Source organism: Hibiscus syriacus, unplaced genomic scaffold (assembly GCF_006381635.1).
Source record: "Hibiscus syriacus cultivar Baekdansim isolate YM2019G1 unplaced genomic scaffold, ASM638163v2 tig00110678_pilon, whole genome shotgun sequence".
In the NCBI taxonomy this organism is placed as follows: Eukaryota; Viridiplantae; Streptophyta; class Magnoliopsida; order Malvales; family Malvaceae; genus Hibiscus; species Hibiscus syriacus.
The window spans coordinates 494,943-567,031 of record NW_024062822.1 but is presented as its reverse complement, the minus strand read 5'-3'; the positions used below and the strand labels follow the sequence as shown (position 1 = coordinate 567,031).

The 72,089-nt window shown below is 34.6% G+C and overlaps 1 protein-coding gene, 1 long non-coding RNA gene and 4 pseudogenes across 2 annotated transcripts; 5 read left to right on the top strand and 1 right to left on the bottom strand.

Moving 5' to 3' along the window:
• Positions 1 to 23,178: 23,178 nt before the first annotated feature.
• Positions 23,179 to 34,622, top strand: LOC120138242. The gene is made up of 3 exons (XR_005517501.1): positions 23,179 to 23,188; positions 23,565 to 23,569; positions 34,485 to 34,622. It is a non-coding gene; the product is annotated as an uncharacterized LOC120138242 (long non-coding RNA).
• On the top strand, positions 29,756 to 33,400 carry LOC120138240 (annotated as a pseudogene).
• Positions 33,624 to 36,416, bottom strand: LOC120138241 (annotated as a pseudogene).
• Positions 36,417 to 37,977: 1,561 nt separating this feature from the next.
• Positions 37,978 to 55,110, top strand: LOC120138181. Its single transcript, XM_039153752.1, has 14 exons — positions 37,978 to 38,408; positions 38,505 to 38,611; positions 38,805 to 38,949; positions 39,470 to 39,544; positions 39,637 to 39,685; positions 39,789 to 39,898; positions 40,195 to 40,302; positions 40,386 to 40,452; positions 40,993 to 41,053; positions 41,935 to 42,234; positions 42,721 to 43,099; positions 43,776 to 44,894; positions 51,948 to 51,950; positions 54,942 to 55,110. The coding sequence occupies exons 1-12, from the start codon at positions 38,376 to 38,378 to the stop codon at positions 44,880 to 44,882; spliced, it is 2,541 nt and encodes an 846-aa protein (XP_039009683.1). The 5' UTR covers positions 37,978 to 38,375; the 3' UTR covers positions 44,883 to 44,894; positions 51,948 to 51,950; positions 54,942 to 55,110.
• Positions 55,111 to 56,195: 1,085 nt separating this feature from the next.
• Positions 56,196 to 57,769, top strand: LOC120138068 (annotated as a pseudogene).
• Positions 57,770 to 60,712: 2,943 nt separating this feature from the next.
• On the top strand, positions 60,713 to 63,013 carry LOC120138249 (annotated as a pseudogene).
• Positions 63,014 to 72,089: the final 9,076 nt, after the last annotated feature.

Below are 72,089 nucleotides of genomic sequence, written 5' to 3'. Positions count from 1 at the left end.
TTGTACATTCTTGTGTTAACAAGAATAGGGCAAATACAACAAGATAACATGTTTTTGTCTGGTTCTCCTTTTTGCTTAGAAATATGACATGTTTGTTGTTGAGGACGACATTGCTCATACGTGATGAAGAGTTTTGGTCATTTTTTAGGTAAAGTTGGGAGATAGCACGATTCCTACGTGATAAGAAAGTCTGGCTATCTAAGGGTGACACGGCTCCTATGTGATGAGAAGATATGGTTGGTGGATTACATGGTTCATACGTGACGAGGACGGCTGATTATCTTTAGGGAGGGTGATAACATGGTTCTTACGCGATGAGGACTGCTGGTTATCTAAGGGTGGCACGACTCTTACGTGATGAGGAGATCTGGTCAGGGGATGGCACATTTCCTATATTATGAGGATGACTAGCCATCTTTAGGGATGATAACACGGTTTCTATGTGATGATGACAACTAGCTAAATAAGGGTGACATGAATCCTACGTGATGAGGAGATTTGGTCGGTGGATGACACGGTTCCTAAGCGATGAAGATAGCTGATCGTCTTTAGGGATAATGGTTTCAAGAGAAACCGTCGAGAGACAAAATTTTATTTAAAGAGAAACATACTCAAATATGCATGTTTCAAGAGAAACTGTCTCAAGAGAGACAAAACTTGTTTCAAGGGAAATAATCTCAATGTTTGTGTTTCAAGGGAAACTGTCTCAAGAGAGAAAAACTTTGTTTCCTGGGAAACTGTCTCAAGGGAGGCAAAACTTTTTTAAAGGGAAACTGTCTTAAGGGAGACAAAACTTGTTCCAAGGAAAACAATCTCAAAGGTTATCAATTTTGTTTCCAGTGAAATAATTTCAAAATTTGTGTATTAAAGAAAAACTTCTCAAGTGAGACAGAATTTGTTTTGAAAGAAACAATCTCTAGTGAGATTAATTTTGTTTCCAGTAAAACAACTTAGAAATTTGTGTTCCGAGGGAAAATTTCTCAAGGGAGATGAAATTTGTTTTAAGAGAAATTGTCTCAAGCGAGACAAATTTTTTTAGAGAAAATTATCTCAAGCGAGACAAAATTTGTTTTTAAGAAAAATTGTCTCTAGCGAGACGACACTTTGTTTCGAGATAAACAATCTCCAAGGTGACAAACAATCTGCTTGTTCTTGCATGTTGAAGAAATCTTATCATTGACTTTAGGATGTCAAAATTGTTCCTTCATGTTGAGGACATTTGATCATCACCAAACTTTGATTTCCTGAAAGATTAAAATGAAACATTTATGAATAATTGTTTTGGATATTGTGATGGATGCCAAGATGGAGTTTATTTTATGTGATTGATTTGATGAATTATTGAGTTTGTCCTCAAGACAGAGAAAAATGTGTTTAATGCACATGATGATGAATGTTTGATGCAAAGATGCAAATTTCATGTATAATGTAAGTATATGTTGATGTATATATGTGTTGATGTATATTTTATCGATCTGTAAAGGGAATGGTTGCTTGAGTAGTCTTTATTATATCCCTGATTCAATTGTCTTCATTTTCCACCATTGTGTACTATTGCAAACTTCGACCTGAGACAATTTGTTTTCCTTGCCCCATCAAAATTTGCCCCAAAAATTTGGCTTCCCTTGCCTTAGCTTTGATCACAAACTTCTGAGATATATTCGTTAAATTCCAAGATATGCTTCTAAAGAGACTATCTTGCTTGAAATATTTTTCTTTTTATTTTCAAAATTTTGATAAATATAAAAAAGAATTTAAAAAAAATATCGCCTCCTTCTAAGTTTCACAATTGAAACAAATAGTAAAACAGGAGTTCATCGAATATCAAAAGAATAAATCACTCTTTTAATTTTTTATAACTGTAAATCTTTGACAAACATCAAGATCGATATATTGGTTTTGAGGTTAGCTACCTACATTCTGAGGTTTGTTTCATTGATTCGTCATTTTTCCCTTTCTCAGTCATTTAAAGATTATGGCATGCCTCTCTTTCTTGGTTTGACATTTTAATTGGAGGCGGGAAAAATGACGCAGCTAGCATAGTTAATTGCTAGACTCTTTAGAACACTTCTATTTCAGTTATCTGAAATCTTCCATTTGTTCAATCTTCGTAGACTCCTCTAGTCAAGATAGTGCACAAATATCGGTCTAAAAACGAGATTCCCGAGTGCTCGTGTGAAGTTGACTATAACAAGTGTTCCTCAACTCCATTAGCTCATATTCACCGAAACTCCTTATTTAGTAATTTTTATTTAATTTGTTATGATTGGCTAGTTGAATTCAGCTTTATTGTACACATATATTTTATAATTCCTTTATTTGGCTAGCTAAAGGATTCATGTCGTCATAAATTCTTTGACTTGACAATCACATTGGAGCAAGCACCAAATTGCCAAGTACCCAGTCAATATCATAGTTTGAATGTAATCTATTCATAAAGCGATGGCTTTTGAGTTTCCTCTATAACCAATTGCTTTAGCGGAATATCTTAACTTTATTTTATACATATATATATTCTAGGTATATGGATTCTATTTCTTAAGCTTGTCAAGAAGAACATGTTATAGACTAGGTGTTTGTTGAAGGTCAAAAAATATCATCGTTAGAGTTCAATTTCTAAGCAACTGGCCTAAACTAGATTTATCTACTCGACCATTCCATCTGTTAATATCATGATCATCATTGAACATCATCAACAGAAGTAGAAACCAATTAGTTTAGCAATTTCATGTGTCAGATGTCCCATTTTGTCCACTCCTAATACATACGTGAATGTCAAACCCTTGATTATCTCTTCATGTGAAGAGAAAACTAGCTAGGTCCCTACAAGAGAAGGGTATGTATTATGTTGTATCATCTGGAGTATGATTAAGGGTTTTTATTTTACGGGGTTCAATATTGTCATTTGTCAAAGCTTTACAACCTCAATTATTAAAAATCTTTTAATTAAGTTAATATTCAAGGAATTTCAAGATTAAAATTTGCTCATTGCTCATTTCCTAATAAGGAAGCATTTTATTTAAAATGTTCGAACGTTAAGAGACTTATAAACATTCAATCATAGGAAGAAAAAGAAAAACAAGATCAAACAAGATGAAATGTTTTTTATGAGAATACAACAAAACTCTTAATGGATGTCCTAAGCTACTCCTAATTAGAATGCCCCTGAATCAATCAGATCTTGGACCTTGCGCTTTAATGCCCCACAATTCTCAGTGTTGTGCCCTGAGCTCCCAATGTGATAGCTATATATGGCGTTAATATCACGACCTTCAGAATATGAGGCCTATCTTGGTTTGGATTGAATTGGAGTCACAAGGTTCTTCTCAACTAGCGTTGGGAGAAATTCCTCATACGTCATTAGGATTGGATTGATACGAGTCTTTTCATGGAAGACATTATGAGGTTTAGTCCCTTAATTGGCTATATAAGATCCCACTATGTTAACCTCAACTCTTTTCTCATTGTCAGTACTACTCGCACCTCTTATTTTGTCATTCTTGACAGCTCTTTCAATAATTTCTCCACACATGATGATGTCAGAGAAACTCTTGGTGGCAGCTTCTATCATACAGTTGATATATGGAGATTTTAATGTGTCGATGAATAGAGTGATGAACTCTTTTTCAATCATTGGTGGATACACTTGAGATGTAATATCCCTTCATCGTTGTTCATATTGTCGGAAGCTCTCATCATTCTTTGTCTCCATATTTTGTATCGTTGTTCGATCAGGGGTCATATCAGTCATATGCTTGTATTGGCCCAGAAAGGCATGAGCCAAATCATTCCATGAGTGGATTTGAGCACGACTCAGTTGATTATACCACTTAGAAGAGGATCCAATCTAGCTGTCTTGGATGCAGTGGATCAACATCTAATCATTGTTGGCGTATACAGTTATCATTCGAATAAACATCGTGAGATGAACATTAGGGCAACTGGTTCCATTGTACTTTTCAAAATCGGGCATTTTGAATTTGGGTGGGAGCACCAAGTCAAGAACTAAAACTAGTTCTATGGCATCCATTTCATCATGAGAGTCTCATTCCCTTGAATGTATATCTGCACCACTTTTTCAAGTTCTCAAGGATCTCATTATTGGCTCTTTTCATCTCATCAGGATTTGGCAAGTTGTGATCAGTAGAAAAATCCCGAGGATATAACACAATTGCTTGTATTTTAGTGGCGGACAAGCCTACTGGGTGGCTTGGAAGCTTATCGGGTGAAATGAATATCGATGGATTAGCATGGGCTATCACACATTCAAAGGTTCCTCTCATCGAGGAAATCTTCTCTTTGTCTCTTTCTTGGTTGAGCCCAGCCAGTTTCGCTACAATTTGATCAACCAGGTGGTCTTGGTTTTGCAAGATGTGATCCACAGTGGCCTTTTGTGCTTGCTCTATTTTAGCTTCCCACTCTATTTGCATCTTTTACAAATTTTGTTTCATCTCTTTCTTTAGCTTCTCAAATTTTGCTTCTATTCTCAGTACCGTGTGAACAAAGTTGCACAATTAGAAACACTTCCTCAGACTTCCCCCACGAGATATGATTAATGCATGTAAAAATGCTTAAATGAATACCATACAGAATACAATGATGAAAATACAGCTGCAAAATGTTGATCCCAATGGTGAATATCATTGAACAATTTTCACCAGAGATAAAAGCCTCCATATTGCAAGACTATCCACTTTACATACATGTCTTCGCTTAGATGTTGAGTCTGAAGTGGGTCAATGCTTCGTCTCGAATCTTTGCCCTTTAAATGATGCCCCTCAAACGTTATTTAACCTAACTCTGTTAATACCCCGGCGGTACTGAAGTCAGTGTGTCCAAAAATAAGAATGTACTTCTGGATTAATCCTCGGATCAATGGATAATCATTTAAGTCTCGAATGCTGCGCGATCCTCGAGCAAGTCTCATTTTTGTGTTATGAATTTCCTTTAGCCCTCAGTGCATATCTGTGTATGCGACTAGTTGATTGAAAACTTTTACCTCTTCTTGTGAAAATTTTCTCTCGAATATCCCCTTGCGGATCAACACTTTTGCATTATGACATGACGATGTAATGCAATGCAAAGAGGATGAAAAATGACACAAACAAAAGAAAAGAAATAAGTTAGTACATGTAAGATAATTGATACAGATAAAATGTTATTAAGAGATGAATATAACACCTACCCCTACATGATATCTACCCGGACATGCTTTTATTAAATAACATTCTTACCCGGACATGCTTTCTACCCAAAATGATTAATTTCGAGAAAATAATCCTAACTGCAAGATATCTAGTTCGCATGTTGTTATTCAACAGAATTTAAAGCAAAAAAGGAAAGGTTCAGAAACGCTTCACCTTTGTGTACACTTATTTTGGGTACCTTCTGACGGACAGAGGTTCGATATAACTATACATAGGGTGACCATTTTACGGTTCACTATATGCATGGTTTCAACTCTATGGGGGAAGGATACTCGAAATTGTCCTTGATGTCGGTGCCCCCTTGGGTTTCTAAACCTTTGATCTTCACCATTACAGGTTTCGAACTGAACGAGTTCAATTCGAGGGGATCCACTTCTCTATACCCATACGAGGAATAAATCCCTACGAAGGTATAAGGCATGTATCCCAGGGGTTATTTGCTAAAACTCAAACGAAAAATAAATTCTTACGAGAGTAAAGTATACATTCTGACTTATTTGTAACAAAGTTTGGGTCTAGAGCTTATGTCATGCAAATGTTTGTGTTGTGTGTGGGGAGAAACATTCAAACATTTGACTCAAATGGAAAACGAAACAAGGAAAAAAACTTGAAAAATCGTAACAAAGCTTAAAAAATATAAATCGAAATGTTAGTACGAAAATTTAAAAAATGAAGAAACTAGAAAATTCAATAAATGGATCATAAGCTAATTATAGACTCAAACTCATAATTTCCACCATAACGACAATGTGTAAGCGACTTACAGCCTGACTCTCTAAAAAAATCTCAGTGGAGTCGCCAAGCTGTCATAACCATTTTTCGGAAAACAATTAAATATTATTTAAAAAACAGTTATGACTTTTATTTTGAAAATTTGATGATTTTGAATTGGTTTGAATTAAAAATAATAGGTGTCGCCATCGACCTTTGGGTTAGGTAGGTCGAATACCAAAAACGTCTTTTAAAACAATTTTAAGAAAAAATATTTTTTAAGACAAAAAATTGGTATGCATTTACCAAATACTCAATTTTACGAGTTCGGGAGTTGATTACAAGTGGGGAAGGATTAACACCCCCAAAGGGCCCAAAATTGGTACTCAATCGCTTACACATTGTCGTAATGGCAGAAATAATGAATTCACATCAATAATTAAAATATGATCCATTTATTAAAGTTAATTAATTTCCTTTGAATTGATTATTTAAAGAAAATCCTCTTACTCTATAAGAAATCTTGAAATTTGCATTCCTCCATCGGGAAAGCTATCTCAACTATTTCTCATTCATAAAAGAATATTCTATCTTCGAATATATAAAAACGCAAATCGAAAATAAATTGCATAATCGACATTTTGCATAAAATAAAATAAATTGATATGTATATAAACATGCATTGCATTGTTCAACTTAAAATAAAAATGAATTAATGATTAGCAAAATAAAATCGATTTATTTCAAGTTCACATTTTGTTCGAATGTTGTATCGGATCACGCTACTTCAATCAAGTGGTGATTTCCACACTCATTCTACAAATCGTTGTTCTTGAAATTATTCGAATACATAAACATTGAAAATAAATAAATAAACATTTTGTACAATCATTTGAAACCAACTCCAAAAAGGTAAAGAATATATACATGCATTTATATATACACATACATAAATATAATATGTAAAATAAATGAACAAATATGAACACTCAAAATAAACATACAAATATTTAATATGATTACTAATGCACAGTGATATTTACAGCAAAAACACATACACTGATATTAAAGTATTAATGTGCATTAAATAAATAAAACATATATCAAATCAATAAAACAGAAAAAAAAAACAGGGGCCAAACAGGTAATAATCCATATATTTTTAGACTAAGACCAGTGATTAATTTGCATATACTAAAATATATAGGGATTGAAGGCATAAATAAACCGAATTTGGACAAACATTAAATAAAAATGACTAAAATGAAATAAGGAACAAATTACCAGATCAAGCCAACTATTTAACCAAATCTTTAAAACATATGTACGATGACTAAAAAGTAAAAAAAAAACCAACATGAAATGTGAGAATCCAAAAATAACCCATTTCATTTCAACCAGTATATCAGATTACAAAACAAAAGGGCCAAAAATTATAATTTGCCCAAAATTTGAAACACGCGCTTACCCCTGGAACGATGTCGTTTCACACGTGTTATATAAGGCTAAGACTCAAGCAAAAATATATGCCATTCTCATTTGCTTCTCCATTTTCTTGGCCTAAAGAGAGATAAAGAGAGTGAGTTTCAACCGAAGTTCTTTCGTTCCCAGATTCCGTCGAGCCACCACCGCGATGGTCGCCACTGATCGGCACCGGCCACCGCTTGTTGGTAATAGAGAATAAAGATGGTGACACCAAACCACTCCTCTCGAAGCCATCAGTATGAATCCAAGGCTCGTTTTCCCTAAATGGGAGCGGGTTGGAGTAGATCTAATGGTGAAGTTCAGGAAAACTCCACCTCTGATGACATCTTTTTTCTCGGTGGAGAACCAACGAAGGTAAACTTTTTCTTCACCCTGTCTCTCTATTTTCTCTGTGTTTTTCTTCATTCGAATCTATCCTGAATCTCTCTTTACCCTCTGTGTTTTCCCTCACCGAAAGTTTTTCCTCTCTTATTTCTCTTTCTTTTTTATTGAACCCCGAAGACCTTTTTTTTTATTTGTCTGAATCTCTTTGGTTTCTTCTTTTTATTTCGAATGGTCCCCCTCCTTCTCATCTTTTCTTTCCCTTACTAATGAGATAGCCCCCGTGATTTGTGATAGCCAGAGATTTTATTGGGATTTGTTGTTCAAATAAAAAAAATTATTGTTTTTCCTCTCTGACCAATTTGCCAGGTAATGACTGATGGGCTGATTGATTTTTGGTCACTTTTGAGGAGGCGACGACGTCAGAGGTGGTCGGAGGTGACATCAGCTCTCTAGGGTTTCAGAAACCCTAGGGTGTTAATATTGGGTCGGGTCAGATCCTGTACATGGGTCTGGGCTTGAATCGGGTCATCCTGGTCTGGATTGGTTGTAATCTGGGTTTCCGTTCTTTTGGACATCATTTGGGCCTGAAACGGGTCAGACTTTGGGTCGGGTTAGGTCATTGTTGATTGGGTGTTGGATTTGTATTTTGGGCTTCAATTTGGCCCAGTAAAATAATGTAATTAATTATTATAAATAATAATAATAATAATAATAATAATAATAGAAATAAAAAAAGACTCGGAGAAAAACGGGTGTCTACTTACATTTTCTACAAAGTCTTCATATTCTCAACCATTACAACCAACCATTTTCCTTTCTCCTAACTAGTAATAGCTCATTAGAAAGTATTTGGATCATCACTACTAATGTGAAGTGCAAAGGAGACCATGTCTTCAAAACCCAATCTGTTTGGAGCTTTTATATTCGTACGTCTCTCTCTCTCTGGCTAGTTTATAATCCTGCAAATCAATTGTACTAGAACCACCAGAAGTTGGATTAGAATTTTTCTCTCTCTTAGCTGCTATTGGATATTGTTCTACATCCATCACTGTCTTGTCTTGGTTCTACTATAACATGAACTATTCATTAAAGACTACATCTCTACTGATTACCACTTTCTTTGTAATCGGATAACAAAACTTGTATCCATCGACACATTTCTTGTACCCCCAGAAAAATGCACTTTTTCGAATTTGCATCAAGCTTTGATCTCTCATCACCATGTACATGCACATAAGTAGGATAACAAAAATTATGTATTGACCAAAATCAACTGCATTACCTATCCATACCTCTTCTGCAACCTTGCCACCCAATGATGCTCTTGATGATCTGTTAATGAGGTAGCATGTCATGCTCATAGCCTCTACCCATAAGCTTTTAAGAAGCCATGCATTCAATCTCAAACATCTTGCCCGTTCATTCAATGACTTGTTCATCTTTTCTACAACACCATTTTGTTATGGTGTCTTGTGCCCTGTAAAATACCTCTAAATCCCTTGCTCCTCATAGTATTTCTGAAACTGTTAATCTATGTACTTTATGCCATTATCAGTCTTTAAATACTTGATCTTTCTATCAGTTTGGTTATCCACCTCATATTTCCACAACTTGAACTTGGCAAAAACTTCAGATTTCTGTTTCATGAAGTACACTCAAACTTTTCTAGAAAAATCATCAACAAATGTAACATAATACATAGATCCACCAAATGATGGTTTTCTAGTAGGCCTCCATACATCATAATGCACATAATCAAGAATCCCTTCAGTTTTGTGCTTTCCGGACTTGAAACTAATTGTAGTCTATCTACCAAGAACACAAAACTTGTAAAAATCGAGCTTGCAGCTTTTAACACCATGCAATAGATTTATTTTATGCAATTAATCCATTCCACATTCACTAAGATGAGCAATACGCATATGTCATAGTTTCGTATTATCATCGTATGACTCAACAGAATAAACTTTACCTACAATTATACTTCCTAACAGTTTATAGTTATTCCTTGCAGTCATCTTTCCTTTCATCACAGTCAATGCACCTTTAACAATTCTAATGGTTTCCCTATCCTCATCTGCCTTAGGAATAAAACCATTCTTATACAAATTGCCTAAGGGAATCAGATTCTTCTTCAAATCTGGTATATGCCTAACATCACATAATGTCCTAACAGTACCATCATACATCTTAATTCTGACTTCACCAAGACCAATAATATTGCAACATCTGTCATCACCCAAATAGACAGAACCGAAATTAACAGACTTGTATGTCTAAAACCACTCCCTGTTAGGGGTTATATGATAATAACATCTTGAATAAAAAAACCATGCATTCACCAACTGAGTTATCAAAATAGAAAGCATATCACCATCACCGCAACCTGAATTTTCATCATACATCACATTTACAGACTTGGATGACTCATCATGTTTCTCATCAGTCTTCTTTTTCTACTTTGGACAAACTCTCTTCATATTCCCCGACTCCTTGCACTTGTAGCAATGAATTATCTTTTTGCCCTTAGACTTTGATCTGGAATATTTTACAAACCACTCATTATCTGATTTTCTTCCACGGTCTTGATTACCCTTAACATATAAACTATCAGCATCAGAGCTTTTCCATGTATTATGCTTCCGCTGGTTGTGAGCCAACAAGGTTGCAGTAATCTCTTCAACATTGATTGTTTCTTTCTCATATGTAAGAGTGGTCACCATGTGTTCGTAAGAGAAAGGAAATAAACACAACATAATCATTGCTATATCTTCATCATCAATCTTCACATCAAGTTTAACCAAATTTGTAATTATTTGATTGAAGACATTCACGTGCTCCGTAAAATAATGACCTTTCTGCATCTTCAGCCCATATACCCTCTGTTTTAGATACAGTTTATTCGTTAGGGATTTGGACATAAATCGACTTTCCAATTTCTTGCATATTTCTCTTGGAGATGATAGACTCATTACGTGATACATAACCTTGTCTGCAAAACATAACCGTATGATTCTTGCCGCTCATTGCTACAGTTCTTTCCAATCATCTTCCTTCATTGATTCTGGCTTTTGAGGTCGTAGAACCTTCAAAATCCCTTATTGTGCCACAAATCATTTACCCTCATTTGCCATAATCTAAAGTTATCATGATCGTTAAACTTCACTACTTCGAATTTCACACCTGAAATATCCATCTCAATTCTTGCTTTGATACCAAATGTTTTGAAATTGGCTAATTAACTCAGAAAATCAACAAGCAGTAAAGCAAATAAATAACACAAGATTTAACAAGGTTTGACAATGTGTCTACGTCCTCGGGAGCGATAAGCGGTTGTTCTCTTTATTATTCACAATAATCTAAAATTAGGTTACAACTACAGTATATAAGAGTAATCCTAGTACAATTACAAAAGTACCCTGTAACGAAACTTCCCCGATGGACAGATGCTGGAGCGGAGTGAGCGAAGCGAACGGAGATGAAATAGAAAACTGAAAGTTTATCAAACATCAAAGTGGGTTGGGCCACCTAACATGGGTTAAAGTGCAAATCCCTGCAAATTTCAAATTTAACCTCAACCCAAAAAATGTGCATTATTTTTTAGCTAAATTTTGTTTTTTAATATAAAAATATGATAAGAAACATGACCATATAAAAGAAGTTAAGATTAAAAATATAATTTGAAACCTTGACCTAATTATTATCATTTTGCAAAACATTTATTGCTAGAATTAAAGTTTACATTAAGATGGAAAGGGTTTGGTAGACATTGAATATTGAACAATCTGTTGATATTTTTTTGTGAGATTAATCAAAATATCGAATGATGGGATGATGTATTTTTAAATACATATTACAGTTGTATCTATCATTATGATTATGTATTGGTCTAAAGATCATGTAACATACAGAAGATTTATTGTGATCTAATTAAAAATTCGACAGTAATGAGGACCTGGTTATAAAATTAATGAAGTTCAGAAGATTTGATGGGTAATAGGAGAGCAAATATCATATTGGATAACAAAATGACCACGGCAGGAATAAAATCTATTCCCTGTAAGGGCAATGGCGTGCAAGTTATGATACCACTATGTTATTTTGAATTTTATCTTCGATCACCATTATTATCTAACGATTTTCTATCTATATTTGAAGGAATAAACCATCATTAATGGATATTTTTAAATATCTTTTCAACAATTTTCTGTTCATACCCAAAAAAATAAATCATCTCAAACCCTCAATGTTACTGGTACATCAACACAATTTATGTATAAATGGTAATTTAATCACTGATTTATCGATATTCAAAATCAATTTTCTTTTAAATTTCTAGAGAAGATAATGTCGACTATGTCTTTTACAAAGTAACATTAATGTCTTGAAAGTAAAAGAAGAAAGATGGTTCAACTAAAAAGTATAATTTTTGTTTCGTTTGTTATAATACATGTTCTATATTTGTGCCACGCGAAGTGAAACCACAAATTGTGCAGAATTCCATTTTCTTCCCTGACAATGGTTTGAAATTACCAACACTTTATGCTAAAGATCTGCAAGGGGTTAAAAACCTTCGTGATTGCTTTTTCCCTTATTGGTGTCTTTTTGCTTCCCCCCCCCCCCCCTCTCCCCCCGGTATGGGGAAGTACCTGTCCATATCACCCTGATTTTTTCATCTGCAATTATCATTCCCAAAATTTACACTTTAGCAGAGGGGGAAAAAAGGAATTCAAAGTTGAATCATCAAAATTCAAAGCATTGTACAGTTGCTTCATTACTGAAAATGGAAACACATTTTGTAGGGTTGTTGGAATACTCCCACAGCTAGCACTCATGGGAAAGAAAACAAAATAAGCTTAAACATGTACAGCAAACACCCACACAGTTCAAAATTGTAGTCCAATTCTCTTTTACCCATGCATCGAAAGACCACATGGGGAGTCTCAATCTTTGTTGTCTTTGACAAGAAAACTATTACAGTATCCCAAATGGAGATTGTGCCCATCATTCTCATGCATGCCATTTGTCTTGCAAATGCATCCACCTTTCGATTTGTCTTAGAGGCCCCCACTATCACGAAAGAGAACTGAGTTTGCTCGGTGGCCGTTAATTGGAGGGGTGGGGGGAAGCATTTATATTTGCAGGACTTGAAGAAAAAGTTGGGGTTTGATGGGGATTTAAATGAGTAAAAAAAATATTTGTTCAGATTGCCTTGTGAAAATATAAGTATTAAAGGCAAAATTACAGGGTCCGTAGGGTCTACCGTTGTCAGCTACATGTGTAAGGCAGTTCAAGACTTGGGGTCCCTGGTTTAGTCTGCCTGGGAACTATATTGTATGTTGCTTTTACATTATTGAATAGCATCGCCAATGCCTTTTCTAATGTTTTTACTCATCTTTTGTCAGATAATTGCATGCGCATTTATATGTATATATCATGCATGCATGCATGTAATTTATGTGCGTATATCTATGCAATGCTAAACAAAAATTTAATTTTTGTTTTTCATATTATTTTAATTTACATCACAAGTCCTTGATCTTTGTTATTATTATTTTCTTGGATGTCTTATTTTTACACAGAATCAAGTTTGAGTTAAATAAAAAACTCATGAGTCTGCCTTTATGTAAATTCCAAAGTCATCTAGCATGATACATCTGCTAGAATTTCTTAATTGATGCAGAACAATTATGCATATTAATTTAAAGATGTTAGAATATTATGATTTTTAAAATTAGAATAAATAATGTTTATAGAAGAGTTCCTAACTTTTATAGAAGAGTTTTAACTTTTTCATATTCACACCCATGAATGTGAATTAATGTTGAAACTCTTAAAATTCACATTCCATCGATTAATATTAAAACTCTTAATATCCATATTTCATCAACGTCTATTAGTGTTAAAATATATTTTCTTAATTAATTAATATTTAGAATTGAAGCACCTAATATTGTTAAACATAATTACGACATGATACATTAAATACATGAAATTATAAATTAGAGCGTCAATTTAAGAGAAATTGTTATATATATATATATCTTTAGGTCAAACAAGATATTCTCTATGTTTGTTTTCCGTTTTATGAAAATTTTAGAATTTATAATTATACTTTAATAACGCTGATTTATAAGGTTCAAATGTTTTTTTCTTTTGACAAATAAGGTTCAATTATTGATTTCACGTAAATACATCGTATCTAATATTTATTGAACAATATTATTAAGATTTAAGCATCTGTTTCGGATACTGAAATCATGGTGTAAGAGACGAGGAAAATAGTGCATAGAAAATCATTATTTCAAACATCTGCTACTCCTTAGCTTAATAATAGCATGCCTGTCATTAATTTAGAAGTTTTACTATATTACTCGAGCAAAAAGACAGCATAGACAAACACAAATCTAGGATAACTTACATTATATATGTTTATTTATTGTCGGGTATTCAGGGTTAGGTATGTTTGGTCTTGTCCGTACTTGCTTGTAATCTGGAGAAAATCATATTATCTTCTACCTCAGTCGATCTGGCCAAAAGTGTTCCATTTTGTATCCAGAAAATCTGCAGTAAACCGATGCATTTGATTATTTTTAAAACTCTTATCAGTTTCTCTGTCCACTGTTCTTCTTTTTTCACTGATAACTGTATCCATAAGCATCAAAGTTCGACTATCCGAATACGTGAAATAACTTGTGAAAGACATAATAACTAAACAGTAGCCTTTAACAATGATATTTTGGTAGGTCCATTATAAATGAGAAGAGTTAATGGGCCAATCAGATTATTAAGGGTTTAGATTTTTAGACTAATGTTGTTGAATGGACCGGTAAGATTCGGTCGTTTTTGGTCTGAACTACGCTCGTCAACGATGCCCCTGCACCAGAATGGAAATAATAAATTTAGATATATTCAGTTGTTAAATTTCTTATGGTTTTGATATTCTAAATTAATACTCAAATATTTTAAAGAAAACATTTTCAATGTTATGAAATAATTCTAGAAAAGCTAACTATTTATAAATTGAGAATCATAACCTTTGTTAAGAAGCTAAACCAATATCGAATAATTCTATCGTATATTCCGTATCATGGTTAACTTACAAAAGTGTTACTTATATAGCTGAAATAAAGTAAAAAGAAAAAACTTCCTACTTGCAACTAACTTCTAGCTACCGTAACTAGGAGTGTACAAAAATATCCGATCCGAATAACCTGAATTTGCACACTCCTAACTGTAACAAATTACAAAACTAATTAGCAACATATCACTTCAACACCTTGATAAATAATCTAATATATTAATCTTAATTTTTAATCAGTTTATTATTACTTTGAAATTTATTATATGAATATTTGTTTATATGCAACTCATGTTTTATTTAAGTACTTAAATCTAATTAATTTAATTGTATCAAATCATTTTAACATATATTTATTTATTTATTTATTAAATCATGCAAATATAATTTAACATGAAAAATTACTTGTTCAGATTTGCTTTAAAACAGGAGTACCACGTTGCTCCTGTCCTTTTCCTCCGACGTGTGGTATAGGTTTCATTATTTTGTTTGACTTCTTATTATAGAAGTCTGAAACCGTGAATAGACTCTTGATTGGATACTATAGTGCGCTTAATTAGCGCAGTTCATTTCTAGCGCGCACACACGCACTGACGATTGATCTAACGATGAAATAAAGGAAGTTGACGATGATCAAGCTTTTATGAGCGAAACGATGACATTAATAAACTCAGTCTTCTCCTTGGACATGCGATCGGCAATGATTTCTCTGTACCTCTGGAACACTTGATCGACACCAAAGTGGGTGACAATTAATGGCTCCGCCACAGCTCTCATGCACTTGGCCACGTTGTACCCTCCATCTTTGAATGCATCAGACAAGTGGGTTTCGTTCTGATAAGTGTTCCAGTTTACTTCGGTTACTTCCAACCGGTCGATGCTGAACGACCCTTATTTCAGAACCTCATATTTAACCTCTACATAAGATGGTGTGTATTGTGGGATGTTGAATGAGTTCAGTTTCTCTTCTTCTATCACTCCCTGCATTTATTCATGTGAAGAAGCTGACCTGCTTCCATGACCATCATGTTATGTTTGGTTTGAAATTAAGTTTGGCAAGTTGGAAATTTTATCTCGGTTGGTATCCAATTTATTGGAAAATTCATCTTGGTTGGTGGTCAACTTATTAGAAAAATCTTTGGTAGGTGACCAACTTATTTTTCATCTTTGATCCCTAAAATATTAGGTTATTTATAAGTTTAGTCCTTAAAACTCAACTATAAATAGGCTTAAGTATTTCATTAGAAATCATCACAAAATAAGTTCTCTCCTCCTCTTGTTTTTTTATTCTCTCACTTTAGAAATTCTAAAGAATTTCATTTGTTGTAATATTTGTTGATAGTGAAGTTATCATCCGGTGTGGTGCTCGAGGAGTAGACGATATTCTCGTCGAACCTCGTAAATTTGGTGTGTTCTCTCCTTTATTGTTCTTTATTCGATTTTTACATTGTGTTTCAATATTCAATAGTTTGACGGGTTTATCCGTTGTGCAACCTTCGGTGGTTTTGATCTTAACATTTTAGGTCAATTTTAAAACTACGTTCGTGTGGGAAATAACTCGGTTTCCCCAACAATTGGTATCAGAGCTTTGGTTGAGGTTATCCTGGTGGTTCTGTTGTTGAAAAGATATAGTTCGTGATATTGAATATTGTTCGTTAGAATTAAAATGCCAAAATACGGATCAGTTGAGACATAAAGCTCTTCATCTGGACCAATGAGGAGGGTGATGTCAAATGCAAATTTCTTGGTGGAGTTGTTCGATGAATCCGGTCATTTTGGCATGTGGCAAAATGAGGTTTTAGACACTTTATTCCAACAAGGTTTAGACATCGCCATTGAGAGAAAAAAACCTGAATATATGGAGGAGAAAGAATGGGGAACAATCAATCGTTTGACGTGCAGCAAGATTCGATCTTGCCTTTTCAGGGAGCATAAATATGGCTACAAGAACGAGACTTCTGCAAGTAAGATGTGGAAAGCATTGGAGGAAAAATTCCTAACGAAAAGCTCTCAGAATCATCTCCACATAAAGAAAAGATTGTTCAGATTTGATTATCAACCAGACACCAGTATGAATGAACACATCACTGCGTTCAATGAGCTAGTGGCAGACTTATTGGGCATGGATGACACCTTCAAAGATAAAGATTTGGCCTTGATGTTGTTGTCATCTCTTCCAAATGAATTTGAGCACCTTGAGAAAATGTTACTTCATGGTAAGGATAATGTTACCCTTAAAGATGTAACTGCTGCTTTGTATAGTTATGAGCTCAGGAAGAAAACCAAGAAAGAGAGCAAGTACAAAGCAGCGGAGGCCATGGTTGCAAGAGGTCGCTCGAAAAGTCAAAAGCCAAAGTGGAGAGGGAGATCAAAGTCGAAGTCCAGACTGGGAAAAGATAAATGTGCATTTTGTCATGAGAAATGTCATTGGAAGAAAGATTGTCCGAAGCTAATGCAAATAACTCTGACATATCATTGGTTGCTTCATCAACAACATTCCATTCAGATGAGTGGATATTAGATTCGGGTTGTACCTATCATATATCCCCTAATCGAGAGTGGTTCTCCGATTTAGTATAACTAAATGCAGGAGTTGTTTATATGGGCAATCACAATGCTTGTAAAACTGTTGAGATAGGTTCAATTCGATTGAAGAATCAAGATGGATCAACCAGAGTTCTGACTGATGTCCGATACGTGCACAGTTTGAAGAAAAATCTCATCTCGTTGGGAGCATTGGAATCCAAAGGCTCATTAGTCACTATGAGAGATGGAGTTTTAAAAGTCACATATGACGCACTTGTGATGATGAATGGCATCAGGAAAAATAATTTGTATTACTACCAAGGTAGTACAATTATTGGAGCAGTTGTAACAGCTTCAGGAGGTGATGATTTGGACGCAACCCAGTTGTGGCATATGCGGTTGGGACATGCTGGAGAAAAATCCTTGCAAAGTTTGGCAAAGAAATGATTGTTGAAAGGTGGAAAGGCTTGCAAATTGAACTTTTGCGAGCATTGTGTTCTAGGAAAGCATAAGAGAGTGAAGTTTGGCACCACTATACATAATACAAAAGGTATTGTGGATTATATTTACTCAGATGTATGGGGTCCTTCAAAGACATCGTCTTTGGGAGGAAACCATTATTTTATAACTTTTGTAGATGACTTTTCCAGAAGAGTTTAGGTGTATCCGATGAAGTCTAAAGATAAAGTTCTTCGAATTTTCCTGAAATGGATAAATATGATCGAGAACCAGACTGGTAGAAAGATCAAACGTCTTAGGACGGACAATGGAGGGGAATATAAAAGTTACCCATTCTTTGACGTTTGCCATGAGTATGGTATTGTTCGACACTTCACTGTTAGAAATACACCACAACATAATGGGGTGACAGAGCATATGAATCGAACACTATTGGAGAAAGTTCGATGTAAATTGTCTAATGCTGGGTTAGGAAAGGTATTTTGGGTTGAGGCTGTGACATATGTTGGCCATCTTATCAATCGTCTGCCATCATCAGCGATAGGAGGAAAAACACCATTGGAGGTATGGCCTGGAAAACCTGCTACTGATTATGATTCCTTACATGTATTTGGATCCACTGCTTATTATCATGTGAAGGAATCCAAGCTTGATCCAAGAGCAAATAAGGCTCTCTTTATGGGAATCACCCATGGAGTGAAAGGATTTCGCCTTTGGTGTTTAGACACCAAGAAGATAATTTGTAGCAGAGATGTTACCTTTGATGAATCTGCCCTAGTAAAGAATGTAACAAATGACGCTGTCCAGACAAGTAGTACTCTACAGCAGGTGGTGCATACTTCAAAACAGGTGGAGTTTCAGCAAACGATGATCCTAGAAGTTGATGCAGTTGATTCTTCAACTCCAATAGAAGAATCAGAAGATGAAGAGGTTCAAACCCAAGAACCATTGGAGACACCAAAACCACTTGCAGTTACAAGGCCAATGAGAGAAATTCGTAGACCTGCTCGATTTGTTGATATGGTGGCCTATGCTCTTCCAGTTGTTGATGATGATATCCTTATCACTTACTAAGAAGCAATACAAAGCTTGGAAAGTGATAAGTGGAAAAATGCCATGGATGAAGAAATGAAATCTCTTCAAAAGAATAACACTTGGAAACTGGCACAATTACCGAAAGGTAAAAGAGCAATTGGATGCAAGTGAATATTTGCAAAGAAAGATGGATCTCATAACAAGAAATATGTTCGCTACAAGGCACAATTGATAGCTAAAGGCTACGCTCAAAAGGAGGGAATCAACTACAATGAAGTATTTTCCCCTGTTGTGAAGCATTCCTTCATTAGAATATTATTGGCCTTGGTAGCACAGTTGAATTTGGAGCTAGCTCAACTTGATATAAAGATGACTTTCTTGCACGGTGATTTAGAAGAGGAGATCTATATGACTCAGCCAGAAGGATACAAAGATGGTGGTTGTGAGAAATGGGTTTGTAAGCTGAACAAATCGCTATATGGATTGAAGTAATCTCCGAGGTAGTGGTATAAGTGATTTGATAGCTTTATTGTGTGTATTTGCAAAAGCTCAAATATGGATCTTTCATTTATCTTCTCTTGTACGTTGATGATATGTTGATCGCTTCGAAGAATAAAAAGAGATAGACAAATTAAAGGCTCAGTTGAATCAAGAGTTTGAGATGAAAGATCTAGGTGAGGCCAAGAAGATTCTTGGTATGGAGATAAGCAGAGATAGACAGAGAGGTAAGCTTTGTTTAACACAGAAGCAATATCTGATAAAGGTATTACAATGTTTTGGCATGAATGAAAATATCAAACATGTAAGTATCCCACTGGCTTCTCATTTGAAACTTAGTTCTCAATTATCTCCTAAAAGTAACGAAGAACGAGAATATATGGCAAACGTTCCATATGCTAATGCAGTTGGGAGCTTGATGTATGCAATGGTGTGTACGCATCGTGACATTTCACAAGCAGTTGGAGTTGTGAGCAGGTACATGCATTATCCTAGAGAAGGACATTGGCAAGCTGTGAAATGGATTCTACGGTATCTCCAACAAACTGTGGATGTTGGTTTAGTTTTTGAACAGGATGAAATACTTGGTCAGTGTGTGGTTGGATATGTTGATTCTGACTATGCTGGTGATTTGGATAAGTGTCGATCAACTACTGGGTATTTGTTTACTCTTGCTAAAGCCCAATAAGTTGGAAGTCTACTTTACAATCTACGGTGGCTTTGTCTACTACAGAGGCAGAATACATGGCAGTTTCAGAAGATGTGAAAGAAACAATTTGTCTTAACGAGTTGATGGAAGACTTGGGAGTTGTTCAAAGTCACATTAGTCTCTATCGTGACAGTCAAAGTGCTATTCACTTAGCGAAAAATCAAGTCTACCATTCAAGAACTAAGCATATCGACGTGAGGTATCACTTTGTGCGGGAGATCTTTGAAGAAGGAAAGATTCTGCTTCAGAAAATTATGACAACAAAAAATCCTGCATATATGATGACCAAGGTAGTAACAGTAATCAAGTTCAATCATTGTTTGAACTTAATTAACATCCTGAAAGTATGAACACCTTCGGGTGTGTAGCGCTTGTGAGCGCAATTAGAGGCACAACATCAAATTTGGGGAGTTGAAGAAGTTGAGTAGGCTCGGTAATTTCAAGCCAAGGTGGAGATTTGTTATGTTTGGTTTGAAATTAAGTTTGGCAAGTTAGAAATTTTATCTTGGTTGGTGGCCAATTTATTGGAAAATTCATCTTGGTTGGTGGCCAACTTATTGGAAAAATCTTTGGTAGGTGGCTAACTTATTTTTCATCTTTGATCCCTAAAATATTAGGTTATTTATAAGTTTAGTTCGTAAAGCTCAACTATAAATAGGCCTAAGTATTTCATTAGAAATCATCCCAAAACAAGTTCTCTCTTCCTCTTGTTTTCTTCATTCTCTCACTTTAGGAATTCTAAAGAATTTCATTTGTTGTAATATTTGTTGATAGTGAAGTTATCATACGGTGTGGTGCCCGAGGAGTAGACGATATTCTCGTCAAACCTCGTAAATTTGGTGTGTTCTCTCCTTTATTGTTCTTTATTCGATTTTTACATTGTGTTTCAATATTCAATAGTTTGACAGGTTTATTCGTTGTGCAACCTTCGTTGGTTTTGATCTTGACATTTTAGGTCAATTTTGAAACTACGTTCGTGTGGAAAATAACCTGGTTTCCCCAACACATCAAAATTCAAAACCATTTTTCTTGTGTTTATAAGCATCATGCCAAGACATTTTATTTCAGATTCAAAACCATTTTGACCAGTTATTATTTAAATTTATAATTACTAAAAATATATCTTAAAAGCCTTTAATTAAATAGTTTTCAAATATATATTTAATAAAATTAATAATTTAAAATATTTAAAATAATTATGGTCAATGTTTAAAAAATTAACTTTTAAACAATTAATAAGGGATATTTTTATGAGGACGAAGTGAGTAATAATTTATCAATAAAGCAAGTTGGGTTGGTTAAGTCGTCCTCATTTTTTCAGTATTTAATTCAGATGAATCAATTAATAAATTGAATATAATTGATTATAAAAAAATAAATAAATGATGGATGCATTTTTAATTTGAAATTGAGTTAATAAATAAACATTAAGGGTTATGGCAAAATTTCATCGAAGTGTGAGCATTTTCCACGCCACAGAGGGTAAATGATTTTTTATTCAAAACATCAAGAGGTTTCAATACTTATCCCAAAACCTTTCTATCGAATTCATTTTTTTTAGTAAAATCTTGTTTTCAAAATCATTCCTTTTACTTTATTTTCTATAAATCCTGTCTCATCTTTAATTAAAAGATTGTTCAATAATAAAATAACATTATATGTTATCAAATCATAGGTATTCTCAATTTATTTATTTATTTAGAGGTATAAATAAAATTAATCTTGTTAAACCAAATATAATTAAAAGTCAAATAATTAATATAACATTGTTATCTTAGTCATCTTGCTGGTCGTGTTGGTGCTCAAAACTGTGACTTCTAGAAATAACAATGATTCTTTTAACCACTAAGATAAATTGATTTGTTGATTAAATTACTTATAAAACAAAGTCATTTTTTATCATTAGTTTAATTAATGTATCTGTTCTTTATTCGCGAAGATGACCAAAAGGCTTGCACTTTCTAGTATGTCACAAAGCATGCGTCATAGTAAAAACGTTATCCAAATGACGTACTCCATATAGTTTTGATTTGTATAATCATAAACTTAGTCATCGTTAATCTTATATTTAATTTATAATTATTATTGTCGAATAAGTATACAATGTATCACTAGTACAGACAATAATATTATTTTACCTCTAATTGATGTCGGATCTTAAGATTAATCTTCTAGTTTTTCTTATGAAAAATTTAATTATTGTTTAGAATGCTAATTAATTTTTAATTCCACAAATAACATTATTGATCAGATATTAGCACATTCGACACTATTGATGCTATAATAGAACGATAGATTAAGTGCGTTTAAATACAATTATCCCAAATTTAATGATTGATAGATTATGAGTATTTTTCTTTTTGATAAATTATAAATATTCAATATTAATTTTATCTAGAGGGAGGAAAAGAGGAACTCTAAGAAGGAGGATGAATACTCGTAGTGGATCCAGAACTTAAGACCTAAGAGAATATGAATGAATAACTATGAACAGTTTAGTCAACTAGACAAATGTATTTATTCAAAGTACGATAATTTAAGTAATTTATTTAGTACCTTAAAAATAAAATTCATTATATCTCATTTGAATCTCCCTTGAAAGTAACATCTTGTTGTTATTCCTTCGTTTGTCAAGTGTTGAGGCTTCTGGAGCTTCATATCTTTTGAACATCTATATTCTCAAGATTTCTCAAAGCGTGATATTTCATGTTTTTAAGATAATTAACATACTATTAAAGTATTATTTGACAAACTCATGATTAATCATAGGCAAATTTACTATCTGACAATCATATCTTTCTGTCTTATCAGCCTACTGATAGTCATCATGGCCATGAGCCCAAAACACTAAGATCACTATATAAGTTGTCATGCAAGGTTAATGAAAGGATTTTTTTTCTCTCGATAAATGTTCATCATTAACTTCAATCTATGTGTCGTCTATTTTTCCTCTAAAACAAAGCTGATCACAATTCTTAATTAAAATTAAAATAAATAAATCATTTACAATTATCATAACCCAGGTTTTACCCTCAACAAAATTCCACAAATAAAAACCAACATACAATCACGCCGGAAGTCTTGTAGCACAAATCTTCCAAATAAATTAAAGAAAGAATCTAAGTCAAGCAATAAATTTTATTTATATATATGGTGATTAATCTAGACCAATTCACGTCGTGCACTTAGGTTTGGTGGGTGAATCTCTAAGCATATATTTTTTGCATACATAAGGACTCGAATCTTAAACCTTACTTAAATATCAAATTCTTATCACTTGAACCAATCCTGTTGTGAATTTAAAAACCATTTTACTTACGTTTCTACGAATCCATGCATCATACTAAGAAATGTATTTAAGATTCATCGGATTGATTTGTCTCAATTCGAACTACCAATAGATTCCATTCATTCATGTTCCATCAAAAACATTTGGGCACCCAAATCTTTTCTCAATATTTAACTTTTGATGATGGTTTAACAATTAGGGGTCGGTAGGGCCTTGCCCAATGGCCAAGCCTCGGTCTAGTGAGGGTGAGCACGTATCCATCATGAAATATGAATTTTCTGTAACACCCTTAACTGATATTTATGTATAGATTCATATTCAAGTCAAGTTTTTAATATATAGAAAGGTGAAAATATGATAAGATACTAAATGGTTATGTATGAGGGTAGTAAAATATTGTATTATAAAGATTAATAAGTTAAGTTTTAAAGTAGGCAGTTTTAGATTATGATATGAAATAGTATTAAACTGCCCAAATACTATGCAAGATCGAATGTAAAGTGAAAATTAAAATATTAAATAACATAATCTAAAACTGCCTAATTTAAAACTTAACCGATTAATCTTTATAATACAATATTTTACTACCCTCATACATAACCATTTAGAATATTATAATATTTTCACCTTTCTTTATTTCTTATACTATATCATTTCCTGTTTGAGCACAATTTCTAGAATTTCCTTTTTACAACACTATACATAAAATATCTATAACATCTATAATCAGATTTATTCTAAACAAGTTTCTTTGGTTGTTGTCTACCGCCTCACGACCTACTGAAAATTCAAACCAATAATTCATAGTCTATAACCATTCAATGTAATTTACACTATGTTTATTACATTTTACTTTAAAATGTAATAATTAAACTTATATTGTTCCTTATCATACTTACTCTTTTTCTTGTACCAATCCTTTCACTATATTATTCTTTTTCCTGTATCATTCCTTACAGTGTACTGTTCCTTTTTTTGTACTAATTTCTTTACTGTATCTTTTCTTTTATTACACTATTTCTCTTATTGTACTGTATCTTTTACTATTTTGTATTTGATGTTGTACTATTTCATATAATATACCATGACATGTACTATTTCTTTAATTTAATTTTATAGCCCAGTACATAATCATGAGAATGTATGATGTTCTAGTCTCATTGGGTGATCTTTGCAGTATTCAATTATCACTCCACCTCATGCACCACAAAGGTACATGAATCATATGAGTGATATGTATTGTATTCAATTATCACTCCACCTTATGCACCACAAAGGTATATTAGTCATATGAGTGATCTATATTGTATACAATTATCACTCCACCTAATGCACCATAAAGGTACATGAATCATATGAGTGATATGTATTGTATTCAATTATCACTCCATTTCATGCACCACAAAGGTACATGAGTCATGTGAGTGATTTGTATTGTATTTAATTATCATTCCACCTCATACACCACAAAGATACATGAGTCATATGAGTGATCTGTACTGTATTCAATTATCACTCGACCCCATGTACCACAAAGGTACATAAGTCATATGAGTGATATGTATTGTATTCAATTATCACTCCATCTCATGCACCACAAAGGTACATGAGTCATGAGTGATCTGTATTCAAGTCTAGTTTTTAATATAGAAAGGTGAAAATATGATAAGATACTAAATGGTTATGTAAGGGTAGTAAAATATTGTATTATAAAGATTAATCGATTAAGTTTTAAATTAGGCAGTTTTAGATTATGATGTGAAATAATATTAAACTACCCAAATACTATGCGGGATCGAATGTAAAGTGGAAGTTAAATTATTACATATCATAATCTAAAATTACTTAATTTAAAACTTAACCGATTAATTTTTATAATACAATATTTTACTACCCTCATAAACCATTAGTATCTTATCATATTTTCACCTTTCTTTATTTCTTATACTATATCATTTCTCGTTTGAGCATAATTTCTAGAATTTCTTTTACAACACTATACATAAAATATCTATAACATCTATAATCAGATTTATTCTAAAACAAGTTTAGTTGTTGTCTATCGCCTCACGACCTCCCACTGAAATTCAAACCAATATAATTCATAGTCTATAACCATTCAATGTAATTTACACTATGTTTATTACATTTTACTATAAATGTAATAATTAAACTTATATCGTTCCTTATCATATACTTACTTTTTCTGTACCAATCATTTTACTATATTATTCTTTTCTTGTATTATTCGTACAGTGTATTGTTCATTTTTGTACTGATTTCTTTACTGTATCTTTTCTTTTATCACACCATTTCTCTTATTGTATTGTATCTTTTACTGTTTTGTATATGATGTTGTATTGTTTCATATAATATACCATGTCATGTACTATTTCTTTAATTCCATTTTATAGCCCAGTACATACTCATGAGAATGTATGATACTTTAGTCTCATTGGGTGATCTTTGCAGTATTCAATTATCACTCCACCTCATGCACCACAAAGGTACATGAGTCATATGAATGATACATATTATATTCAATTATCACTCCACCTTATGCACCACAAAGGTATATTAGTCATATGGGTGATATGTATTGTATACAATTATCACTCCACCTCATGCACTACAAAGGTACATGAGTCATATGAGTGATTTGTACTGTATTCAATTATCACTCCACTTCATGCACCACAAAGGTACATGAGTCATATGAGTGATTTGTATTGTATTCAATTATCACTCCACCTCATGCACCACAAAGGTACATGAGTCATATGAGTGATATGCATTGTATTAATTATCACTCGACCCCATGCACCACAAAGGTATATGAGTCATATGAGTGATATGTTGTATTCAATTATCACTCCATCTCATGCACCACAAAGGTACATGAGTCATATGAGTGATCTATACTTATTCACTCTATCTCTTGCATCATTGACTTCATGTCTTATAAGTGGCTTTATTTATGTCTTATATCTTTATAATATAAAACATTTAAAGAATAATTATCAACTCCATACATTATTTTAACATATATTAATACTTTAATTAACTTAATAATTCAGTTCAAATAAATTTTAAAAATATTAAACGGTTATTCGATACTAATTTCTTTTACCAAATTGGTACTAACGTTATTTTTTACAATCATTCACTTGAATTTTCAACATTTCATATTTAACCACTATTAACTTTTTTTCAATTATAAATCTAATATTTAGTATATCTGCAAATTAGTTCCGTATATTCAATTTAAATCCATATCAACTTTTCACATTATATTAAATGTAATACATTAACTTTACCCAATTGTCGTTTCATCACCAACTTTCCTAAAACTTACGAATTTGATCTCTGTCTTATACAACTTTTCACATTAAACCAAATCTCAATTTAACTATTCATGTCCCTCTAATAATTTTTTAGATTTTACACATCATCTCATACTCAATTTCTACTTTAATCCGTAATTTTTCCATATTTATAATTTAATTCTTTAGTTTATATTCTTCCAATTTGATTCTAAATCCATAATATCATAATTTCAACCATAAGTTAAATTCTTTTAAATTTTCAATTCAACTTTTCTATTTTGTTTAATATAGTCATTCTTGTCATTTAATCCTAAATTCACAAATATTCCAATTCACCATCTAGACATCAAATTTAGCACTCCCACTTTTAATCTCATCCTAATATATCATATTAAGCAATTACACATTAATCCTCATATTTCTCAATTTATGCGATTAGATCCCTATACTTTCACCATTTTTCAAATTGGTCCAAGTCATATTCTAATAATATAGAATCACTCATTCATAATTTTTAAACCTTGTAAAAATTTACCAAAAATTTTCTTTATTCTTTCCTTTGGCCAAATACTTTAAGTTTTCCTAACATAGTTTCTATTTTGATTCAAATATAAATTCATCATCTAAGCAAATTCCATGAAATGATCATAATTTCCTCATATGATAAATGTCATTTTCATGATAATATAATAGAGTTGATTCATTTCAACCAATTAAAATAGCATATAACATAAAATATCACAAAATGCATAATTTACCACCATTTCATATATTGGTTGTTGCATTACCCTCAAAGAAGTATTTTTATGTATTATATATACACTTAAAAATACCAACGAAGGTTGGCCTGAGTGGAAGGGGCTTTGGTCGCTTAAGCAAGGGGTCCCTGATTCGAACCCTTGTGGTGCAGCAAACTTTCTTGGGAGAGGTCCCCACCTTCGTGCCCGACAGTACCTCGGGGGATTAGTCTCAGGCAAAGCCTGAGGTACTTTGGATATACCAAAAAAAATATATATACACTTAAAAATTATTTCGTTTGTGCCATTAAAAACTATATTTGAATACAAATCTAATCATATAAGGAACTTCTTCTAATTCAACTTTTACATTTTATGACAAAATTTTCAATCTAGCTTACAAAATCTGCTTGGAGCATAATTTTCTGCCAAGTTTCTGACCTATCACCAATTAAAAATTTATATCTTTTGTATAAACCTATAAATCAGTATCCATTTATTTTAACAAAACTAGATTGATTTACGAATCTAGCATATAAAAATCATTTTTATTCATTCTGTACAATTTATAGTGATTTTTAAACCTACTGCCCATATTACCAATTTAAACCGATTTCACTAATTTGCATTCTTAACTTATTCACTCACTTTTATTAGCTTATCAAATAAACTCAAATGAATCAATTGAAGATCCTAACTCAACACAATCACCTTAGCGTAAAAAAGTAATTTATAACAATACATAATCATGCTTTAATTTTTCATCATGCAAAATAAGCTTCTAATACTCTCCACTTTGTTTCAAGCTTGATTCATCAAGTAAAACTCATTTCCAATCATTTTCAATCAAATTCAAAGCAAAACAAATCAAATTCAACCAAGTCCCTCTAATATTGATGTGTAATTCATTTTGGTCACTTATTACAATTTTGCCTCTGAATTTTCAATTAACTCAATTTAGTCCTTTATAATTTATATTTTGCAATTTAACCCCTCTAACTCTTTTTTTTTCTTGCAACACATATTTAGCATTAATTTGGTCCCTCAATTTCAATTTTTTTAATTTAATCCTTTAAAATTTGTTTTATTTTTATTATAATTTTTCTTCTTTTTTAAAAAATCTTAACATGTTATTTTTTACTATTTTTAAACTTTTTTTACCTTTTTTAAAATTTGTAAATTATTTATATATTTTATTTCACAATCTAATATTTTTGTGATTTTTTAGGGACAATTTTAATCGATCAAAGGTAAGTAGTTCGAATCGAATCTTTAAATTTCAATTTAACTTTATTTTCGCAATTAAGACAACGAGAAATTAAATTGGTACCGAAAGGCAGTACAAGGGTGCTAATCATTTCTTGATTGTAATTGATTCTCGAATCTAACATATTTCTGGTAAAACGCAGATCAGGTAAGATGGTAAATTAAGGTGTCCGATCAACCTAAATTTTAAAAATCGGTGGCGACCCCATCTCATCAAAATTAAGGGAACCCATTCCAGGCCGTCCGAGGAACGGTTACAACACACACCTATGTATTAATGATTATTCTGCATGTATGAATATTAAATTATATACAAACATCTTCATTACAAATTCATAATGTAAACTACAATTTATTTATACCGACAGCGGATGCTAGAGATATCGACTAAAAGGCAAGTGAAGGGCTAAAAGAAGGAATGGAGATTGACGTTCTCGGCCCAGCTGAACACGACATTGGAGTTGTGCAAAGAGGGTATGGATGGTTGATATAATTAGAGGAGAAATTTGAAGATCACGACTAAGTTAAAGAGAGAGATGAGGAAGAGTTGATGAAAGATTGGGCGACGAAGCCCGATAAAACCGATGATGCACGAGTATAGGATGGTGTAATACCATAAATAATGATTCCATGAGATTTTTTACTGTATATTTACCTGTCGATTAAAAAATACAACTGACGACGAAGACAAAAAGGGAGAGTCTCATGGTGGACAATTCATAATTCTGATTGTCGGAGGTCTCCTACGGAAGTTGCTCTCAACCTGGCGTTGGGGGCAACCTACTATCCTACCTCCCCCTTATCCCATTATATATGGGAATAGGGTCAGCTAATTTTAAGGGTTAAAAAATGGAGATAATTGGGACAGAAAATTTTTAAATATTTTTTAAAAAACTTAAAATTTTATGAATTAAATTTAAATTAATTTTCTTAACTTATTACAATGATAAGTTAATAGTTCAATGACTAAAATAAACAGACCAATAATGTAAACAACATTATTATACTTTTCAAAATTAATGACCAAAATAAGATCAACCAAAAGTAAGGACCACCCCTGTAGTTTACGCAAGTTCAAAACATAAATCGCAGATTACTTTCTGCTAAGTTTGCTTCTTACAATTTTTCTACCTTCGCTCCGCCATGGACGACATCCCACCCAACCCCCCAATCGATCCAACCACCTACGACCTCATCGTCATAGGCACCGGCCTTCCTGAATCCATCATAGCCGCCGCCGCCTCCGCCACCTCTAAATCCGTCCTCCACCTCGATCCCAATCCCTTCTACGGTTCCCACTTCTGCTCTATTCCTCTCGCCGATCTCCCGTCATTCCTCTCCACCCACTCAACCTCACCATCACCACCGCGCCCACACTTGTCCGACGAAAGTAATGAGTTTTCTGTCTTGGATTATCTCTCGTCCTCTCTACTCCTCTATCGACATCTCCGGGTTTCCCCCGATCTCCTCGATCAAAACTCCAGAACTTTCAACCTCGATGTGGCTGGACTAGGTTTTCTTTTGCGCCGACAAATCTATTGAATTGATACTAAATACGGGAACCAATCAGTACATGGAATTCAAGAGTATTGACGCCACTTTCGTAGGGGACAGCAAGGGGAATCTCTTGAGTGTGCCGGATTCCAGAGCTCCATATTCAGAGACAGGAGTCTGGGACTCACTGAGAAGAATCAGTTAATGAGGTTCTTCAAGCTGGTGCAGGGACACTTGGCTGGCGAACCAGACGTAAAGATTTCCGATGAGGATTTGCAGAGTCCGTTTGTTGACTTCTTGAATGAATGGGATTGTCGCCCAAAATTAAATCGTCTGTTAGTCACAACTCTTCAATTTTTTATTTATTTTCCCCATCTCTAGTTGCCCTCATTGCTTCATATCGTGGGCATGATTTTCAACTGCATTTGATTTTTCCCTTGTCTATGCAGGTTTATACTCTATGCGATAGCAATGGCGGATTATGATCAAGAACATACTGGAGTCTGTAGAGATTTGCTGAAGACAAAAGTTGGGATCGATCAGTTGGCCCTGTATAAGCATCTATTGGCAGGTTAACTTTTGTCCTTTCAGTTCCGTTATTCAAGTCAAGCTTTCAACTAAAAATATTCAATTCCACATTTTCATGTTGAAATTTGAATAGGAACTTATCATAGCAAATTCCGTCTATATTTACGTTTAATGCATTGTCTGTAGGTTTCAAAATGCATCTGGAGCTTTGTTATATCCTATTTATGGGCAAGGGGAACTACCCCAAGCTTTTGCCGCCGTGCTGCTGTCAAAGGCTGCATTTATGTAAGTTCTGATGAGGAGAGAATTCTTGTGTTTGACAACTTTTAATGTAGTTACTGATGAATTCCTACCATTGTCGGTTTTCTTTTATTGTTTATGTGTGTGTGTGTCATTGCGTGTTAGCTGATTTTGTGTTTACATCTCTTAATCAAATGCTCTCTGTGAATTGAGTTGATCAGTTTCTTGATATTTAAATGTTCGTTGTCTACTACTTTATGCAAACAGAAGCCTTAGCAAATTAGTGTCTATCTATAGAAAAACTCCAGAAGAAAGGTACAATAGTTTTTTTAATCTAAATGGTGTAGGAATATAGTGGTTTGTGTTACCAATCATTTAGAATACCCACTATCAAGCACAATCATCCCGATATACTCATAATTGGAGAAATGTAAACAGAGTTTGTCTGCTTCTCCTTAGCTATATTTTCCTCTCTGAGTTGGTTGAAGGCATTTCATATCTTTGAGATGCCCAACACCAGACAGCCTGATTTTACATTAAATTATTATGATTTAGCTGTAAGAATATGCTAATCCATTTGAATTAATGTGACATAGGTATTGCGTATGCCAGTTACTGCATTACTTGTAGACAAGTATGGAAGCATGAGCCAGACTACATATGTTAGATATTTTGTTATTCTGAGCAGACTGTTTCTTTTATGATGTTAAGGTAGAAGATCTTCATATTTTTCCTTTGAAAACTTCTCAGGATTCTGGGTGTTACAAGGGTGTTAGATTAGCCTCAGGTCAGGATATATTCAGCCAGAAACTTATCATGATCCAACCTTTAAGGTAACATTGCCATCAGGCTCATCCCCACCACCTCCACTTCAAGAAAGCTTCCATTTTTCAGTCAGAAGGATGATAGAGGAAAGATAGCGAGGGGAATATGCATCACAATGACTTCTTTGAAGACTGACATGTCCAACCTTTTGGTTGTATATCCTCCAAGATGTAAGATTTGTTTCTTTTGCCTTTGTTGAAGATATTAAACTAGGATAAGAAAAACCAATGACTTCTTTTTCCCCTAGCGTTGTTTCCTGAACAGGTTACATCCATCAGACTTATCCAAATAGCTAGCAATTTGGCTGTTTGTCCACCGGGCAGGTAAGTTCGTTATTTTCTGAGGAGAATAGGTTTTATCTTCTCTCTGATTGTTTTACAATGAATTTTATCAACTTTCATCTGTTCGCCTCCCTTTTCTGTTGCTTTTCCCGTGGTTATCTTTTGAATGTATCATTTCTGATGAATTTTGTGAGAAGTCAGAACTGTCTATCTAGCATTTAGTCATATCTTTCAGACATAAGGTGCTCAAATTTAAGTTTTTGATAATGAAGTGCATAGAGAAACTTCACTGTCATTATTTGTAACTTGGTTAAATTTTTCCGATCTTATGCATACCTAGAATGGAGTAATTCCAGTCTATATGCTTAATGCAAAAATATAAAATTTTCTCCTTGTTCTATTCAGGTTTGTGTTATATATCTCAGCATTATGTGATGATAATGAAGTGCATAGAGAACTTCACTGTCATTATTTGTAACTTGGTTAAATTTTCCGATCTTATGCATACCTAGAATGGAGTAATTCCAGTCTATATGCTTAATGCAAAAATATAAATTTTCTCCTTGTTCTATTCAGGTTTGTGTTATATATCTCAGCATTATGTGATGACGATGATCAAGGGAAGAAATTAATTCATGCAGTCATGAACACCCTCTTATAGTTCCGCGTATAATTCTGAAAGTAATGCTGCAGCTCAAAATGAAACTGCAGGAAGTAGTTCTACAGGTACAAGTGATCCGGGAGAAGGAAAACCTACTCTACTTTGGAGTGCGTTGTATGTTCAGGAGCTCACTTTGGTAGTTTCTTATGGTTACTTTTTCTTGTATGTTGCCTTCTATTTTTCTGAATATCATCACTATTTCCGAATGTTTAACACTTGAGACATGGTTTTAGAGGGATTACTCAGTCTGCTTAACATTGTTGGGCTTGGAGTTTATTGATGCTTTGTCGATGTCAATATACGGTTGATCCATAATGCCCTTTTCAAAAGAACTATGTTTTGATTTCAGGGTCAAGTTGATTTATCTGTTCAACTCCCATGCCAATGGTAAACTGAACTATGATGATCTTGTAGATGCGACTGAAAAGGTACATAATTGCTGGTGTTCATGAAATTTAAAATTCCATTCTACATTCTGATTGCTGTTTGGAATGTAATGCTGGTTGTGGAATATGACAGTTATTTAAGGAGATTTACCCCGAGGATGAATTCTTTCCACAGACATCCTCAGAGAATCCCGAGGATGATGATGATGGTGAGTTCTCCAGAAATATAAAGATTTGCTACTGAAGTACCCATTCTCTATTTGAAGTATCAACGATCAGGATCCTTTTCCCAGATTTGTTGCTATGTAATGATCTATTTGAAGTGGTGAAGAGAAAAGGAAAGGCGTTCGAATTGAAACATACGTATAACAAAACACTGTTGGCCGATTTCCCTTTGTATAACTTTTGTTGTATCCATCTTTTACCAGTTTGTATTTTGGCAAGATGTTGTCTTTTATAGTTTGATGTATGAAAAAGAGTTGCAGCGAGGTGTATGGATGCTTAAGTACACTTGCATTCTTTTTGAATTAAAATAAAAGGTTGCCATTGCCAACATTACCACTAACAATCAAGGAGCTTAACATTACCATTAACAATCAAGGAGTTACTTCTTATGGTGATGGTCTCTGGTTCTCTCGAGTCCATAAAAATACATAAACGCACCAACACATTGATACATCTTATTGTACACATATAATCCAGTGTTTAAGTAGTTGCTCACTTCCTGCAAATGCTTCCTGATTAACTCCAATCGTCAATAACTCGGTCTCACACTGAGGCGAGAAGCCAGTTTCTGACCCAAAGATTTGCAAGCCTACACAGACAATTACATCATTATTATTAAGCCAAAAGAACTAGTATGTTGGGGTGTTTATATAAATTAATTAAGATCAAAGGATGAGAGTCTCACCTGTGACCAGTATGATATCCAAATACTGCGAATCTCATGTGTAACCCTTGGATCAGACAATGCATCAATCCAGCGTTGAACAAAACGTTCTTGCCTAAGACAGTCAACCAAAATGAATTACAAATGTAAATGAATGCATAAAGAATGAGGGGATTTTACATTTTATCAAATGAAAAAGAAAACCTGTCCGGTGTAAAGGATCGGTATCTTTCCCCAGCTGCTTAAAGTTGTTCTCCTTTCTCAATCATGCACTGTAACAATACATACGATTATATATTAAATTGCGGTTACCTGGTAACATCATCTTAAAATGCTAGGTGAAAGGAAAAAAACCAAACCTTCTCTCTCTTGCCGCTGCAAATGGCAGTGGGAATAGGGTACGTCTCAGCATGGCGCACTGGATCATATCTCGAAGGGAAGTTCACCTTAGAAGAAAAACATTCATCAGGGATCATGATGCATCAATGAACTTAACATGTCTATCTTTCTATATGTGTATATTGTAGAGCATGAGAGCATGCAAGTCTTTCTATATATACCTCCTCCATCTCTGTGCATGAAATTCATAAAACCTTCATGGTGATTATTGTGATGAACACATTTGGGAGCATTGGCCGGAAGCTGCAGATAATTAGGTCCGAGGCGGTGCCTCTGAGTGTCGGAGTAGGAGAAGATTCTAGTTTGGAGCAACTTATCATCCGAGTAATAAATCCCGGGACAATGATAGAAGGACAGAAGGCTAACTGCTCGTTCTCAGCAAAGAAGTTATCAATGTTTTTGTTCAAAACCATTCGACCCACCGGCTGCAACGGGAAGATATCCTCCGGCCAGGTCTTGGTCACATCAAGTGGATCGAAATCGAACCTATCCTCATCAGCAGGATCCATTATCTGAATGAACAGCTTCCACTCGGGATAGCTCCCAGCTGCAATGGAGTCATAGAGATCTTGTGTGGCATGACTGTGATTAGCTCCACCAACTCTCACGGCCTCATCTTCCAACAGGTTTTTGACACCACAAGTTGGTTCCAGTGGAATTTCACGTAGTGTGCCTTCCCAGCCTTGTTGATGAGTGTGTAGGTATGAAACCAGAGCCATCCATGTGCCTGTAATCCTGGGGAATACCTATATCATCGATAGGAAGGTGAACATGTGCAAGCTTTCGGGATGGTGGGAGAAGAAGTCCAGGATCCTCCAGTTTTCCTGAATGTGGGACTTGGGTTTGGTTTGAGGGCGTGGACCATGTCAGGGAACTTCATTCCATCACGGATGAAAAAAACTGGAAATGTTTCCCACCATGTCAAAGTTACCCTGGTTAAACATCAAGAAGGGTGTCTTTAGCATTACATCTTAAAAAAAAACACTTCTACAAGTAATTTTGATGGCAAAAATCTCTCTTATATCAAGTACTTAGATAAAAGTACTTTCAACCGCAAAAACAATATTTCTTTTAATAGTCCGAGATGATTACCAATTACAAGTTAATTTCTTTTAGAATTTTTTTTAGTCTATTGACAACATATATATATATATATCATGCATACACAACTACCTAAATGATAAATCCAACCTGAACGTATGAATATATGACAATACATATATATATACCATGCATACACAACTATTCAAATCCAAATCTTTAAGAGAATACTAAATTATACCTAAATGATAAATCCAATCTCTCATGATTCGAACATATGAATATATGACAATACTTTGAGCAAGCAGAAAGTAGTTGAAAATCTTTTTACCTCTCGAGTGTAGAATTTCACAGCGAAACCTCGAGGTCTCTCAGAGTTTCAGGACTACCACGTTCATGGATAACAGTGGAAAATCGGACAATCAGTGGAGTCTGGACCCCAGGTGCACGAAGGAAGTCAGCACACGTGAGGTGCGATATGTCGTGAGTGACCTCAAGAAGCCTTTTGCACTAGCTCCTCTTGCATGGACAACACGTTCTGGAATGCGTTCCCTATCAAATTAGCAAGCTTTTCCACCAAATGATAGTCTTCCAGGAGAATCGGACCTGCAAAAAAAAAGTGTTCTTCAGTTCTCCTATGTTTTGCTAATAATCGACCCAAAGCTTCAATTTTTGTACTTGAACATGGTGTACAAATGAACAAACATGTAACAGGCACACACAACACCAAGTGTCTTATTCGTTACCTCTTGCTCCGACGGTGAGCGACGAGTTGTTGTTCCAAACCGGAGCCCCAGAATTGGTCCAGAATGGGGAATTGAAGGCACTTGAAGGACGATGCTGTATCAAAGAAGAAGAAGATGTAGTTTTGTTAGATATAATTACACCCAACAGAAAGAAAATGGAACTTTACCTTATAAGGATCCATGATAAGGGAGATAAGAGTGAAGAGTCTGGGTTGGTTTTTGTTCTGATTTATATATGAAAGTGTAGACTTTAGACCTTTGCTTCAAGCAACTTTTGGATTAAGAGAAACGACAAGAAAAGAGAGATAATAATATGAATAATATGAGGACGAGATGGATTAAAGTTTGAAGGCCACTGGTAATGAACACAAGAAGAAGAATGAGGCCACATGTGCGATGACCTTATCCTATCTTCGTTGTTTAGGAAACAATGCCAATTCATCAAAATGAGGTTGTATTAGCTCGGAATTGTACACGTTTCTTTCAAGTTTTCCCAAATTCAAGCACAGCCACCCACCATTAGCGTAGAAGATGATATATACAGTAGCCAGAATTCACAAATTGATGAAATCAGATGCATTTTCTCACACATACAACTTTAACCAAGGACAAAAATTTATTGAAAAGAAAACGATATTTTCATCACTGGATAACACAAACTTTGACATTCTAAAACTGGGAATGACTGAAAAATGAAGCTTTTTGGCATATTTTTCTTTACATGTGAAATTTGACAGCAAATATGAATTTGAAAATCCAGGCATGCAGCCACAAAGAATCTTTCTCAAGTCTCAACTTCCCTTGTATATGCTGCACTGCTGAACTGATGGAGAATTGGTAGTTATAAATTCATCATGGATAGCTTTAGTTTTCTCAAGAAATTATAGAAAAGCTTATGCACTTGCTAATGTGTATGATGAAGATGCATTAATTGATAGGCATGGAAATAAAGCAAGTTCCACAAGTAGCAAGCTTAGCCAAAGACCCATATATGTTTGTTTAAACGAGTTCAAATGTTAAATTGGAATTCTTAATTGCATAGTTGTATGACTTGTTTGAATTAAATTTTCAAAGACAATATTAATCGGTAGTACGCTTCTTTTTTAGTGAATGTTTAAATTTTAGGATAAACTACTGAATGACCACTTACCTTTCATATTTATATAATTTTACTCATCCAATTTTATAGAGTTGAGCTTTGGTCATTTACGTTATTGTTTTATTAAGTTTTGATCATGAGATGTTGAACTTCGTTACTTGGTGATGATACATTAGTAAAATGATTTAATTTTTATTTTAGCTCTTAAACATCAGATAAAATATTAATATGAGTCCTTTTGTAAATTGATAATTTATCTCTATACTACTTTGGGTTTACAAAAAAAAAAAAAACTCATATTAGTATTTTATCTAAACTTAGGTTGAAATAAAAATTAGATACTTTTATTAATGTGTGACATCATCAATTAACAACATTCAACATCATCAACAATAACGTAAGTGACCAAATCTTAACTTTTATGAATTTAAATAACAACGATGTACAAATATAAAAGACAAGTGACTATTTTGATAGTGTACTTCAAATTTTAATCATATTAGATTCATGAAATTTTGGATACGGAATCAAATATAATGTAAATAAAAAATTATTTTGTTAAACTCAATTAATCTAACTAAAAATTAAAATAAATTTTAATTAATTTAAAGATTAATTAAACTAATCAAATTTTATTCAACTCAATTAATAGTTTTAAAAAATATAATTTAATTATTCATTTATCGGGTAAATTTGATCTATTGAGGACCTCTGACAAGCGGAACCATAAGGTTTTCAGCCCTACGCCTCTAAATAACTACTAAACAAAAATGGCAGCTTACTCGAAACTCGAAAGATGACAACCCTTTCCTCTTGACTGGGCTATTTCAGATTCAAACAGCCGGCCGGGCAGCAGGGAGCATACCGGCAACAACACACGATCTAACTCAAATATCTATGTCGATTTTTATGAGAGGCAAAAGTCCTTCCCCTCTTGTCTCAAATCCTTGACTCGCTTCCAGGTGTCTCCATGTTTTTCTTTTGCCTCTGTCTTTGGTTTTGATTTTATTTGTGGCAATTCGTCGAATATCTTTTCAACATAAAACAAAGTCTTACTTTTTTTTTTTTTGGCTCAGAGGTGCAACCACACCACGTTAGGCGAAAGAAGTTTGCAAGCTGAATTATATTCTAAAATGCTCCAGCGGCTAATCCCACTCTTCCATCAAGTATCACACTATGCCTAATTTAACCTTCCGTTCAGCATTTTTTTTCAATCATTATCTGGGAATTGAAACCATCGATTCTTATGAAAATTGATGTAGTTTACACGTCAAAATGGAAGAAAAATCCAAGCAAGCAAGGTGGGGATATCTTCCTCTATGATTTCGCATCCACCATGGATTGTATTAGATACTCTTCGTAAAGGAGGGTAATCATCTTTCACGTTACCCATTTGTTTTATTAATTGCTTCACATTGCCAAGGTCTCATCAATTTAGGGTCTTTAAGCTGAAAATTGCAAGTGAAGATTTCATCTAGGTTTAGTTTACTTCGCTAGTTTGCTCATTTGGTTACATTTTTAATCGAAAGCAATGCTAGTTATATTTTCCTTACATATTTCAGTGTTGAGGCCTATTTAGTTGGCGGCTGTGTTAGAGATTTATTACTAAATAGAATACCTGGAGATTTTGATGTGATAACCGTGCGAATCTTAAACAGGTTTGGTCACAATCTTCTTGGTATTCTTTTAGTTAGAATTACAGGGAAGGCTGGTTGATTATAAAAGTTTACTATTGCTATTTGTAATATCTTACTACAGATAAGAAAGAAATTTCGTATAGCTGTTATTGTTGAACGAAGATTTCCATTTTTCCAATATGCATGGTGCATATAAAGGTTTATAGTTGATGTCAATTTCTTGATTCATTACTATGGTAACTTCTTATGTTACTTCTGGAATGAATGGCCTTGGTAGGAAGAGGTTTCTTATTATGTAATATGATTTTGTATGTTCTAATAGGTATCAAGCTTTGAGACAGTTGCTAAACATAATAAAGGAAAGAAAATTCTTACCATCTTAATCCCAAAAGATGCGATAAAAAAGACATAATCCTCGGAGAACAGAGGGTTCGGGACTTCACTATTAACGGGTATCGGTTCGCATGTATGTTTATTCCATGGAAAGAGCTATTGTAGTCCATTTATTAGCTTGTTAAGACCTCACTTTCTCATCTTCCCCATGAGATGCGATCTGGTTGATAATGATTCTGATTGAATTCTGGGTGCAGCTTATTTTTTTTGACCCTTTTACGTGTAACATCTACGATTACAACGATGGAATGTCAGACCTGAAGTTGTTAAAGGTGATTCTCCACCTCTGCCAATAACAATTTTGTGTTTCATAACCTGCACTAATCTTTATCATCTGACTCTTTTGTTTGGTGCTTTGACTCAGCTACGGACATTAATCCCTGCCCATGTGTCTTTCAAGAGGACTGTGGTAGGTGATTTTAACTTTATTGAGTGCAGAATCTTATATGTTTTGGATGAATGAACTGCTACATTATGAGACATTAACTGAAATTTACTGCAATTTTTCTTACCTAGCAAGAATTCTCCGGGGCTTAAGAATTGCAGCTCGTCTGCACTTGTCAATTTCAGAGGATACTGAGAGAACAATGCACGATCTTTGGGACTCCATTGAGGGATTAGATAAGGTAGTTCAGAATGATCAGTTGAGAACTTTTCCACTGCCTAGATAGTTTCTCTTCTCTCACTTGCTCTTGCTCTGTCTCTTTCTCTCTCCCCGTTTGTGAATGTGATTCTTTTCTTGCCTCCCTTTCTCGTACTGTTCAGATTTGCTCTTAGTAAGCCTCAACTAGCCCAAGAACCAACCATACTGTGGCTAATTTACAGCCCTTTTCCTTTGAATCCTTGTCTTTTTTGGTGTAAATTAAGGTGATTTTATCATATTTACCTATCATTTATCATCATAATGTTCTTCATTTATCAGGGCAGATTAATGATGGAAATGAACTACATGCTGTCATATGGAGCTGCTGTGCCATCCATCTGCTTGCTTGAGAGATTTAACCTCCTGAACATTTTACTTCCATTTCAGGTTCACACACTTTTAGCTAATGATTGTCCATAATTTAACTTATTGTCTGTGTAGAGATTAGCTGAGATTTGTTTGCTTTACAGGCAGCATACATTAATCAACAGAGATCTGCGAAGAATTCAATGATGCTGATGGTGAGCTTGGTTTTAGGTTCTGTTTCTAACATTGCTGCTGGAGTAGTCTTGTAGCATGAAGGGATTATGATTTATGAAATTTGTTTTGCTATTTGAATCAAGTTGCCTTTGTCAGGACTTTTTACCTCTTTTGGACAATATAAATTCTCAGTATTAGAAGTATTTGGAATCCAAAGTGATTGAGAGATATTAGTGCACTCTCTTGATACTCTCACCCAGTGTATATTAATAGTTGTCGATAATGTTAAGGTTATCTTATAGAAAGAGCAATGTGAATGCTTTTTGAGTTATGACCACAATTTGATAATTATTATTATCTGCAAAACATAATCTTTATTATGCTTGGCTGGTTCGGTATGCTCAGCATGAAAATTTATATAGTTTGACATAATTTTGAGAAAAAATTCAAAATATTATTCCAGCCAATATGATACTTTCAAAGAATGAAATACTTTCCACTGGCTTGCATACCTATGACCTTTAATAAGGTCTTTCAAACAAATGTATTTAATCTTATGGTTTGACTTCCTGAATCTTTTTCTTGTCTTTTTGGCAGAAACTATTCTTCATTTGGATAAGTTGATTTCTTGTGATCATCCTGCCGATAGCAGTCTATGGTGAGCTACTTCTCTATTTTTCGTTCTCAAGCATAGAATATCATAAGACTTCTTATCGTTATCATTATCAATAACTCTTGGCTATTAAGAGTGGTTAGACTTTCTTTTAGTTTACTGGAAAATGGAAAGTTAGCATTCTCTGTTAAACCTCTCTCAGATTGGGTTGGAAATATCGCCGATAAGAATGAGCATATATGTTGGGAAATATTTTGCTTTGCATTGATGGTTCATATCAAGAGGAATTATCATAATATGTAAATACAAGGAACTGGTGGATGGTAAAGTGGATTTGCATGTTATCATGTATTTCAGTATCAAAACATAGAATGTTTAATTTGAATTTCAAACCTAGTGAGGGAAGCTCCCGCTTCTCACTTGGTTCAAGGTGATTTTGTTATCATCCATCATTTCAGCACATCTTTACCACTGCATCATGTTTAACATGAACTTCATTGTCGTTCGCCGCCGTTAATCATCGCCGTCCGCCGCCACACTCCGTTATCCGTTCGCCGCCGTTTTTCCTTAGGAAGATCGTTGCCTCTCTCTGATTCCATTTTTGAGATTAGATTTTCGAGAAAGTCTTCCAATCGGCGCAGATCTAAACGCCGTTTTTCACCGATTAACGCCGCCATCCGTCGTCCATGTTCGACACCGTCATACCACCGTGCTCGCCGTACACTCGTGAACAAAACCCATCTATCCTAGTATCCAGACTCGGTGCTGTTCTCCGTGAATCTGCCTTTGACCGATTCGACAAAACCATAACCCGCCATTGTTCTGCCAAGTTGCAATCTCCCGATCTAATCCATCTCTGAGGGTTTCGTTGACTACCATCGGAATCTCTTCATCACCTCCACCCTTCTCTTCTTCTTCGCCGGCAGTCACAACATTCACCACCGCCGGGAGCGCGACCAGGAAGAGTCGTCAGTCACTGAGATTTTAACTTCAATAATCATTCATCACATGCCGGGTGCTGGAATCCACCCTTTTCACCAGAAGAAACCTTTGGTCCAAGCTCCTCCGCCCTCTGCAGCTGCGCTTCTCCGCCATCTCACCCTTCTCATCATGACGAGGTTCGCACTATCTTCATTACGGGTCTGCCTGAAGATGTCAAAGAAAGGTTTCTCTCTCTTCTCAAATGCAAAATTTGCAGTTGTTGCCAAGATGCCCTTCAAGAAATGGTTTTTGATGTCAAGTTGAAGTCCCTTTTGCACATTGAGTTGGCAAGAAGAATCTAGTTGTTAAAGAGGAATAGTTATAGATTCTGATCCATTTGACAAGTATGGATGTTATCCGTTCCTCTAGTACTGTACTGCAAATGCCAAATCAGCTCCTATAGCATCTCCAAGTATTTATGTGCCTGTTAAATATGGGTGTGTGATGAAAAGTCTGTCGCAGATGTTGTCTACGATGGAACCAAGGAGTCCACCACAAAGGGGTGCAGTAATGACAAGCCGGATGCTACACTTATTTATTGAAAATTTACCAGAGAAGATCCATTGGAAGAGGCTTGAATCTTTATTTTGCAACCACGGTCGGGTAATTGATTCTTTTATTCCAAATAAAAGAAATTCAAAAGGAGGTCGCTTTGGTTTCATTCGCTTCACAACAATTGAAGAAGCAAGGAAATCGATCTAACAAATGAATGGTTCTCTTATTGACGACAGCAAAATTGGTGTTTCTTTCGCTAAATTCAAACCTCGTCATTCCTATTGGAGAAAGTCCTCGACAGCTGTTCACCGCAAGTTCGGGATGGAAGTTGTTTCGAGGAATAATCACTGTGAAGTTGAAGAAGTGGTGGATAACGATAAACTTCTCGTATTGAGTAAATATCTAGGGGGGTGGTGTAAGAACTTTATCAAAATTAGTAATCTTGCTAATCAAATGCAAGCCAAGGGCCTCACTGGTTTCTCGATAATGAGAGCTGCTGGAAATGTAGTTCTAATGGTTTTCAAAGACTCGGCTTCGTTGAGAAGTGTGAAGAACGATAAATCAAAAACACTCGCAAAGTGGTTCTCCAAAGTCGAAGCTTGGTTAGAGAGTTTGGTAGTCGAGTGTGTTAGTTTGCGAGGGTGTTTCTTTCACGCTTGGGAATTGGGATACTTTCAAAAACATTGCAGTAAGTGGGTTATTTATTAGCAATCGACGAAAGCTGTCAGCCACCATCATCTTTTGATCGGGAAAAAATTCAAGTCCTGACAAAGGTTCATGTGAGAATTAATGAGACGTTGAAATTGAAGGTCGATGACAACTCCTTCAAAATCATGGTGCATAAGATTGAGTCTTCATTCAAACCAAACTCTTGGGTCCCTGACGAAGTCGATTCTCATTAGATCTCGTCTCTCAATTGTGGCTTTGATTTAGTTTAAATGGTTGCAGGTGTTGGTTTTTCTGTGTTATTATTTTGAGTTGTTTTTTATCCAAATGCTGGAGGTGTAACTTAGAAATAGAGTATTTGTCGATTGTGGTTTTTGGTTGATGTTGTGAGAGTTTAAGTGTTTGTTGTAATGGTGTATATCACCATAGGAGGATATTTCGTGTTTTCTTATGTATTGGTATTATTAATAACTATTAGGTACTCTTTTCTTTTCCAATGTTCGTTAACATACTTCTTAGTGTGTGACGAATACGAAGGGAGTTTTAATGAGACTTCCAACTTCTATAAAAAAAAATGTATTTCAGTATCTGAGATGTCTCTATTATTTCTTTCTGCATAGAACAGGGTTGGATTTTGATGTTTCACCTGGCATTGGTAAACAACCCTCAAGATGCTTTTGTTGTCTGGACCTTTGCTTCTGTTCTATATTATGGAAATTGGAAGTTAGGTGTTGAATTTGCAAGAGAACTCGGTATATCGGATTCAGAAGTTAAATTCGTTCCTGAAATCTCAGGATTTTCAGAAACTAAATCAGATGAAGATCTTGCCAAAGAAGTTGCTCAGCTTGCATCTTTAGTTCAGGATTCTGTATGGACATTAACAAAGACTGGTAATCTGCTTGAATCAATGTCAAGATATGCATTTTCTCCATGCTCTGGTTTGGTAAGTGCCTTTGACATCCACTCCATTGAATTTTTTATGTTCTTATCATTGAGACGTGTTCATGTTTTCCATGCTGAAGATAAATTAACCTGCCATCAGAAATGCCACCATCCCTTGATTTGTTTTGGTTTCTCGCATTGTTCTGGTACACGAACTTATCTGTATAGTATTCTTTTAGTAAATAAGTTTTTCTTTTTCCAGGTGTTTATACCAAAGAGTACTGCAAAGAGTACTGCTAAACTTTTTGATCTGATTGTACAAGATGTTAAATCTTTTACAAAAGGGAGGAGGAGAAAAAGTCGTGAGATCAACTATCATCTGCTTGAGAAAGGGGATCCTTGCGAGACAAGATATGTGCTTGTCAAAATTATTTTAGAAACAACGAAGGCTGGTCCCTCTGCAGATGCAGCAGAGATAGTCAATGACGAGAAAGACAGCCTACAACCGAAGTTAAGTGATGAAATTTCGACCAATAATCAATCTCCAATGAAGAAGAATAAAAGACGTGCCCCATCCTTATATAATTCTGATGGCAAGGGAAGGATGCCGAAGAAGCAAAAATTGGTTGAGACGAACCAGAGTCCTTCTGAGCCACGTACTACTGCTACAAAGAATTGGAAACTGGTTGCAAAAGATGAGCTGAAACGCATGGCCAAGAAGCAACAGAAGTTAAAAGAAGACGAGCAAAATTTCAAATTTCAAGGAAACATATCAGGAGAAGAAAACAGGTCATTTACAGGGCTGGAAAAGCCAGTGGTAAAGGAGTCGAATAGCAAAGCCACCGACTAATTAATGATTTATGTCGCAACCGTCTTTCGGTTGTGCTCCGGAATTGGGCTTCGACTTAAAAAATATGGATTGGAGTCGCCACCGATCATTTATTTAAAAGTAAATGGGTTGATCGGATACCCTATTTCTTACCTGATCTGCGTCTTACCAGAAATATGTCGGGCTCGGGAGTCGGTTACGGTCAAGGAAGGATTAGCACCCTTGAACCGCCCTTTCGGTACTACGTAATTTCCAGTTGTCTTAATTAAGAAAAATAACAAGTTAAATTAAAAGGTAAAGTTTCGATCCTAATTACTTACCCTTGATTGATTTGAAAATATCCTTAAAAAAAATCGAGAAATGTGTTAGATAAACAAGATAAAGAAAACAAATAAGATACAAGGGAAAAATAAAATAAATAAATAAGATAAAAGAAAAAAAAATAGTAAAGTAATAATTATATATAGTAATATTTGAAAAAGGAAAAATATATATATATACATCAAAGTATTAAAAATAGAAAAGTTACCCTCTCACTTCACCAAAAGTGAGGGGCTTTAGTCAGAATAAGACAAAAAATGGATCCTCTAGGTTAGTAATATAATATAATGTTTAATAATAATAATGATAAAGACACAAGATTTTAAAAAAATAATAATAATAATAAATAAAAAACGCAATAATATATATATATATATATATATATATATAAAGTTATAAGATATATTACGTAAATAAAAAAATAATCAAATAAAAATAATTAAATATATATATATATATATTAATAATAGGTATATAAATAAACCATTAAAAGTATAAAAAATATATGACTAGATAAAGATAATTACAATATATATAGTAATAATAGACTTATAAGTAGAATATTAAAGAAATATATATATAATAATAATAATAAAATATAGTAAAAAAATAAATGAAAATAATTTAATATATATATATATACACATATAATATAATAACATGAATAATAAAAATAAATGAAAATATCCATATAATAAATAAATGACTAATATAGATTTTTAAAAAGCTATTCCCTCCTTTAACCGAAAATCAAACCGGTTTTTAAAATTAAGCCTCGGGGTAGATCTAGGTTCGAAACTTCGAAACCCCACCCATTTTGGTCATCGGCGCAACCCACGTTTTGGGTTATTCGAACTAAATCTCAAGAAAAATAACGTGCACATACAAAAGAAAGAAAAAAGAAAATGCTACCTTTTATTTCCTTTTCGAATCCTTTACAATAATTTTACCTTTGTATCTTCCCGTGCTTTCCTCTATGTTTTGTGTGTAAATCGTGTGTTACAATGGTGAGTTACAATGGCTATTTATAGTGCTTGTGGATCCTATCTTTAGGAATTTAAATCTTAGTAGAACTCTATCCTATTTTTAGGAGTTTGAATCCTAGCAAAATGTTATCATATTTTTAGGAGTTTGAATCCTAAAATTCTATCCTATTTTTAGGAGTTTGAATCCTAGTAGGACGAAAAATGTGTGTTGACAGCTGCCCCTCTTTGCCCATAGTCGTGTAACGGGGATAGGGCAAAGATTAAAAGACACACATTTCGTTCAGTGGAGTTGAAAATTAACTCTGATGTTTCAATAACTCCCTCTCGAATTGAGTTACGAATGACTCCTCCATCGTGAAGTCGAGTTTATCTTGAAATGATATGAAATTAAAGCCGTAGTTTGGAATTTGAATCAGCACGTGGCTTCTCGTTACCCTTCGGTCTTCTTCTCGGTTTAAAGACCTTGGATCGGAATCGAACTCAGAAATCTTCATTGACAGATAGCTTTTTCTTGACTTAAGCTATGCTGTTTGAAAATGGTTGCTTGTCACTAAGGCACGGCTAACCCAGGTCCTCTTCTCGACTTGAAAACCTCGACTGCAACCGGAAAGTAGTGCGATTGATGTGTCATCGAGCTGAATGGAGTTGAACTCGACAATTTTGATGGCAGATAATCCTTCTTTGAGTTGGATATCCTTCGTCGTGAAGTTGAAATCCAAGTAGGTAGCATTGTTCCAAGTCCAATATCCTCCGTCGTGAAGTTGAAATTGGCTCTGGAACCGGGAAATTGTTTGTTGACAACCAGCCGTCCCTTCGTTGTGAAGTTGAACTTGTGTTGTCTCGAGTCCAATATCCTTCGTTGTGAAGTTGAAATTGAATCTGAATGAAATTTTGTTGACAAGCAGCGGTCCCTTCGCCGTGAAGTTGAACTTGCGTTGTCTGGAGTCCAATATCCTTCGTTGTGAAGTTGAAATTGGCTCTGAGATTGGGAAGTTGTTGTTGACAAGCAGCGGTCCCTTCGTCGTGAAGTTGAACTTGCATTGTCTGGAGTCCAATATCCTTCGTTGTGAAGTTGAAATTGGCTCTGAGATTGGGAAGTTGTTGTTGACAAGCAGCGGTCCCTTCGTCGTGAAGTTGAACTTGCGTTGTCTGAAGTCCAATATCCTTCGTTGTAAAGTTGAAATTGGCTCTGAAATTGAGAAGTTGTTGTTGACAAGCAGCGGTGCCTTCGTCGTGAAGTTGAACTTGCGTTGTCTGGAGTCCAATATCCTTCGTTGTGAAGTTGAAATTGGCTCTGAAATTGAGAAGTTGTTTGTTGACAACTAGCCGTCCCTTCGTTGTGAAGTTGAACTTGTGTTGTCTCGAGTGCCATGATATCCTCCGTCGTGGAGTTGAAATCGCGGATGGCCCCTTCGCTGTGAAGTTGAGCATTGACTTGAATATCCTTCGTCGTGAAGTTGAAATCCAAGTATTGTATGTTGCGGGTGGACACAATTCCCTTCGCCGTGAAGTTGAAACCGTGGAGACCCCTTTATTGTGAAGTTTGACTTCGAGCTAGATATCCTTCGTCGTGAAGTTGAAATCCACTCTCGAGCAAATCGTGTCGCTTTGAGTTCAATATCCTTCGCCGCAAAGTTGAAATTGACTCTAGCTAAAACCTGAAAAAGTTATGCATATATGTGATGCTATGGATGCAATGCTCTTAGGTGTGCCTAAAATGCATATGCAACATATGTTATCTTGGGGCTTTAGAGAGAAATCTCGATCTCCAGTTGCCTGTCTGGAATCTTGATTCTTGAATCTTCAAATTTTGATCCCTGATCTTGAATTCTTCAAATGTTCAAATCTGATGTGCACATTCTATTTTTGATTTGAGAAATGCTTCTCGACCATCTCAAGTATGTGCCTGAGCTGAGTGTAACGGTTCAGATGATGCTTCAAAAGAAGTTGTCTTGAAAGAGATAGAATTCGTTTCAAGGGAAACGATCTCAAAGATATCTGTTGTTTCATGAGAAACGGTCTCAAGGGAAACAAAATTATGTTTTAAGGGAAATAAATTTGAAGATTTTTTGTTTCAAGAGTAACTGTCTCAAGATAGACGAAAATTGATTCAAGAGAACTGTCTCAAGAGAGACAAAACTTAGTTCCAAAAGAAACTGTCTCAAGGGAGACGAAATTTGTTTCAAAGAAAACATATTCAAATATTTTGTTTCAAGGGAAACTGTCTCAAGATAGACGAAATTTGTTTCAAGAGAAACTGTCTCAAGAGAGACAAAATTTATTTCAAGGGAAACTGTCTCAAGAGAGACAAAACTCTTCTAGTGAAAACGGTCTCAAGCGAGACAAATCTTGTTTTAAGAAAAACAATCATGAGTGAAATAAATCTTCTTTCGAGTAAAACAGTCCCAAGTGAGACAAAGTATGTTTTAAAAAAGCAATCTTAAGTGAGATAATCATCTGCATTAAATGAGATTGTCTCAAGCGAGACAGAATTTATATTGGAAATGTCGAATCTGAAAATGAATGTCGATCTTTCTATCTGTCAAGTTGGTTGAAGTGTAGCTTCTTGCTGCTGAGCTAAGCAACCGACATCAATCTGTAAAGGTGCTTTTGAATCGAGTATCCTTCGTCTTGAAGTCGAACTTGACTCTAAAGCTGTAAAAAATTATGTACGTGGAAAGAAAATGATAGATATGACGCTCTAAAATGTATGCATAAGATGCATGTAACATGAATTGGTTATATTTTATCTCCTGAAAAAGGTCCGATAATTCGCATTAGGATGTTGAATCCCCAAAGATGCCTCAATATCCAAAAATGCCCCAATATTTGATGTTGAATCTTCAAAGATACCCCAAATGTTCCTTATTTTTTGCTTCATCATTGATTCTAAGCATGAGCTTTGTGTTTGAGAGTTACATGTCATTTACCAAGATCCACTCTAGAGAGACTGTCTTGTTTGAAAAAAAATGTTTTCTTTCTCTTTATTTTCAAAGTCATGAAAATATCAATTAAAAGAGTTTCAAAAAATGTTTAATCTCAAGTTTTAAAAATATTGCCCCTATCACGGTTTTACAATTGAGACGAATCATAAAACTAGAGTTCATCGGCTATCAAAGAATTAATTATAATGTTAATCCTTTAATAAATTATAGTTATTTGACAACTGCCAAGATCCAAGCTATCTTTGGGAGATAGTCAAGTAAGGAAAGGATAAAAAGTCTCAGGTTATTGTGTTTGGTCAAAGGTTTGGCATTTGATGCTCAAAGGTTTGGCATTTGATGCTCAAAGGTTTGATGGGACAGCCTACATGCTCCTCTACTGGAAGTGTTCTTCGACTCCCAGTATTCGTGGTCACACTCGGATTGTGCGATGCCTTATCAAGGAATTTGTGTGACCGCCTCAGTTGCACAATTTTTATATTCGAGCCGCCTTTTCAGGTTTTCGACTCGAACCCTCCTTTGGTTTCAAGACGCCATTAAGGATGTACGTCTTGAACCCCCTTTGTTATTTTTCTTTACCATGCATTAATTACATTGTTTTTTGCAAACAAATATTAATCCTGATGGGCGGGATGAAATCTGAAGATAGTCTCTTCTGTTTAAAAATCCATGTATGATTAGAAGGGACTTTTAAGGCACGTAATGTAGGCCAGAGTTCATGGTTATGAAAGAAAATGATAAATAGGCCCAAACAAGTGTTTCAGGGTGTTGAACCAAGGATCAATTCATTCTGATGCCTTCAATCCTGTCTTGCTCAATTTGGATCTGCTCATATGTGTTTCTCTGGATTTTCTCTGGATGTTCCATGATCTTCGAGTGAAGTGATTCAGAGATTCGAGAATGATTGTGCTTGATCAATCTCATAGTTTGAAGATTGATGTGCCATTTGTCTTTAGGGAATATTTGCATGTGCTTTTTGTTCCTCTTTCTTTTTGATTCTTGTTTTTTTCTTTTTTTCCTTATGTTCTTGTTTCTCTTTTTTCTTTGTTTTTTTTTTTTTTTTTGCTTTTTTCTTTTTTCTTCTTGATTGGATCTTTGCACTTGTCATTTGGTCCACCTCGTGGTATCTCCTTTGGATTGATGTCTTCACTCATGTGAGCAGATTTCTTCAATATGGCCCCCAGTGTGGAGGGTGATCTTTGGTTAGGGTTGAATCAGAAGAAAAATACTATAGGCTCAAAAGGGGACACAATGGATATATTTTTTCTCCTGTTGTGAAGGGATAAAGAAAGAAAGCCGTTCATCATTTCATACATGGAAGTCCTCACAAAAGAGGTATCCCCAGGGGGATAGATTTGCAAGATTAATTCTATTCACATGAAAACAGTGTTAATGTATGATAGGATTATTTCGAATGAATTGTTTTTGTTGCTCCTTGCTCCCAACATGTCTCAATGTTCAGGCTCCCCTCGAGATGCCCCAATTTAGAAGAATGCTTCTGTTCAAATGAACAACTCAATGTCTTGGGTTTTAATGGTAAAAAAAATGTTAACTTTGAGTCTAAAAAGACAGTGGTGTGATCTTATTGACTCAAAGAAAGGTATGGGTGTATCATAAAGGTAAAGGCAATGTTCAAGAATTTCAAAGGGAGGTAATGTCAAAATTTGGTCTTTTTGATCAAGGTATTTCATTTGGGGGTTTGAGACAGGATAAGAAAGGTCTAATCTTGTCATATGTCAAAAATCTATAATTCTTGAAGAATTAAAGAATCCTTAATTCATTTAGTATTCGAAGAACTAAAGATTAAAATTTGTTCAATTGCTCCACCTTAGAAAGTAGCATAAATTCAATCGTTTAACAGATTAAGCGAAAGATCAAGACGTGTTCAACAAAACAATCCTCTAAGTGCAAATGGTATAGCCATGCCCCCTTCTTCGCAAGCGCCTTACAGGTTTCAGAGGAATGTTGGGGCTTCTTACGTGGTAACAGCTAGCAGCTTCAACATCGTGGCCCTTAGGATATGGGGATTCTTTTCTTAGATCATCCTGGCAAGCTTTGTCCTAAAATCAGCTGATCAGGCTCCTACTGTTACAATCTTGCTTCCATGTGGTTAAATTTGCTTCATCGAGCCCTTCACGACTTAATTTCATGTTTGTGAAAATGCTTAAAATGTAGATGAAAATGCAAAAAGGCAAAAATGCAAAATGCAAGAATGCATGAAATGTTCGAGGCATTGATCCAAAAGTGTCCATTATTATAATAATCCTTATTCAGACAAAATGTTTTATCTTGTAAGAGACATAAAACAATAAAAGGTATGTTCGGACTAAATCTTCTAGACATCCATCTGAGATACTTTCTTCCATGACTCGACTGCTTCTTTGATCATCTTCTTATAATTGTCACCGTGATACATAAACTCTGATATAGATAATCCATATGTTGCTGGGACAAACTGATGTGCCCCATACTGTCTAAGTGCCAACAACGGAGCATACCCAACTGCACCTCAAAGTCCAAATAGGGTCATAGTGTCAGAATTCCCACACTTGAAAAGAACATCACTGAGGAACAACCAGGGGGCTCTCCAGGTAATATCCCAGTCCTGAAGATGAGTGAATACTTTCATCCATTTCTCTTTTGAAGCGCCTTCATGTCCTGTCATGGTGATGAACTCTCTCAAAGGTGAATACGTAGTGCTAAATCTACAGTAGGCAACCTCATTAGTCTTCCAGAAGTGGATGTGAATCCAGACTTGAAGGAATTAAACACATCCAATGAATCTACATTCGCCAGCTCTTCGGCAATGGTTGAGAGACCAAAAGGTCTCGGCTGAGATGGTCGGTGCTGGGTTGACTCGTTTCAGAAGTTGCTCAAACAGTTCCACCACGGCTGCGTCAATGCATCCCAAAACCTTCGAAAAGATGATCAAGCCATACAGACCTAGTGCAAAAAGGTCTATAGTCTTCCATTCATCAGGTTGGTCCTTCATTAGTTCCCTTATGTGGATCCACTCAATTCCTTGCCCGTTACCTTTGTTTCGGAGTCGGTCAGTCACCCATTTTTCATCAACTCCTACAATCTTAGCCAGTCCGTTCTTGAAAGGCTAACTCTTGATGTGTTTGATGTAGGCTCGCTCCAGTTTAATGCTTTCACAGTGCAATAGTGTAGTATACTCCTCGATGGTAGGTACCATATCCTCCTGGTTAAAAGTGAAGCAACTGTATCCCAGGTTCCAAAATTGAACCAAGGCTCTGATTAAGGGTTCATCGGTTTTAACATGAAGCAAAAGTGCAATGTCACCATACCGCTGACTGAACTTCTGTTTCTGATCATTCTTCCAATTATCTCAGATGTCTCGAAGTTCTTGCACATTATTCTGTTTTAGGCTGATAGAGGCATAGCTAACAAGCTCTGACACATAACTTCCTTGAAGACTGACTCCCTTTTCTTTCTGAGGCTTCTCGGACCATAGTCGTACCTCGGGGTTTTTAATCTCCTGTATTACAATACCTTTATCCATTAATGCAGATTATTTATGGTTAACGAACACGATTTTTGGTGGATCAACACCTCTTTTGAATGATGCAGTGATGGAAATAAATAAAGAGAGGAAAAAATAAAAAGAGTTAGTAAGGTAAAGATAATAATCAAAGCAATCATAAAAATAAAAGTCCTACCCCACATGATATCTACCCCACATGCTTATTATTCCTACCCGGACATGATCTCTATCCCGCAAGTTGATTTTGAACAAGTCATAACCGCATAAATTTCTAGTTCACATGTTTTGAACAGAAAGTAAAGCAGAAAATAATTTCGGCATCCTAGGGTTTAAAACGAGATTTTGGGGTGGGCCCTAACTCCTTGTAGTCTCCGAGTTTAGGTTCTAAAAAAAGGTACTCGAGTTCTCCTTGCCGGTGCCCCCTTGGGCTTACCAGACCCTTAGTCCTAAACCCATCACAGGCTTGTGTGGACTAAGTTAAACTCGAGAGGAAACATTCCCTTATGCCCATACGGAGAATAAATTCACACGAAGACATAAGGTATATGAATCCCGAAGGTTACTTGCTAGGCCCATACGATGAATAATTCACACGAAGGCGTCGCTTTCACCCCCACTTAAAACGGGTTCAGAGCTCGGGTATAGAGCCTTTGGATGAAAATCTTTAAGGGCTGAAATCATTAAAAAACTGTCAGTACAACTATTATTCGAAAATATAATCAAAAGTAAGTATAAGGATCGAAATGTTACCTTAAAATTAACTTACATTTTCATTAAAAAGACAACTGGAAATTACCTTAGCCTAACTCACTTACCTGTGTCCCCAGCGGAGTCGCCAAGCTGTCGCAACCGTCTTTCGGTTGTGCCCCGGAATTGGGCTTCGACTTAAAAAATATGGATTGGAGTCGCCACCGATCATTTATTTAAAAATAAATGGGTTGATCGGATACCTATTTCTTACCTGATCTGCGTCTTACCAGAAATATGTCGGGCTCGAGAGTCGGTTACGGTCAAGGAAGGATTAGCACCCTTGAACCGCCCTTTCGGTACTACGTAATTTCCAGTTGTCTTAATTAAGAAAAATAACAAGTTAAATTAAAAGGTAAAGTTTCGATCCTAATTACTTACCCTTGATTGATTTGAAAATATCCTTAAAAAAATCGAGAAATGTTAGATAACAAGGTAAAGAAAACAAATAAGATACAAGGGAAAATAAAATAAATAAATAAGATAAAAGAAAAAAAAAATAGTAAGTAATAATTATATATAGTAATATTTGAAAAAAAAAATATATATATACATCAAAGTATTAAAAATAGAAAAGTTACCCTCTCACTTCACCAAAAGTGAGGGGCTTTAGTCAGAAATAAGACAAAAAATGGATCCTTTAGGTTAGTAATATAATATAATGTTTAATAATAATGATAAGACACAAGATTTTAAAAAATAAATAATAATAATAAATAAAAAACGCAAATAATATATATATATATATATATATATATATATATAAAGTTATAAGATATATTACGTAAATAAAAAATAATCAATAAAATAATTAAATATATATATATATATTAATAATAGGTATATAAATAAACCATTAAAAGTATAAAAAATATGACTAGATAAAGATAATTACAATATATATAATAATAGACTTATAAGTAGAATATTAAAGAAATATATATATAATATAATAATAAAATATAGTAAAAAATAAATGAAAATAATTTAATATATATATATATACACATATAATAATAATAACATGAATAATAAAAATAAATGAATAAAATATCCATATAATAAATAAATGGACTAATATAGATTTTTAAAAAGCTATTCCCCTCCTTTAACCGAAAATCAAACCGGTTTTTAAAATTAAGCCTCGGGGTAGATCTAGGTTCGAAACTTCGAAACCCCACCCATTTTGGTCATCGGCGCAACCCACGTTTTGGGTTATTCGAACTAAATCTCAAGAAAAATAACGTGCACATGCAAAAGAAAGAAAAAAGAAAATGCTACCTTTTATTTCCTTTTCGAATCATTTACAATAATTTTGCCTTTGTATCTTCCCGTGCTTTCCTCTATGTTTTATGTGTAAATCGTGTGTTACAATGGTGAGTTACAATGGCTATTTATAGTGCTTGTAGATCCTATCTTTAGGAATTTAAATCTTAGTAGAACTCTATCCTATTTTTAGGAGTTTGAATCCTAGCAAAATGTTATCCTATTTTTAAGAGTTTGAATCCTAAAATTCTATCATATTTTTAAGAGTTTGAATCCTAGTAGGACCCTAGTAGGACGAAAAATGTGTGTTGAGCTGAAACACCAGATTCCACCAGATGTAGCAAAGGGGGGAAACGGAAGAAGAAAAAGGAACATGAAAAGAGAGAAGCACTTGTTGAACAGCACAAGTTGTGTTAAAATGCCGCAATCACTTTGAGCTTTGCAAATTAAGGGTGTTTTTGATATCCGGAAAATATTTTCTTACATTTAATAGCTGTAAAATATTTTCAGAATTTTTTTTCAGTTTTTGATAGTTGTAATTAGTTTTCCTAATGTAATTCATTTTCTTAGATTTTTGTATTTTCTGTAAAATGTTTTATCATCTGATATTCGGTAAAATATTTTCCTAATTTTCAGTTCAAAGTATAAGCACTCAAAAAAATATTTATTTATTTAATATTAATATAATATTTTAATATCATTTTAATGAAAATGATAATTATTAAAATATTTAATATATATAATATAATTTTAATAATATTATATTAGTATGTATTCAGTTATATTATAATAATATATTATATTATATTTTTAATTTAATAATGTATAATACATTATTAATATAGTTAATATTATCTTTTTTTTAATATTATATTTTAATTTAATAATAATGAATAATATTAATTTATACATTTTATATTAATATAATAATTTAGTATTATGTTAATAAAATAATAATAATTAAAATTATGAGTGTTCAAACGGTTACCATTAATCGAATTAGTCTAATTTTTTTATTTAATCGTTAATTGAACATTTTTAATATTAACCGAATCAAATTTTATTCAATTTATGTAAATCATTTTCTATAAAATTAATTATAATAGATCAAACAATTAGTGAAAATGATTTAAATAATATCATCAAAATACCATAAAATAATTTATTTTACGTAAAATAATTTTTAAATAATTTATTTTACATAAATTATTTTTTAGAAAATCAATTACAGTCTATGTTTGACCCAACGAAGAGTTCAGTTTAATTTTACTCTTTAAAGTTTAACATATACTAATACTTGTTTAGAAAAATAATAGAAATTATTATTTTCAATAGAAATTTTTTTTTTGAAAGATTGTCAATAAAGACATCCTATATAATATAATTTCTTGCATCACACGTATTAGGAATCCATCAATACGACAAAAAGGACGAGGAACCACCCCCTGAACTCAAGTAATTCGAAAACGACACCGTTGTGTAGGTCCACTTCTCACCAACTTCAAGTTGGCAACAGCCGCAGTAACATCGGATCGTTTTCTCGTAGAGGTGAAGGAGCCAAACCCAATAAAAAAAACATGCTCTATAAATACTCCCCATTTGCTTTCAGATCTTTGCCACCAACCTCCTCAACCTGTTAGCCTCTTCTGAGAAAATCTACATCCATGGCGGCAACACCCTTAACCAACCCACACACCCCTCTCCTTCAGAAGACTCATCAAAGCCATGCCTTTCTCAAATCCAAAACCACCTTCCATTATGGAACCTCACCCAAGCCCTTCTTCATCTCTTGTTCATACACCATCCAGGTCGCCCTTCCCTTCAGTCCCAATCTCAAGATCGGTTTTTAATTTCGCCGCGGGTCCCGCCACCTTGCCCGAGAACGTCCTCCTCAAGGCCCAAACCGAGCTTTACAATTGGCGCGGATCTGGCATGAGCGTCATGGAAATGAGCCACCGCGGGAAGGATTTCCGTTCCATTATCGAGAAAGCGGAGGCCGATCTACGTGCGCTTCTCAACATCTCCGAAGACTACGCCGTTTTGTTCCTCCAAGGTGGGGCGACAACCCAGTTCGCTTCTGTCCCTTTGAATCTCTGTCGGCCTGATGACACCGTTGAATATCTTGTTACTGGTTCGTGGGGAGACAGGCTTTCAAAGAAGGTAAGAATACTGCAAACCCAAAGTCGTTTGGAATGGGAAATCGGAGAATTACGTGAAGGTTCCCTCGTTTGATGGGTTGGAACTAAGCCCTAATGCCAAGTATTTGCATATATGCGCCAATGAGACTATTTATGGGGTCGAGTTCAAGAACTATCCGGTTCCCGGCAATCCAAATGGGGTTCTTGTAGCTGATATGTCTTCCAATTTCTGTTCCAAGCCGGTTGATGTAACCAAGTTTGGGTTGATTTATGCCGGTGCTCAGAAGAATGTGGGTCCATCAGGGGTTTGCATCGTGATCGTGAGGAAAGATCTTATAGGAAATGGACAAGAGATTACCCCTGTGATGCTTGATTACAAGATCCACGCCGACAACAACTCTTTGTATACACACCTTGTTTCGGGATCTATATGTGGGCTGGTGTTTGAAGATCTTTTGGAGCAGGGAGGACTGAAGGAGGTTGAGAAGAAGAATGAAAGGAAAGCCGGCGTTTTGTACAGTGCCATTGATGAAAGCAAAGGGTTCTACAGGTGCCCCGTCGAGAAATCTGTGAGGTCGCTGATGAATGTTCCGTTTACTTTGGAGAAGTCCGAGTTGGAGGGCGAGTTTGAAGGAAGCTGAGAAGGAGAAGATGGTGCAGCTCAAGGGGCATAGATCGGTAGGAGGTATGCGAGCTTCCATTTACAATGCTATGCCTTTGGCTGGAGTGAGAAGCTGGTTTCTTTCATGAAGGATTTCCAGGCAAAGCATACTTGATTCATGACTCTTTTCTATATAAGTGCTATCGTTCTCTTATGTTTGTGCTCACGTTTTATATTTTTGCTTTGGTTCGATGTCGGTAGGACTTAAGTACTACTGATGATAAATTGAAAGCTATCATGTGTTCTTGTCTGGGAAAATGCTGAAAGTTCCCAAGTAGGGAAGTTTAGCAAGATTTTTGTGATAGATTGTGGACTTGATTTGCTTGTTCAATGTCACATTCAGATTCTTAGGTGCACCAATAAACCGCTTGGATTTTGATAATTATGTATTCCATTATCAATTGCACTGCATGGCTCGAATTCTAGTGTAAGTTCATATGCAAATAGGAGCAATCTCACAGGAAATTTTGGTGAGATTCAACAAATAATCAGTGGTAAGTATAACTTGGATTGCATCTGCAGCATGTTAAGTTTTGTTTTCTCATTCATCTGAAGAATTTCTATATTTATGAAAATGAAAATCTTGAGAAGGTGATCTTGGCGGAACATGATGGAGGTGCCTTAGGGTGTTTGCTCTCGAGCAATATATAAAGGGGTCAATGATGCCACCAAGTAGTAGTATATTCTTCAGTAATCTAAATGAAATCACCTTTTAAGAACTAAACCGAAGACGCGCTCCTACTATTTGAAGAACCAGCAACGGTTCCAAATATTATGTGCATGCGTAATGCTTAGTAAGCTCAACTCTAGCCCTACTTGTGATTGTGAAAGTTTGTACCTGTTTAGGAAACTCTTTCCAAGGTCAAAATTTACATGAAAATCTTAGCTCCCATCTTGCCTCTCGCCGAAAAAATCGCCTACCTGGGTCAAGACGAGGCGGCATACGAAAGGCGCCATGAGGCGCGAGTCGGGCGCTGGCGCTTGTGGTATTTTTTTCTTTCCAGTTTTTGATATATTAATAAATAATCATATTTTTATACCTAAAAAAGCCTACCCTGTTAAAAATATCCCCAATCCAAATCCCTATCTTATCTTTCTCTCCATCGCACGCACTCTCTTCACCACCTCCACCGTTCTCTTCTTCGCCGGCAGTCACAGCATTCACCACCGCCGGGCGCGCGACCAGGTAATCCCCTTCTCCTCCTCTTCTTTCTTTACCAACGACTCGCCCCTTAAGTAATCCCCTTCTTAATCGTGATCCTCTTCTTCACCGACCACGGCCTTCGCGCCAGTCACCGCCGACCAGGTACTGAACAATTTTGGGTGCTGCTGGACAAATCCAAAAATAGAACTACTGTAATAATCAGAAGATTTGAGATAAAAACACATGTCAAAATCTAATAAACTGTTCAACCCACTTGTCTCATTTGTCTCCAAGTGTATTCATGCATAACACTTTTTTCACTCAGAGCAATTGGGTTTTGATTTATTAATTATTATAATATTTTTTAAGAAAATCTTTGATTTTGCCGACAATATCTCATGCATATCACTTTTGTCTATTTGATCAATTAATTATTATAATATATATAGATCATTCGTACCAGAATTACATACTCTAAGGGTACGAAATGTAAGATTATCAGTGAAAATATAAGATTATCAGGAAATAAAATTACTGTGAATGTTGTATTTTGTGTTTGGTTGACTTAGCAAGAATATAAGATTATCGTATTTGGTTAAAGGAATAAAAGATTATTGAAATGTATATTTGACCAAATTATCTTTATTATATATTTGTATTGAAAAATATTTATATATTTTCTTTAAAAAATTTAAATTCATAATATTTATATAATTTTTTTACAAAATTAAAAATATAAAAAAAGTTTAATGAATGAGTAAAATTTTATATGAAATTGAGGGATTAAAATTTTATTTTAATCTTTGAATTTAATATAAAATTTTAATTATATATTTTTTTAAATCTAAAATAATTTAATGATAAATTTATAATTTAACCTTCGTAGAATTTTTATCGACACAAAAAGAATATTTTTTTAAAAAGATAAAAATTTAAGGGCATTTTAGTCCAAAACGTCGGTAATCTAACAATACCTAAGGAAATGGAGGTAATGACATTCCTGGTAATATATCCCAAAAAATCTACTATTGATAATCTTTCATTATCGAGAATGAGATTTCTGGAGTAACCAAACGGGAAAATGTAGATTTCATTCTCAGGGAAATGTAGATTTCATTCTCAGGAAAATGTAGATTTCATTCTCATGAAAATCTCACATTCCCCCATCCAAACATCCCTAACTGTTAAAGTGTTAAATAACACTGTTAAAGTGTTAAATAAAAAATGGACCAAATATGTGTTGTTTGATTCATGCCATACTTTAACTGTTAAACAAAAAATGACCGAATGTGTTCTGTTTTTTCATTCATATTTTGTTTTGTATTATGTATGTAGAACTAAATAAAAAAATGGATTTTTTTTATTCATGTCATGTTTCTTCTATTTAAACAATGTTTCTTTATGTTAGTTTGTGCGTTATTAATTGTTAGTTAATACTTGATAGTATAATAATATTGAATATTTTGATCTTTAAAGAATTATAATATTATTTATCATGTTATTTTGAGTACAAAATATAATTTATATTTGATATATGTCGTATAATATAAACAGTGCGCCTCATATATAAAAGTCGTACGTTTGCACTTTGTACCTAGGCTCCAGGTATCTTTTTCGTCTCGGTGTTCCTTGCACCTTAGAAAACTAAGGCTCCTATGCGAACTTGATGCTTTACGTTAAGATCAATAAACCAGAACAATGTAACAGAAACAAGAAGCACAAACAAGCTTTTTGGGTCTGAAGACTTCGTTCTTCGGGAATGTAGATCTTGATTGTGAGAGTTTCAGCAGAGAAGGTCTAACTATCGTTTCGGATCTCGACCATCCACAAAACAAAGAAAAATCAATAGTCGATGTCTTGCCCGACACCAAATTTCACATTAATTAGTAATTTTTTCAAAGCACTTGAATACTAATGTTTTTCTTTTCCATTAGAGATATGTTTAATTTTTGTAAATTAGCCGACAAATTCACATTCTGAAGGCTGTATGCTACCGTTAAACTTCAAGTAAATCATATCATCATCTTATAAATATTCGTACATAAAAGAAAGGAAACATGGTTATGTCTGTATTCGATCACTGCTCTGCCAATTATTTTTCTATTTCTTTCGACTCTGCCAATGATTCTCTTCCCTTTCAATTACTGTCTTGCTTTTCTTCGCTTAAAGTGAAGGCCAGAACAACTGACGAACCGAGCTCAATAACCAAGACTCTTCTCTCCATTCCTATAACCCGACCCAATGGCCCGAAGATCCATGCCCATTCTCCGACAACTCCGGAACTTCCCATCTTCTATTCTCACACCCACTCGATCCGTCACCTACATGCCCGCCCTGGCGACGGTGCGCCACGAGCCGTCACCTTGATCCCCGGTGACGGGATCGGTCCTTTGGTGACGGGCGCGGTGGAGCAAGTGATGCACGCGATGCACGCGCCTGTGTATTTCGAGCGATACGAGGTTCACGGCGACATGAATCGCGTGCCGGAAGAAGTGATCCAGTCAATTAAGAAGAACAAGGTTTGTCTAAAAGGAGGATTGGTTACGCCGATGGGAGGAGGTGTGAGCTCGCTTAACGTCCAGCTAAGAAGAGAGCTCGATTTGTACGCTTCGCTCGTCAATTGCTTCAATTTGCCTGGCTTGCCTACAAGGCACCAGGATGTTGATATCGTGGTGATCAGAGAGAACACTGAGGGCGAGTATTCTGGCCTCGAACACGAGGTCGTCCCTGGAGTCGTCGAGAGCCTTAAGGTAATCCGTTTTACTCCACCCTTTACTCTTATGCTGCTAATTCTGAACAACAATTTAGACATGTTTTATTTCATTTTGTGTATGTCTCATACTACTTGATTGCTAGTTGATAACAAAGTTCTGCTCGGAGCGGATTGCAAAATATGCATTCGAATACGCTTATTTGAACAATAGAAAGAAAGTGACTGCTGTGCATAAAGCCAACATTATGAAGCTCGCTGATGGGTTGTTCTTGGAATCATGCCGAGAAGTTGCTACCAAGTATCTAGGGATTAAGTACAATGAAATCATTGTGGACAATTGCTGTATGCAGCTTGTTTCCAAGCCTGAGCAATTTGATGTCATGGTATTCATTCATATCCTTTTCCCTCTATGCTGTTAGTTGGAGAATTTTGTATCACCGCTTGAATTCAGAATTTCGTAAACAAATAGTGTGAAAAATTATATGAGGATGATTTGATATGGTAAGAAACCATAATAATTTGGTAGGAAATAGGTGATCATTGTTCAACTCTCTAACTTTCTTATCACTTTATTTTATTCTTCTTGTGATCAATAATACTCTGGTTGATGTTGGCTACTTTATTCTTTTAGGTAACGCCCAATCTTTATGGCAATTTAGTTGCGAATACAAGCTGCTGGTATTGCAGGCGGCACTGGTGTTATGCCTGGAGGTACATCCTTGACACCTGAGTTGATAATCTTTGTCATATTTTCTTCTGTTTCTTAAATATTTGTTACCCCGACTTGTTTTGGGATGAGCTACATCATATTGTTGAAGTTTATTAACATTTGATGCGATTCACGCTTTATCTTGATCAAAAGTAAAAAGGCGGTGATCTGAAACCATTAAAAATCAAATATTTCATGCCCACCAATTTTTCAATAATGTTGATATTGTTTGTATGCTTATGTTTGTAAACCATGTAATGACGATGGGTATTTGCCATAAGAGGAATTTCAAAGCATGTAACCTGCTCTCCGTTTTAGTACTCTTATTTCCTTGAATAGTTTTCAACTCTAAACATGTGGGCATTACATTGAAAGCCAAGTGAATTGTCACTCCACTTTATTCAGATTTTGCTATGGTGTCGCAAGTTGTAGTATAGTGTTGGAATCTCTCTGATCCATACATGTATGATTAAAATCATGTTCGTTTATTGGGGTTGCCGTTTTTGCAGGGAACGTCGGGGCTGATTATGCTGTTTTTGAGCAAGGGGCTTCTCTGCAGGAAATGTTGGCAATGAGAAGCTGCTGGAACAGAAGAAAGCAAACCCAGTGGCCCTGCTTCTTTCATCTGCTATGATGTTGAGACATCTGCAGTTTCCCTCATTTGCCGATCGATTGGAAACTGCTGTGAAACTGGTCATATCGGATGGCAAATACCGTACAAAGGACCTTGGAGGAAGCAGCACTACTGAAGAAGTCGTCAATGCGGTCATAGCTGCATTAGACTGAGTAAGAAGATAATTGATGAAGTTTAGGTTTTCGAATTTCTGTTGTTGTGAGAATTACTACCTGCAAATTATGACCAGGTAACGGATCCCGGAAAAATCTTTTGCTTCCATCGAACTCTTGAAATATTCATGAAACTTGCAGTTAACAGCCAAGAATACCATAATAGAAGATATGGTTGCTTTTGATACCTGGGGGTAGGACAACAATACAGTCTACTCGGATTGGAATGTCGACTGATAGTACAAAAATGATCCCCTTTCAGCCACCTTATATTTGAATAAATTTGTGGGCTTGTTAACTTTAACCAGTTTCTGATTTCTCATCTTCTGCAGCCTTTGTGTATTATATATTTAGTAAACTTACAATGTTTTCCTCGATTTCGATTTCTTTTTTCTTTTTTGGAACAAGGGATAAGGGGAGGGTTTGTTCAAACTTTGAACTTAATACCTGGTATTTGACATCTTACTAGGGGCTTCGTGGATTATTGCATTTCAGTTTCTAATTCAAATTATTCTGAAGATGTTTCTGTAATTTATTAGCACATTGTCTCTAGAGGTTTTAGACTCCTAAACAAAACCGGGTGAGTGGATTAATTACCTTGGAGGTCCTATATTATGTGATTGATTCTATTTGACCACTTAAGAAAATATTTGCCAATTGAGTCACAAAATACTGTTAATGGAGTTGCTGGTATGATAATTAAATAAAATTGTATAAAGCACATTTGGTTTTAATTTATACATTTTATCAATTTAATTTTGATTTTAATTAAAAGGAATTCAATAAATTTGTATATAATCATATATATATATATATATATATATATATATATATATATATATATATATATATATTCATTTTCAATTTCAATTTCTTAATAAATATACTTCAATACGTATGTAGAAGTATGTTTATATACAAATATAAAAAACTGGAAATATTAATTAGGTTAAAATACTTAATTGAATGATTATATATATGTAATTATAAAAGTAAGAAGTAGAATATACAAGTAATGAGCATCAAATGTGTTATTATACAAGTTTATTTAAGGTAGGTCGTTTCATTGAAACCAAATTAAAAGTATACTGACCTAAGAAAAAAATTAATTTGGTGATCAAAATTGAAAACGATCCTGTAATTTAGTGACTTATATGATAGTTTACCCATTTGGATGACACATAGGTTTTGTGGTGAAATAAATGATCTCACACTCTCTCATGCCAAATTCTAGGCCTAGCTAGCCCTTATTTTTTTTGTTTATTTATTAGTTTATAATGGCATAGGTAGTGTAGGTGAAGGCGTGAGTGAGTATTTGGTTTGTTTTGTGGGGTTATCATTTCGCATAAGGTTACATAACCTAGACGTGGTGAAACAGCAACACTACTGGGGAAGTAAAGAACGCTGGCCAACACTGGTTTTTTCTGGTAATCGGATCGCTGAATCGGTCAATGTAACTCGCTCGAAGAGACAGCAGTCATGGCCATTGGTGGTTGGGTTAACTCGTGGATGGGATTCGAATCAAGGTGATAGACAAGCACAGGTGCTAGTACAAGAGAGTGTAGAACCGTCATCTCCCTTTTCGATGACGATGACGATGACGAGCAGAGTTGGAAACCGATTCAGGGCAGCGTTGCAGTTTGCTTATATAGATCCTTTGTTTTCCTTGATGGAGATTGGATACCTTCATCTGCTTTTAGAGTTCGACTTCCCCAAGTGGCTATGGAGATTGGAGAATGGCTAAACTCACGATATAATGCTTTGGAAATAAATAATTCATGAAATAACGTTCTCCCAAGATTAATTGATGAAGTAGGGTGAATTGCACAGTTGGCCGTAGGTCGCCATGCCTTCCGAGCGACCTACGACGTGGCTTCCGACGAGGATCGTGACGAGGATCGTGTCGTGCATGGGACATGCACAACCCAACCATAGGTCGCCAAGCACTCCAAGCGACCTACAAGGTCGCCATGCACTCCCAGTGACCTTGTAGGTCGCCAAGCAATCCCGGCGACCTACCGGCGACCAAGATGGTAGGTCGCCATGCACGCCGGTGTCCAACGTTGGGCCATGCAGGATAGGTAGCCATACAATCTTCTCCACTTGCAGCTGCTCAGGAGAACCTATTCCTCCTGCTCCTCGCGTGATTCCTCTTACATCTGCTCAGGAGACTCATGCATGCAGCTGTAATAGCTGTATATTGCAGCATGATTTGAGCTGCAAGTGTCATAGCTTCGTGCCCTAGCTTCTAGCCATAGCTGCCCTCATGCCATAGCTTCGAGACTGTTCACTCTTGTTATCATAGCTGTATTGGTGCAGCATAAAATCAGCTGTTGCATGCAGTAATTAGTGTTGTATTATTGCAGCGTTCAACGATTGAAAAATTTACAGCCTTCAACGTGAATTATACAACTCAAATTGATTGCAGCTTACCAACCGTTGAAAGATCATTATATATTGGATATGAGGGGTTTAGGGTAGAATCATAAGAAAGAAAGAAAATTTGGCGAGAGAAAGGAAATGAAAGGAAAAGAAGAAGAAGAGGAAATGGAGATAAAGGCTCAAACATCGTTTGTGAGGTAATTTTTAATTGTTTAATTTAGTTTATTAATATGAAATTATGAAATAATTAGTTTGTTAGTTTAGGGTTTAGGATAAAACAGAAATTTAGTTAATTAGTTTGTTAGTATAATTATTAGTTGTTAGTTTAAGTTATATTATATTAATTTGTTAGTTTAAGTTATATATTAGATTATATAAAAAATTAGTTAATTAGTTTCTTAGTTTAAGTTATTAAATGTAAAAAATATTTAATTAATTTGTTAGTGTGTTTAAACGTATATTAGGTTGTTTGTTAAAGTTTAAGTTAAAATATTAAAAAAGTTAATTAGTGCTTAATTAGTTTGTTAGTTTGTTATTTTAACTAAATTATATTATAATAAAGAAATAGTTTATTAGTTTAAGTTATATTATAATATATTAGATTATATAAATTTAATTTTTTTAATTTATTGTTGTTTAAAGAAATAATTTTTTTACACGTACAGAGCATTATTCCACAACATTTTTCCACGTACATATTGATTCGAAGAAAGAAACAATAAAGGAAAGGAAAGGAAAGGAAATGAGCAACAACTTTTTCACGATTGTCCATTATAATGGACAGATTATGGAAAATGAGATCGGAGTAGTTTTTCAGTCTGAAAAACCAATAAATATGATGTTCAAAAAAGACATCACATTTATAGAAATGAAGCATAAGATAGAAAGAAAAATTCGAGTTGCAGTTGATGGTTTGAGGTATAGGTTTATGATATGCCCCAACCCAGTCAAATATGCTGCAGTTCCACTTGAAGAAGATGATGATATTGGAACCATGGTTCGATTACATGAGTCAACCAATATAGCAGTTATTGAGTTATTTGTTGATGTGCATAACATATGTGATGTTCCTGGGTCATCAAGAGGCGTGGCTCAAAATCCATCTGAAATGACTTTATATAGTCAGTTTGAGGAGCCGACATACAGGTTCCCGAACAGTTTTATGCCACTATTGGAAAGTGTAAATGAAGTCGGGGGGACATCTTCAACAGAAGAGTGTGAGACGAGAAACATACCGGAATTAGTTGTTGATATTGACGCTAAAAATCGATGGGGAGAAATTCATGATGATTCAAGCGAAGATGAAGAAACCGAAGAACCCGTTTTGGGCGGCGACGAAAATATTTTTGGTGGAGGTGCAATTGATGAAGTTCCGGCACCGTATGAAGCTACTCCTCACATGTACGAGATAGACTATGATGCGATGAGGGCACCTGAATTCCCAGACATGCCACATTTACCTCCATACCAAATGACTGTATCATTCGATAATTCTGGTGAATTTTCAGTTGGGGTGCAATTCAAAGGAAAAAATGAAGCTACCCTGGTGATTAAAGAGTACTGCATAAAATGCCATGTTGATATCCATGTTGCAGAGTCCAACCAGAAAACCCTATACGCGAAGTGTGTAAAATATGGCCTAGAGTGCAAGTGGAAGATCAGAGTGTCGAAAAATCAAAGGCACGATGTTTGGGTCATCACGAGGTATAATGGTCCGCACACGTGTTTGCGAAACTTCATCGAACAAGACCACCGACTATTGGACTCCGATGTAATATGTGAATACGTGAAGGCGATGGTTGAAAATGATCCAAGGATATCTCTTGTTCAGTGTTAGCTGCATCTATTCGAAGCCAATTTGGATATCAAGTAAAATATGGCAAGGTGTGGAATGCGAAGATGAAGGCAATGAAGCTGACGTATGGAGATTGGGATACATCGTACAATGAGCTACCACATTTGCTACAAGCAATGAAGCGATTTATCCCATGAACCATAGTGAAGTCTCAAACCATGCCCGCATATGACGAAGAAGGTCAACTTCTGCCAGGGAAGAAAATATTTCATAGACTATTTTGGGCATTCAAGGCATGTATTGAAGGATTTCCATTTTGTAAACGTATGATCCAAGTAGATGGTACGTGGTTGTATGGTCAATATAGGCATGTACTTTTGATGGCAGTTGCTCAAGATGGTGAGCGAAATATCTTCCCAATTGCATTCGCCATTGTTGAGGGGGAGACAACAGAGGCTTGGGATTTCTTTCTGATCAATCTACGTCAATATGTCGTTCGTGAAGATGGAGTTTGCTTGATATCCGATAGAGGAACGGGTATTTTGGCGGCAATTGAACGACCAGGAAGTCGTTGGATACCTCCGTATGCATATCCGACATTTTGTATCCGTCATATTGGCAAGAATAGTATCGACCAATTTCATAACGCACACATTCGTAGCGAGATAGTCAGCATGGGTAAGTTTTATTTTCAATATTTGTGCATTTTTTACATGGTTTTTTTAATTGTGGTTTAACACAGTATATTATGAAACAGGATACGAACTACGTCGACCAAATTTTGACAAGAGATTGGAGAATTTGAAGGTATTTTACGATGATCAGCGTGTTTGGAAGTGGGCTTCAAAAATACCGCGGGAAAATGGTCACAAGCATACGATGAAGGTCGGAGATACGGACATATGACCACAAACCTTGCTGAGGCCATTAATTCTGTACTAAAAGGTACACGCCATCTCCCAATTGCGAGTGTGATGAAAGAGACGTACTTTAGATTGGCTAAAGTTTGGTCGGACAAAGGCAAAGAAATAGAGAGTCTTATAAATAGAGGTAAAACTTGGGCTCCTACAGTGGTGGAATCAATGGAAGCAAATGAGCGATTGGCAACATCAATGGTTGTTCATAATTTCGACCGAGTTGGTCATACTTTTGTCGTGTCGTGCATACGCCATAACGTCGGAGGAGAAGACCAAACATTTAGAGTTGATTTACGACAGAAATGGTGTGATTGTGGTCATTTTCAGGCATGGAAATATCCATGTGCTCATGCAGTCGCTGCATGTATGTATGCTGGTCTAAGCGCATACACTTATGTTGATGAGTGCTTTCACTTACGTAGGATATTAAATGTCTACAGCTATGCGTTCAGACAGATACCAAATGAATCATATTGGCTCAGAAAAGATCATGACGAATGGCTGCCAAATCCAATGCTTCGCAGAAGTCCAAAGGGTCGACCTGAGTTCACTCGTATTCATACCAGTATGGATTTCCATGCTAGAGAGAGAGGTCAAACAAAGAGATGCGGATTATGTAGGGGTGAAGGCCATTCAAAAAACAATTGTCCTAATTTACCAAGATATATGCCTCATCATTAGTAATGATATATGTATTTCTATGAATTTCTATGTATTTATAAGATTTAGTAATGATTAGTAATGATGAAATTATTATTAATATTTAATGATTTAATAGTAATTTGATAGTAATGATTAGTAATAATGAAATTATTATTAATTTTTAATGATTTGATAGTAATGATTTAGTAATGATTAGTAATAATGAAATTATTAATTTTAATGATTTGATAGTAATGATTTAGTAATGATTAGTAATAATGAAATTATTATTAATTTTTAATGATTTGATAGTAATGATTAGTAATAATGAAATTATTATTAATATTTAATGATTTGATATTAATGATTTAGTAATGATTAGTAATAATGAAATTATTATTAATTTTTAATGATTTGATATTAATGATTTAGTAATGATTAGTAATAATGAAATCATTATTAATTTTTAATGATTTGATAATAATGATTTAGTAATGATTAGTAATAATGAAATTATTATTAATTTTTAATGATTTGATAGTAATGATTAATAATAATGAAATTATTATTAATATTTAATGATTTGATATTAATGATTTAGTAATGATTAGTAATAATGAAATTATTATTAATTTTTAATGATTTGATAGTAATGATTTAGTAATGATTAGTAATAATGAAATTATTATTAAATTTTAATGATTTGATAGTAATGATTTAGTAATGATTAGTAATAATGAAATTATTATTAATTTTAATGATTTGATAGTAATGATTAGTAATTAGTAATAATAATTTATTATTAATATTTAATGATTTGATATTAATGATTTAGTAATGATTTGATAGTAATGATTTACGACTTGAACAATGAACAATGTTTGGTTCAATTAACCATATTTTCGTTACATAACTAGTAATGAAATTATAATAATGATTTGATACTAAAAATCATTATAAATATGTCGAATTTGTTAATGTTTGAAAAAACTAGTCTAATGTCAATATTAAATTTGTAACAAATAACAAACTAGTTTACAATTGTTGCCGATGTCGGGGTGTTGTTGAATGATAATGTTGGGGGCGGACGTCTGATGCGTTGTGGCCGTTGCGGTTGCTCAGGAGTATGGTACCCATCCTCCTCATTCGTTGGGGGCATTTGAACTGACATGTGTTCAAAGTCATACGTCGACGAAAACATGGGAGAGTAGATGGATGCATCAGGCTGCACAAACTCTGGTATGTATGTATCGCCGAACGGTTGTGGTGCGCTATTATCCACATCGGTCATTTCCGCTTCAGGTTGTTGAGATGAACTCCCACTCCCACTTGGTAGAGAGTATTCAGCTTTACCAAATCTTTTCTTAAACCTCAAAAATTGTCGCCTCTCTACAATTGTTGTCAAGAATGGCTTTCCATTATCCAAAAAATAAGCAAGGTAAGCCGAAGTCTCAAAATTAAAGTCGTCGTCTTGAATGTCGTCAAGAGTTGACATGAATGAAGCCCTATTGTTCCAAGCATTAATGTAGATTGCATGATTCTCAACCCAATTAACATTTTCTTTACGACGACCATCAAATCTGTGCAGCTGGTCATGCGTCTCAACCCAATTCCTGACGACGACCATCTAAGATTTGGAGGAGGTCATGATCCATGGACTCCGCGGAATAGGTTGGTGGAAGTGGAATTGCCTCAACACTCTATCCCCAAATTGGATCTCAACAAATGCAAAATTGATCAATGGTGTAACAGCACACCAATATTGAAACCCATCTAAAATATCGTGCGGTATCAACGCAAGTATTTCTTCATTCATGTATGGTCTCCAATTAAACTGTAAAATTACAAAATCAATAAAATTTATTTAAATCAAATAATATAGTTAATTTAAATAATAATTAAAAATAACAGATTATACATACCTCCTTTTTTGCCTTAATGTCGATCTTCAGCCTGAACTCTTTAATGTTGTTGTGCACCAACCCCGTGCCTTCAATTTTATGCCTCCATCTGTATATCAATCAATATAAAAATATGGTCATTTTTATTTTATAATTAATATTTTATATTAAAATAGAGAATTCATATTACCTTTCGGCAAGCGGAAAGTCAACCGCAGTCCGACTAATCGGTGTCAAAAACGGAAGTCTATGCCAAGCCCATGATTGTAGCGGCAACAGACATCCACCGATTTCTGCTGTATTATTATCATTCACGACTAATGACGCCTTGCACATCTCACGATACAAGAACGCCAATATCGCCGATCCCCATCTATATTGCCTACTATTCTCAAAATTTCTTAAAAAAAGAAGATATTGAGTGTGAACATAACTACCGGATTTATCCGGCATTAAAATACCCCCAATCAACTGTAATATATATGCTCGTGTTGCATATATAATTTCGTGCTCCGTACTATTTGGTTGAAGCTGAAATTCATTCTTCAACCATGACAACCTCACACGCCACCCTTTACACTCTGGTGGTACGGGCGTTTTCCCAAGAAACAAGCTACAAAGTTGTGCCACATTATTAAACTCATGTGACATTACCACTGGCATCCCATTTGTTTGGACCCCGAGTTGCAATGCCACATCCTCCAGAGTTATGGTACATTCGCCACACGACAAATGAAACGTGTGCGTTTCTGATCTCCAACGCTCAATCAAGGCACTGATCAAACCTGGGACCAACTTGTAATCTCGCACAAATGTTACATACCAAAATCCAGCCTCCTGCAAGTTTTCTTCTATCAATCTGTGTGGCTTGGGCACTTTATGTAGCCGATGACAAAGGACTCGCTGCTCGTCCTCCTGCAATTAAATATTTCAAAAAATTTATCACAATCATAAAATAATATTCAAATATTTATTAATTATAATTCATTAAACAAATATTTTATTCACCATTATTCCCAAATGACTTGAAATATGTCATTGTCAAGTCTCAGCAGTGGAATTTGGTCAGCCATTGGAATGAATCTGTACAAAAGTAAACAACAGTATTTAAAAATTCATTTAATGTAACTAATATAATCTAACTAACTAACTATTTTACAACACAACAAAAAAATTTAATATAATAACTTATAATATATTAAACTAATAAACTAACAAACTAAACTTTTTAAAATATAAATTAAACGTAAATTTTCCCTTAAACAACTAATAAACTATTCTTTAATATAACGTAACTAATAAACTATTCTTAATATAAATTAAACTAATAAATGATTTTTAATTATAATTTACTACTAAAAAACTAATTAACTAATTTTTTATATAATATAAATTCAACAAACAAATATAACTTAACTATTTAACTAACACAAACTAATTACATATTTTTATATAACTAACGACTAACAAACTAACTAAATATTTTTATTAATATGTAACTATCAAACATGCTAATTAAATAATTTTTTATTTCTATATGATATAACTTAAACTAACAACTAATTAACTAATTTTTGTTTTACCCTAATTTATAATAATAAACTAATTAACTAATTTATAACAATAAACTAATTTAAATAATTATTCTTTTATATAACTTAAACTAATAAACT

Coding starts and splice junctions, on each gene's coding strand:
- LOC120138181 (XM_039153752.1), top strand. CDS start 38,376: ATGCTCCAGCGGCTAATCCCACTCTTCCATCAA. Junction 38,612..38,804: donor GATACTCTTCGTAAAGGAGG/GTAATCATCTTT, acceptor TACATATTTCAG/TGTTGAGGCCTATTTAGTTG. Junction 40,303..40,385: donor ACATTTTACTTCCATTTCAG/GTTCACACACTT, acceptor TTTGCTTTACAG/GCAGCATACATTAATCAACA.